General features: G+C 40.4%; 1 pseudogene; it reads right to left on the reverse strand.

Moving 5' to 3' along the window:
• Nucleotides 1-22,706: 22,706 nt before the first annotated feature.
• Nucleotides 22,707-50,692, reverse strand: LOC111749878 (transcription factor Spi-C-like; annotated as a pseudogene).
• Between the last annotated feature and the right edge of the window lie 21,397 nt (nucleotides 50,693-72,089).

Raw genomic sequence — 72,089 nt, forward strand, 5'->3', positions numbered from 1 at the left:
TAACTATTACCCTTAATTTCAAATGGAAATAAGCCATAAGAACTATTCAGCTGAGCTCAGTGTTGGTGAAGATGAGATACTAGAATACCGAGGGAAAACACATGGGTAAATAAGAACTTTCACAGCCATGATGCATGTGAGCCTTTCTTTATTTCTGAGCTACAAAGATGAATCATGACATTATCACTCCCTCTGATCTCAGCTCGGTTTAGTACTTGACATACAGGAAATGTGGTGTAATCTGTCTAACAAGTTTTTTCTTTTCTCAGCAAGGGTCTGAACAAGTTGCTCTATAACAGAGCACTGATCAAAAGTGGCAAACTTCATTATCCTTGGCAGATTACCAGGAGTTCTGCAATTAACAGCAACATGAATAAAAGTATTTTATGGACATTAAAGTAAATACAGCTTGATGAAGGGAAAACATATTAATCTTGTCACAAATTAACTAACGTTAGAACTCTTTGCATTGAATATTTTGCTAAGGTTGCCCAGCTCTGTTGTGGAAAGAAAAGCAAACGGAAACATAAAATAAAATGAACTGTCACCTTGCAAACTCCACTCCTACGAGTTCATTATCAAACAGTATTTATTCAGTACCCCTGTGCGCAGAGCCCTGTGCTGGGCGCACAATGGTGCAAGAGAGAGAGAATATCTGTCCTTTGGCACTTACATGAAACAGGAAATGAGTCCATGTGGCAACCTAGACTCTGAAGACTATGTGGATAAAAACTGGATTAAATTAGAAAGAAAATAAAATCATTAACTACTAACTGCCTAAATGCAGATTATAAAATTCACAAGGAACATTGTACATAAAACATTTTGAGTCTTAAAATTCAAATCCCCTATGGAATTTGTGGAGTGGGTAAATAGAAACACAAGTAAAATATTTGGACACTTGTGTGGCAAGATCTGACAGTATTAGGAAGGGAGGACCTCCAATATGTCTTCCTTATCTGAGATCATGTCACTGTACAAATTTGTTGTTATATATGTAATATATCACTTTACCTAAGGGTAAAAGAACATTCGCTCCCAGATACATTCTTGACTTCCCCTTCTTAGCTCTATATTGCAGAGGGCTGATTCCCACAAACTGTATTTCCCAGGTTCCCTCTCCAATCACTTTCTGGGTAGGTTTGGAAGGGAGCCCTGGCAGACAATAAGAATCTGCACTACAGGGATTGTCCACAGTATTTCTTCCTTCTTCTCTCTGCTTTGGGTGCATCATCAGCAGTGGCTTCATCTCTTCCCTATTTCCAGCCCCCACTGGGCAGTTGTTCCCTTCATAAGACAGCTCCCCCTGAGAGCAGCACTCTGAGGAGGCAGGCTAGACTCTTTCCCTTTGTTCCTTCAACCCTGTGTGTAGTAGTGGCTTCCCGCTGTTGTTAATGTTTGATTTGCTCATCCAAGATTTGTGTAACTGGTTCTTTGGTTTAAATTTAAACCTACCTATCTTCCTGTCCTCTCTACTTTGACGTTTAAAAACACAAAGAGAAATCTCTGCTTTAACAGAGTTGTAAGAAAAAAGACAGTTGTGTGTACACATATGTGTTGCACTGTAATTGACCGTGTCTATCTCTTTTTTTTTTTTTATCTCTGTCATGCCGTAGCTGAGTGCCTTACACACAGAAAACACCGATTATTGATTGATTTGATGATCTCTCCCACTGCATCCTTCCATACCAGATAAAAAAGCACTCTCTAAAGACTCATGGACTTTTAAGCCTCCAGTCCTTTAACTCACAGCTTGCTCTTGTAGCTTGGAATGTCCCATCCTGCATTCTCCATCCACTCATCAGTCAGAGCTGAAATTAAATGCTATCACTTCTGCGAATGTCTTTCTGATCTGTCAAAAAGAATAAACAGCTTTTTTCTTTCCCTTCCCCATAGCCTGCTACCAGTGTCGCTATTTGGCACTCACTTCAGTCTGCCTTGTATGTTAATATTAGCTTTTTGAATGTCTGTCTGCCTATTCTATTTGGGATTTTCTTCAGAGAAGGGCACCTGTCTTCCTTATCTTATCTTCCTAGAACTTGGCATGCTGGTTGGCACTTAGAATATCCTAGCAAATGTTTGTAGAATTAAATTAAAACGATATAAAATAATGAATCAAAGAATTCACATACTTGGGTCATTTTTGAACAGGTAAATATTTTAGATTGTGTGGCACTATTGAGAAGCTGGATGGGTTCTCAGGAAATCTGTGAGGTGTCCACACTTGTATTTGGCACCTTCGAACTTTGGTTACCATCACTTCTCTGCCACTCACCCTCAACTTCACATGACAGTGGTAGGTCTTAATCTTCCAATGTCTTGCTAAGGTGCCTGATAAGAAAAGCTTAATGTATATTTCTCCTAAGAGATGCAAGATTTTAATTGGCATCTCTTTAAGGACATTTATACAAAACAGAACCAAAGGAACAAATCCTGGTGGAACTTGACACACCTTGACGATTAGGAGAGGGACAGTGAATAAGGGTGAGTTTCACAGGGTTCCTCCAATCACAGAATACCAGCAGCCCCTGCCTTGCTTGTTAACTTGAGGCGGCTATATTTGGACATGAGTCTGAATAAAAGAAACGTTTCTAAAAATAAAGTTGTAAGGGAACTAAACCTGTTTCCGTCGAGTTGATTTTGACTCACAGTGACCCTATAGGGCAGAGCATAACTTCCCCATAGGGTTTCCAAGGAGCACTTGGTGGATTCGAACTGCCGATCTTTTGGTTAGCAGCCATAGCTCTTAACTAACCACGCCACCAGGGTTTCTGTAAGGGGACCATGCAATGCTAAATTTCAAGTGAAAAAAAATCATCATGTTTTCTTCGAAATAGAAAGCAATTCCCAGAATAATTTGAACATTGCACAGCTGATGGAGAATCAAAGGCAGGCTGGATGGATCATCAGCATGGAGAAATCTGCCAGGTGAAGATTACTAGTTTCTCCCTAACTGAGGTCCATTACTCAGCAGCTTTGCTGGTCTCCCAAAGGAACACTAAGACTGAAGGCCTGAGTAGGACATCGCTGATATTTATCAGGGAGGAGCAAGTTAAAATGGAAAGAAGGTAAAGTCAAAGAAGTAAAACATGTGGATCTTTCACCAGACATTTTTCTTCTCACGAGTATAACACACTTTACAAACCTCATCTCATTAACTTCACTAGGATCTGGGGGTAGTGTTTTTGTAAATACACATGTTTTAAGTAGTCATGTCTATCAGAACGTACTAGTGATTTTATTGAACAGTTAGTGCTGTAGATCCCTTCGTTCTTTAGTGCTCACCTTAAACTATAGCCATCGGCCAAGTCAAAGCTAAGAGAAGATGGTGGAAAGCAGATAGGGGAAGTGGATGAACTACGCAGGAGAGAGGTTCAATTATTCTGCTTCCATGGGTTGTCAGGTAAGATTAAATCCCCTGATCTTCGATGTTCAGCAAACAGTTTCCTTTTAGACACTTGCTTTGTTGTAAATCGTTCCATCAGATTTTTCTTTGTATTCTATGTATACACATAAGAGACATCAGACAGAATGACAGAATGGTTACAAGTCTATTATCATCTGATCTAGGCAAAATAATGAAAAAAATTAAAATTCACTTTAGCCCATTGCTGTCGAGTCGATTCCAACTCATAGCAACGCTACAGAACAGAGTAGAACTGCCCCATAGGGTTTCTAAGGAGCAGCTGGGGGATTCAAACTGCCGACCTTTTGGTTAGCAGCCAGAGCTCTTAACCACTTCGCCACCAGGTCTCCAAAATACACTTTGAGAGTATCCGATCTTCCCGTCGCCCACCTGACTGTCAGTTTGTCATAGTGTGGTGGCTTGCATGTTGCTGTGGTGCTGAAAGTTATGCTGCTGGTATTTCAAATACCAGCAGGGCCATCCATGGTGGACAGGTTTCAATGGCGCTTCCAGACTAAGACAGACTAGGCAGAGAGGCCTGGGAATCTGTTTCTAAAAATTAGCCAATGAAAACCCTGTGGGCCACAACAGAATATTTTCTGATAGAGTGTTGGAAGATGAGCCTCCTAGGTTGGAAGACACTACACAATAGTCACAACAATAGATTCAAACATACCAACAATCATTAAGGTGGTGCAGGACTGGGCAACATTCCTTTCTGTTATACATAAGGTCACCATGAGTCAGACTCAATTGGATGGCAACCAACAACAATCTTCCCGTAAAGATCTGCCTCTCACCTCCCAGGTCTCCTGTAAAGACTTGGGTGGGTACGCTTTCCTACCATAATGACCTGAAGAAAAGATCGGAAACACTGACAGTGTCACTCCCAATCAGAATAGTTTTATTTTCATAATGTTAAAAGTGGTTAAGGGAGAAATGAACCTATTAGAAAAAGATTTCAGACAGTAGGAGGTGGGGCAGATATTCCAGCGACCATGTAATCAGTGAGTGAGATGGTCCAGCTGCTAACAATGGTTCTCCCAAAACCCAAATTTGGAGAGTCATTATGACTTATAAACCACAGGGTATGTGAGTCCAAAAACATTTGCCTTGACATTGGCTTTGTTGTCAGCAAACCTCAGGCCACTTGTCCTTCTGATGTATTTATAGCTAAAGCTTGGGGAGGAAAAGCACTCCCACAAAGTCTGTTAATAATATGGGTGGGTTCCACTGAAGGAAAACCTCAAATAGAGACAACAGGAAAATTAGCAAGAGATTATTCACGCTGTTAAAAGAGAAAACAAAAGAATGAAAACTCCTATCTCCATGTGACGGTAGCATTCAATCCAGCATGTCTAAACACGAGACACTTATTCCTCATTGTCATCTAAGCAAATAGTTGCATAGCCTGCATAAGATTTAGATTTTATATCAGGTACCTGGTGGTATAGTGGTTAAGTGCTACAGATGCTAATCAAAGGGTCAGCAGTTCAAATCCATCAGGTGCTCTTGGAAACTCTACTCTGTTCCATAGGGTCACTATGAGTCAGAATTGACTTGATGGCAACGTATTCGTTTTGGTTTTTGGGACTTGTTATTATGTAACAGAAGAAATAAGGCTTTTCTAAGTCCAATACAAGAAGTTTTTGCTAATTTCATTAGATTTCTAATTGAAGAATAGTAAACATATTCATACTGATGGCTTTTCTGTACTTCATCTTTAATGTTTTTTGAACTCAAGGAGTTATTATCTAGAGGTGGGGAGAAAACAGTCACCCAGTATCGACCCTCGACAGCACTTCATAAGGAGTTGTGGCCAAAGTTGTGGAAAAAATGCTCTCTGAGTTATTGGGATGCCTGAAGTGTTCAATTTTAGTTTTAACTGAATCCACCAATTTCTCGCTTTCTCAGTGAGAAAAAACATTCGTGATTGTTTGCTGCCATCTGAATTCTTGCGCTTCCTGTCTGACAGGTTTATGAGCAAAAGAATTGACTAGTTCAAGTGTGAGGCACACAAGTGGGTAGAAAATTGTTACCCAGCAAACCTTGGCAAGGCTGAAAGAGGCACACTTTTAGCTCCATCCAACAGCTGCATGGGAGAGAGGTGTGTGTGGGGGGGGGAGGGGCAGGGGTGTAGAGGCACAGGGGAGATCAAGCAAACAAACTAAAAAAGAAAAAAATAGAGAAAGGATTTGGAGTTAGAGGGTCTTCCAGGCTGCATGGACCCTGAAATACAACCTTTGGTTATCTGAAGACAAGGACATCTAACCACCCTTCTTATGGAGGCTGCAGAGGGCCTGTTACAGTAGGCATTTTAAAGAAGACACTAGTGATCATGCTTGCAACAGAATAGCACTCTGCAGGTTTGTAAAACAGCTGGTAGGAGTAGGGTAGGGGACACAGAGTTGATTGATCATCTGTATATAAAGCACTAAACACTGAAGAATATGTAACTGAAGATAAGCAGACTGAGAATTTTTAATTTTAATTAGGAGATCATCTCTGATAGCAGAAAATGCAGTGTGATATGGAGCAGGGCTGGATGTGGCAGCAGAGTATGTGGACTGCCCAGGGTCCACATACACACAAATATATCTTCTACTCTGAACATCTATGGTTGGGTTAAAGTACTGAGAACCAGAATTGGGGACTAAGGTGCATACTGAAAACAGAAATCACTAAGTTCTATACATTATGAGTTTAGAGAACACCCCTTTCATGGGGCCAGCCACCTTTCTATAGAGCTTGTAGGAAGATTTGGATTCAGCAAAAGTGGCAGTGCTGCCTACTCCCCCGCACCCCGACCTTTCCTCCTACTCTGGTAGATAAGACAGGGACTGAGGGAGGAAGGGAAGGGCCCCTTTGGGTCTGGGTCAGGAGAAGGCAGTGCCATGTTAATGAAGACAGGATATTCTTTCCCCTTATTCCCTGTGGGGAAGGAGGCCTGTGAGAACAGTCCCAGAAGAAGCACTCAGTCAGATATGGGAAGGCTGATTGTATCTGGCAGCCTGCCGTCAGCTTAGTCCTGTGCTTGCTTATTGTCCACTTCCATCCCAGTAGAGGAAGAACCCTGGGGAAAGATGGTGTGCAAAGGGATGGCTATGTGGAGAGGAAGCTAAGACTGGTCTCAAGTTCCAGGTGCTCCAGGAGTACAGAAGAAGGGTGCGATGGTTAATTTTGTGTGTCAACTCAGCTAGGCTATAATTCCAGTTGGTTTGGCCAAATACTAGACTAGTTGCTGCTCCACAATCACCTTCCATAATGTAATCTAATGTGATGTAATCAATCAATCAGTTGAAAAGGGAGTTTCTGCCTTCAGACTCTAAACAGATATTTTGGCAGAATTCTCTCGGTCTACTCTGTACTATTTCCATCACCTGACCTATGCATCTTGGGACTTGCCAGCCCTCCATAATCCTGAGAGACAGCAGGAATCTCCAGCCTGCCTCCTGACCTACAGATTTTAGATTTGCCAGCCCCCACAAACACACGAGCTAATCCCTTAAGTAAATTGATCCTCTCTCTCTGTCTCATTTTCTCTCTCTCTTCCTATGTGTATATATACATAGATCTTTTTCTTAGAGAATCCTGACTAAGACAATGAGATTGTCCAATACTTACAGGCTCCAGGCTTGAGGGGTTGCTGAAGGTACATATGATGGTGGAGACATATAGAGTGGGGCAAAGAAGAATACAGAATGGAGGAATGCAGCCCAATACTGAAAGCTGGGGATGAGCTGGCAGATGTGGACAAACTTTTCAAAGAGCTACTAATTCCCAAGGCTCAGCTAAGGAGTAAAGCAAGAGCAGGGATGATTGGTGATGCCCCTGTCTACACAAAGCCCATGGATCACAGGTAAGTATTAAAATGAACAGGACTGAGTCTTAACGAACCAAAATGAGACTGTTCTACTAAATGAAACAGACAGGAAAAAAAAAAAAAAAAAAAGGAATAGAATTGAGTGAAAGGCTGTTAAGGGAGTTTCCCACCAGCTGGAATGGAGATTTTTGACTGAATACAGTTAGTAACATTCATTAGCAGAAGAAAATAATTTCATTTCTGTGCACCTAACAAATTTAGACTCCTCACTAAATTAGTTATACTGACATTAACTGTTTATCAAATAGAGGTTCTCCGTGGGTAGATTCAGGCCTTCTTAGCTAAACCTCTTTTGTTTTTATAAAACTCTCCATTTAAAGGAGCTCTTAAAACCAAACCCTTAAAATGAAGAAACACCTCATTAGAATACACATAACTGATTATCATGAGATCCTCCAATGGGTTACTAAATAATCAAGTTCATGTTTTACAGAGTTGTTTCTGGAAAGAGCCTGGTTTTGTTTGGGAATAGTATGTAAACTATATGTGATAGATTTGTCATTGTCACCAATTCTTCTGTTTCCCCAAACTAACTTTTGGGGGCTTATACTGCTCCCCCCAACAAACCGGATATATTATTTAATTTCACAGTACTCCATCATTTCTAACTGTGATCCTTTGCCTATCCTTCCTCAAAGAAGTTAGATAGACTCTTTCAGGTCTAAAACCAAACTCAGTTAAGAAGTCATTTTCCAAATTTTACATCTTCTCCAGTTCATTCAAGGAAGCTACTGGTGCACTGTCTTGTCATGTAACCCATAAAAACTTGAGAAACTTCCAATGTACTAAAGGGGAAATAAACTGATTTGGCCTAATATAGTTTGGATCTTTGGTATTCAACTCCACAAAGATTTATGGAGTTTCATCTATGTGCAGTCACTGTGCTATGTGCTGGGAACACACAAATGAAGAAAATATGCCCCTGTCCTTGAAAAACTCAGGATTTAGCTGTAGGCAAACCAGTAGTAAGTAGCACACACACACACACACACACACACACACCCAGTGCTGTCGAGTTGATTCCGACTCATAGCGACCCTATAGGACAGAGTAGAACTGCCCCGTAGAGTTTCCAAGGAGCGCCTGGTGGATTCGAACTACCAACCCTTTGGTTAACAGCCATAGCACTTAGCCACTACACCACCAGTGTTTCCTAATATCTGTAGCACATTGTGATAAATACCAGGGCAAAAATATTTATAAAGTGCCATGGGAAAATAATTGAGGCAATAACTAAACTATACTATGTGAAATTTATTACTACTTTTAAAAAACAAAAATCAGTAAATCAAGGTCTCAATGTCAGTGAAATTCTTCCCTGTGTTTGAGAGAGCAGCATGTCCTTCTAGGCACAAAAGGAAGAAAAACCACATCTCACCCAACTCAAGAAGATACTCAAAACCCAAGTCTTGGCTGCCGCTGCAGAAAGTTTCTTCCTACTGCATCAGATATAGAAGAAGGAAACAGCTAGAGGCTGCGGGAAAAATATCAGCAGCCCTTATGTGCTAAAAAGAATTGCCAAGTCCAGTAGGTATGTTCCTCCTCCCAGCGGTTTCTTTCTTTGTGGTTTTGCGCTAGGTCTTAGAGTTTATTGAACATCCACTTGTCACTTCCATCAGTCTGGCAGTGTAAAATGGAGTTCACGTATATTAGTCCCAAATTTCATGACAACTCCTCTACAGAGTAGACACTGTTGCCACCATTTTACAGATGAGGAAACCATGTATGGACTAGAGAGGTTAAGAAAATTATCCACAAGTGGAAGATTCAGGGGCTGAATCTGGGTTTGTCCGACTTCAGTATCTCTGCTCTTTCCACTATGCAGAGAAGATCATTTTTGATGCCTCAATTTAAGGTCAAGGGGAGGCTTTCCTCCCTGTATTTCTTTTCATTTATCCATTAGAAGTGCATATGAAATAGGTCCTCGCCTCTTGTAGTAGAGACACTCAGTGGTGCAAATGGTTAATGCACTTGGCTGCTAACCAAAAGGTTGGAGGTTCAAATCCACCCAAAGACACCTTGGAAGAAAAGTCTAGTGATCCACTTCTTGAAAACTCATCCATTGAAAACCCTACAGAGCCCAGTTTGACTCTGACACATATGGGGTTTCCATGAGTCAGAGATGATGCCATGGGAACTGGTAAGGGGCAAAATGAGGGTTAGAGTTGAAAAATTGTTCTAGATGAGCTAAGACTTTTTCGTCCATCACTGTCAATTGATTTTTTTCCCTTTTAGGTACAATTTTGGTTTTGTTGATAAATATTGGTTCTATCTCCACCCTCACCAGCAAACACAGCTGTTTTGGCTGTCACAGATTCAAATAACCTGCTGCAAAAATTCAAACTGAATGAAAACAATCAGAAAACAAAGGGGAAAGAATGTGTGAATGGAAGAGAACATCTTACAATATAGGATACGACTCTTCTTGCATTTTTTGGAAGTAAATTCAGAGGGGAAAAATAATTGATATTATTGTGGTCCTTGGCATATGGTTCTTCTGAACATAAATGTCCTGAATGAACGATAAAGTCACCAAAGTGGATATTAAATGCCTGTGTTTTCTAGTATCATACAGAAAAGAAGCAAGTCTTCAAGCCCCTACTTGGTTCCTTTCTCTCCCTGAGCCTCAGTTTCCTCAGGTAAAATAAGAAAGGCTAGACTAGGCAATTAAGTTCTAGTTCTAACACTCTGCTTTCATTTATAAATCATGGAACCACTAGTTCTTCAGTGCAATGATTCTGGTTTCTCTAAGTCCATAAATCCTTATCGTTTATAGGTACCCCTGGGGACCTAAAGCTTTGTGTCCCTGGGTGAATGGAGCCACAAGATATATGTGACATAGATTTCTGGGAGGATCCATTAAGCCAACAATTTTGAGGTAAAGCAATTTTTAAACATCTTTGTTAAGGTATGATTGACACAAAACGCACTGTACATATTTAAAGTGTACAATTTGATAAGTTTTGACAGATGTATATCATCACAAGAAGATAGTGAACATATCCATCAGCCTCAAAAGTCCCCTTGTGTCTCTTGTAATCTCTCTCTCCCGCTTCCCCACCTCTCTCTCTGTTGAACTGGTTTCTGTCACTACACTTGCATTTCCTAGAATTTTATGCAAAGGGAATTGTACAGTATGCATTCTTTTTTGTTTGGCTTTTTTCACTTGGTATAATTATTTTGAGGTTTATCCACATTGCTACATGTCAACAACTCATTGTTTTTTATTGCTGAGTAGTATTCCATTGTATGAATACACTACCATGCATTTATCTACTCACCTATTGGTAGGCATTCAAGTTGTTTCCAGGGCTTGGGGTTTTTCCATGTTGAGTTTTAAGGGATGTCAAGCTCCACTGGCAGTGAAGCTGCTGGTTTTCATGGATTGCCCAGTCATGGTACAGCTACCATACTTATGGAGCTGGAAGAAAGGGGTGTTTGGAAAATGGGAGTGGCCATCAGTTAAAACACCACAGACTTCTAATGTTCTACCTACGGTTCATTAGTTTTTCCAGAGTAAGAACTTATAAGTTTGTTGTATGCCTAGAGTCCAAAATTGGTTGTATTTGACAACTGTTTCCAGTTTTATAAGTCATTCCTGTGTTTTACTGACTATGCAAAGACATTCAACCGTGTAGATCAGAGCAAATTAATGAATAACATTGCAAAAAATGGAAATTCTGGAACACATAATTGTGCTCATGAGGAGCCTGTATAAAGACCAAGAGGCAGTCATTTGAACAGAACAAGAGGATACTGCATGATTTGAAGTCAAGAGAGTCGTGCATCAGGGTTATATCTTTTCACCATGCTTATTCAATCTGTATGCTGAGCAAATAATCCGAGAAGTTAGACAGTATAAAGATGAACATGGTGACAGGATTGGTGAAAGACTCATTAACAACCTGCGATATGCAGATGACACAACCTTGCTTGCTGAAAGTGAAGAGGACTTGAAGCACTTACTGATGAAGGTCAAAGGCTACAGCCTTCAGTATTGATTGCACCTCAACATAAAGAAAACAAAAACCCTCACAACTGGACCGATAAGCAACATCATGATAAATGGAGAAAAGATTAAAGTTGTCAAGGGTTTCATTTTACTTGGATCCACTGTCAATGCCCATGGAAGCACCAGTCAAGAATCAAACAACATACGCATTGGGCAAATCTGCTGCAAAAGACCTCTTTAAAGCGCTAAATGCAAAGACATCACCTTGAGGACTAAGGTGCACCTGATCCAAGCCATGGTATTTTCAATTGCCTTATATGCTTGCTAAAGCTGGACAATGAATAAGGAAGACCAAAGAAGAATTGACGCCTTTGCATTATGGCGTTGGCAAAGAAGATTGAATATACCATAGACTGCCAGAAGAATGAAGAAATCTGTCTTGGAAGAAGTACAGCCAGAATGCTCCTTAGAAGTGAAGATGGCAAGATTTTGTCTCACATACTTTGGACACATCATCAGGAGGGACCAGTCCTGGAGATGGACATCATGCTTGGTAAGGTAGAGGGTCAGCGAAAAAGAAGAAAATCCTTAATGAGGTGAATTGACCACAGTGACTACAATAATGGGCTCAAACATAGCAACGATTGTGAGGATGGTGCAGGACTGGGCAGTGTTTTGTTCTTTTGTACACAGGGTTGCTGTGAGTTGGAACTGACTCAGTGGTAGCTAACAACACAGCAGTAAGTGATTCTTGGGCCGGGGGAGTGGGGAAGATTGCTGAGCTATTCACTCTGTCATTCCATAAATCCCCTGATTTTTATTTTGGTGTAATTTTTTTTTTTTTCTGACAAATTACATGATGAGTGGAATAGTCCCTGCTTCTCAGAAACTTTCCATCTAATAGGGAACATAGAATCTGTGCCCACCTCGCTAAAATACAAGACAAAGACAAAACCACTCATACATAAGCAACCACTGAGTTCTATAGCTGTTCAGAGGAGAAATATATAATTCTTTATGGAAAAAAAATTAGGAAAAGCATCAATAGAAAGGAGCACCATTTGAATTGAGCCTTAAAGAACTGCCAGGATTTCAATAGATCTTGAAAGCATAGCAGTCGCGTGAATAGTTATGCTGATACGGGATTTCTTTCAGATTTTTTTCTTCTGTTTTTAATTTTTAGAAGCAGTACATGAATACATTTTCATCGTAAAAAGGTTCAAATAATATAGTTGGTAATGTCAAAAATATCACTATTTCCCTCCCCAGCCCATCTCCTTTAGCCCAACCCGTTCCTTTCTGTGTTGCTATTTCTAGACCTTTTACTCTGCATTGACATACATATATATGTAACAGTGAATTTATGAAAACTCAGAATGGAGTGAATTCATTAACAGTTAGATCAATAAAAAAGGAATATTTCTAGGCCAGGTTGACGCTGACACAGATGAATATTTGTAAAGAGCAATTGCTTGAATGGAGGCTCCTGGCTATATCACCAGCAGTAGCAAATGGTTTACTATCTGAGTAAATCTCAGCAAGCTATTAAATATCTATGGACTTCGATTTATTTATTAGTCAAGATAGGCTAAGCTCAGGGGCAGATTAACCAGTAAGTTAAACATGGACTTACATTAAGCAAGGCATGCATGGGCTTACTTGTATTTACTTACTAATCCATAGTGTACAATTTCACGTGGGTTTCGCCACATCCAGAGAAGTCCTTCAGAAGCTGTGAGGTGATTCAGCCAGATGGATCGGTAAAGGAAGTGCTATTATTTTATTTTCTCTTAACTTACTCACAAATGACCAGGCAGAGAGCAGTTAATTTTAGCAACTTAAAGCATATTGCATAACACCCTAGGAAAAGGAGGAATTTTTAGTTTTCCGCATTTTACATAATTAATAAAGGCATCTCAAGGGAGAGATTATTATAGAAGATCTCCCCGAGACTACTCCATGATTACCTGAATATCATTCTTTAAGTCTGATCTATTTGCTGTTGTTAGCTGCTGCTGAGTGGGACCCCAGCTCATGGTGACCCCATGCACGTTAGAATGAAATGCTGCCATCCCCGGGATCATTTGTGAATCACACCATTGTGATCCATAAGGTTTTCATTGGCTGATTTTTGGAAGTAAATCACCAGGCCCTTCTTCCTAGTCCATCTTACTTTAGAAGCTCTTTTGAAACCTGTTCAGCATCTTAGCAACCACAAGCCTCTACTTATAGATGGGTGATGACTATGCATGGGGCGCTTTGGCTGGGAATCTGTCTGCAGTGGTCTTTGAAAGAAGGCTTATAGGAAGAGTTGTAAATGGGGTGTGTTGGGTAGTCACAATGGCTTTGGGCTTTAGTGAGGCTGGGGTGAGGGATGGGAAGCATCCTACAATGCTCAGGATAATTCCACACAATAAAGAATTCTCTTGCCTAGCCAGCCATCATGCAGACACTGATTAATACTGCCAAAAAAAGTGCTACATCTTTGAGGTATCCATGAGGTAGATGCTAAAAATTCATTAACAGCTTTCCTAGGAATCGGTATCTCCTATTTAGGGCTAGTTCTTCGGGAAATACCAATGGTAGGAGATGCAATGCCAGTTGGGTGTACTTCTTTCTTGAGCATGGATGAAGAAAGGAGGTGAATTTCTGGGAAGCGTAAATCAAAATAACATAAACAAGAATAGCCATAAATGCATATACACATTCATGAATGGTTTCTTTTGTGTGTGTAAATGCTGTAGCAGAAATAATTATACTCTGGTGCTTGGCATGTTTGTTAATGCATTAACAGTTTCAAGTGATTCTCTTAAATAGAATTTGGAGGAGCAAATCTCACTGAATATCATGAAAATGCTTCTGATTATTTTACATATTTTCTCTCTGTATCTGTGTCTCAAAGGGACCATAAAAGCTTCACCAGGGGCAGTAGTTCAGTATTTCAGCACGTGTGCATTGAAAAAAGTTGGAATAGTCACGAATTAATTTTCCAGCTAAACTATGTAATCAGATCCTGGTTCATTCTCCCAGATCCCAGCTAAGAGGTTGCTTTTTCTCCTTTTTTTTTTTTTTTTCCAAAGGGGCATAAAGACTTCCAATGATTCCAGGAAAAGTTTTGCCAATATTTAGGGCTTGATGAAAGTAGAATCTCAGTCTTCACTGAGCTCGCTTTCATGGTATATGGGGTTATAGAGATGGACAGAAATGGTCATTATAATTTTAAAAATCTCTTCATTTCCTTTCCTATTATAAGCCTTGCAAATACAAGCCTGTCTGCAACTCCCAGGCTTCTGGCAATTTATTTCCAGCCAGTGTACCATGCAGAGAGTTAGGCTAGACTTGTTTCTTACACCAATCACAAACTGGTTATCTCATTCCTTTTGCTACTCATACCACAGCTAACTTCATTTTGGCTCTGATATTTGTTAGCTTAGTAGGGGAGGGATAGGGCTGGTGTCCTTTCTGTCCCCATGAAGACATGCTAACTGCTAGAGTAAGTAGAGACAATTCAGAGCACATAGTGATTTTCAACAAAAAGAGAAATTCATGCAGTGGAATAGAAATTAGACTCTGTTGAAACCTTTGTAGTTGATCAGCATGATTTTATATGCATCTGAATACATTGATCAGTATTTCAAATACAGAGTAATCTGAGTTTTAATTCAGGATATTAAGTACCACTAAAAAAAACATATTTTGGTTTAGTTTATAAATGTACAACCAGTTTCTAGTTTATTGATCTTTCACCCAAAGAGAGATTTCATGATGACTTCTGGCAAAGAATAAGCACCTATACCAAAGACTATCCTACTTATCAAGGACAGCTATTCTTCTTAAGAGATATCCTTAAAAGATTCAAATTTTTGTCATGGAAGGTAACAGTTAGTAGTTATCTATGACACACAAAGAGAAGCATATGTCCACTGTCAGAGACAATGTCAAGTCACAAGGTGATGCAGCATTAAAAACAAAACAAAACAAAAACACAACGCCAGTTGCCTTCGAGTTAATGCTGACTCATGGTGACCTAATGTGTTGCAGAGTGGAAATGTGCTCCATAAGGGTTTTCAAGGTTCTGACCTTTTGGAAGCAGATCACCAGGCCTTTCTTCTGAGGTGCCTCTGGGTGGGTTTGAAGTGCCAACCCTTTGTTTAATACTTGAGCACTTAACTTTTTGTACCATCCAGGGACTCCAATGAAGCATTAATATTATTTTACTATTTTAACCATGCTTATTATTTTCTTTGCAATATCATACTCTACCGGTACTTGACAATGACTTGGAATCCAGGGTTCTCAATGCTAGAAATAAATTCAGAGATCGACTGGCCCATTTCCTTTACTTTATAGACATAGAAATAGGAGTTCAGTGAGGTACAGTGACTTGATCAAGACCACCCAAAGAGACAGACCTATATCAGAAAATCGCCAGTTTTAGGAAAGACATCTCTGTATTTTCTGGACATGAAAAAATAACATAATGTAGAAGATGAATTTCAATTACTTTAAAACTACTTTCGTATTTGTACCTTATTCCTACTATATCTCTTGCAACTGAGCCGGCTTTGCTACTTAGTCTTGTACAAGAAAGCACAGATGCTTTTACATTGTGGTCAGATTCTAATATCTTTGCTCTTATTAGAGACTTACATATTCCAAAGCCTTTTACCTAAGATCTAATATATAATATTAAAGACCTGTTCTTAACCATTATACAGGGCAAAATAAGCTCTTCCCAATTGAATCTCCTTTTCTTTACACTTTCCCCCATTGCCACAAATCATAAAGAAACAATGACATAAATTTATACTGTTGAACAGAGAGAAATCATTTCCTCTGATCAGGTATCTCGTCTAAGCATCTATAGCTTATTGGTTAGGTCACGGGTTTAAATTATGCAAAGTTCCAGAAATTACAGCAAATGTGCCTTTCGTGTGGTTTACGCTGCTTCCAGACTTAAAAAAGATCATTTTTCTTGTGTTTAAGATGCTAGAAGCATCTTAGGTAACAGAAGCAGGTCTACCACAGGAGGGTGTTTATTTTAGGGGCATAGTTCTCATAACTCTTTTAATGAGAAGACAGTTCTGACCTTGAGATGAGTTCAGAGATAGGAACCATTTCCATTGGCAGCCCAATGGGACTTCATAACTTTTTTGACCTCAGCTATCAATATGATGGCGTCTAGCCATCCCCTCTGTTTTGGTCTTAGTGCACAGGTGGCAATATGACAATTAAACAGTTGGGGCACTGGTTAAGATGCCAGTGGCAGAATTTGAGCCACTGTAACCTAGGGAGTTGAGTAATCATGACGATACCACAGCATCTGTGAAGTCAGAGCCATGGCACTATTCCAGAAAGTAAGAATTCAAGTTACCTTTCCAGAGAAAGTTCTGTCTTTTCCTGATTGATTTTCTACTTGTAATAGAGGCTCAGGTTGACCCACTGAATTCTGTGGTACTGACATTCAGATTCTGGGAGTTATACTTTCTGAGGTCACTTGACCCAAGAAAGTTGGACAATCAGTACTATTCTTGATTAAAGCCACTTTCTCAATTTACAGTAAAGCAGGGAACTCATTATCTCAATAATTTTTATTTTATTTTGTTAGCCCATTTAAATAAATAATGTCTCTGAAACTCATTCTCAGTATCTACGTTGTCTCATAGGTTAAAAACCAATTGGACTTAATTCTTTTGTTGTGGTTGTTAGCGGCAATCTTAATTCTAGTACTGCTAAATCTCCTATAGGAATGTGTCATTGAAATGGGTGGGTCCCTCCATCGGAGATCTTGTGAACATCACTACTGCCCTATTTATCCTCAGATTTTTGCTTTATCAGTGCATAAAAGGATTCCTGACAAAATTGCAATTTAAAAAAAGAAGTAATTATTGATAAAATTATTGATACAGCCTCTAAAAAGCAGGAGTATCTATGTTCTGCTCGCTTTGTGTTGTATCCTAGCATACTGCCACAGCCCCAGGGGGAAGATGCTGCTAGAGAATGATGATTTTGATGTTGCTCCTTTGGGTTGTTTCACACTGAAATATTTTGAAATCTGAAATTCGACTTTGCCATTTTTACAAGTTATTTAAAGCCTTCCTTCTGCACACTTGAGAATGATGAGGCTGCCAAGAACTAGCTTGAGCTGACTGGGAATGAATTCTTGTTTTGGAGTCCTCCTGTCTTCCTACCAACATCACACTCTCTTGAGGAACGTTAAGAAGCTGTGTGGACTTTAGAGATTGTTCACATTGCCCTTTTTTTTTTTCTTCTTAAAGATCATGTTTGATTTCATTTTTCTCTCATTTTGGAAAATGTTTAAATAAAAATTCCTGCTTTGTAGTCTCTGGAATCAATGAAAGTCTTTTTCTTCCTCTCTCCTTCTCCCTTGACATCATTCCATCTTCAGCTCTTGTTGGTCCTTGGCGTGACAATATGAAGAAGTTCAATAAGCTGAGATGCAGGCGTTTGCAATCAAAACCAGAAAATATTTCTAGCCAGGCACATTTCTCCATGAAAATCTTTCCATGTGCCTTTCTCTTCTGCTGGTAGCTCTTCAAGTGAGTTACCTGTGAACTCAAGAATTGTTTTCAGATGGATCTCCTCCTGTTTAAACATTATCCTTTGGTGTCTACTGTCTTTATCTAGCTAATAGCAGGTGTTTACCTACTTGCAGGGAATATTTCTCTAAGGAATGTTATGAAACCCCTCACTGTGATGGGAATGGAATCCCTGACTTCTCGAGACCTTGAATACCCATACTTTCTCTTTTTGTGAAATATACCATTGCATGTGCATTTTCATTAAATCCAAACTGCATTCGTGAAGGGGTCTACGTGTTCCCAATTATTCTGAATGGGGGTTTTTCTCTCCCCTTTGAAGGTTAAACCATCATCTGTCTTTCAACGTGTGAAAAATGCATCTGTAATTATTGTAAATAATATTTTCTCCTAAGCATGCATTTGGGATGTGGTCAGTTTTGTTGACTGATTCCTTCTTCTTTCCTTCTTTCAAGCTCCAGCAGCCCCAAAACATCCATTGTTTTAATGTGGGTGTTTTCTAACGTACAGTCACAAAAGAGATTGTGAACATGACAATGTCGTGTTTGATATTTATTCTCTCTCGCTGACTTCCATATCAAAACCACTAAGTTGGGAAGACAAAGGATGATTTTCCGACTGCTGACAACACAAAGATTCTTTGTACTCTGACTCCTTTTGGGCTCCTAAATCAACATCAATAGCATTTTGTGGGAGAGCCTGAGACGTCAGTCATTCTAAGGAACAGTTTATTCTTTGCTCTGTAATTAAAGCCTGTTTCTACGAGAAAAGTAAACCGATACCCCAGCAGCCAGAGATAAACTACTGTGCTATTTTTAATCTACAGCAGCCCTTTCAATAGTGTGGACCCTTTGAGGCTTGCTACAGTTTTGCATCCTTGAGCCAACAGAAAAAGATTCAGAGAAGACAATAGCGGGCAGTCTTGAGGTATTAAAATTGGATATTTTCCTTTACATGTTTCTTTTTAAACAAACAGCAGTAGAGTAGAGCTGGGTGAAAATGGAGTGATTGGATGAATGTGTTTCAATCCCCTAAAACATGGAAGCAGTCCTTTCTTATCCTCCCAGGAAGGCGAACACCAATCCCAATACCAAACTTGGCTGCAAACTTGTAAATATAAAAAAGAAATTATAAGGCAGAAAGGGAGAAGAGCTTAAAATTGGTTATTAGACATTGCTTCTCCTCCAGTCCCACCATCAGGGGTCCCCATAGCCAGCTTCTTCCTCAGCCCCCACAGCTGGCTGCCTTGTGCGTTGCTGGGCCTCTCTCATCTTCAGAACTACAGGTCCAGTGCCCAGCTCCCCTCTTCCCTAAATCCCAGGCTTTTCTTCTCATCTTTGGACCCCTAGTTTCTTTCTCTAGAAGAGCCAAATCTTAACATCACCATAATCCCATCAATCCTGTTTGTGTCTACTATCGTGTAGGGTATTTGTCCATTCAAACTCTCCATTTTATTGTTTGATTATTTGTATAATAAAAGGTGCATTAAAGGGATTTCCTAAACCAAAGAGCAGGGGGCAGTGGTAGTTCTCACCTTCCATGGGCGAGACCCAAGTCTGATTCCCCACCAAGGCATCTTATGGGCAGCCAACACCCATCTATTGGTAGAGGCTTGTGTGTTGCTATGATTCTGAACAGGTTTCGGCAAAACTTCCAGACTAAGAGGGACTAGGAAGAAAGGCCTGGTGATCTAATTCTTAAAATCAGCCAGTGAAAACCCTGTGGAGCACAATGGTCTGATGCTGTTGTGCACAGGGTCTCCATGAGTTGGGGATCAACCTGATGGCAGCTAACAACAACAATAAGCCAAAGAGCAGCTTCTTCCCAAAAACATGTTGAGTCAATCCTGTGACTATTTTACACGGTAACACTTTGACCCCCTTTATGTAATCAAACAGATATGTCTTTTCTCCTCAGCTCCTGAGTCTTAAAAATGCCCTCTCATTATGAGTTGTTCTGCCTTGGTTACAGCAAATATATAATCTGTGAACATATATAATCTGTGAATGGAAACCCTAGTGGCATAGAGCTACAGCTGCTAACCAAAAGGTCACCAGTTCAAATCCACCAGGCATTCCTTAGAAACCCCATGGGGCAGTTCTATTCTGTCCTATAGGGTTGCTATGAGTCTGGATTGCTTTGGTTTTTTTTTTTTTTTGGTTTATGATCTGCGAGGATTTGTAAGGTATTTCCCAGGGAAAACACTACCCTGACCCTTGAGACCGGTCTCACAAGCCTGTACTCTAGTGTTGTTCAATGGGAATATAATGGAAGCCACAACTGTGAGCCACATATGTAATTTTTAATTTTCTCCTGGCCACATTAAAAAAGAGGTAAAATTAATTTTAATAGTATATTTTATTTAGCCTACTATATCCCAAATATTATCATTTTAACATGTAACCACTATTAAAAACTTTGCTAATGAGATATTTTTCTTTTTCCTCAGAGGAAGTCATTGAAATCCAGTGTGTATTTTACACTGATAGCAGGTACATCCCAATTTAGATGAGTTAACTTCTCAAGTGTTTGATAGCCACATGGGGCTTGTGGCTGCCGTACGGGACAGCACAGCTGTACACCTTCGCTGGCCATTTCAGTCTCCTTTGTGTAGACTGAAAGGCTGGATTTTCAAATGCACAATGGCCAGACCATGCAGGGTATACAACTCTGTCACGTTTAAGAAGCCCAGGAAGTGAAACCATAATGTCTGCAGCAATTGGCCGAGAACAGTCAGGATTTCGACAATCACTGCCAGCTTTCCTATCCCCACCCTCCCTCCACCTTCCAACTCAGGACCAACGAGAGAAAGTCAACTACGTACCCCAATCAATCATGCAAGATGCCCGTTTCTAGGTAGCCACCTCCATGGTGGATGTGTCACAAGCCCTCCGGTTTTTCACTCTGAATCTTCCCACTCCCTGACTGCCTGTGAATCCCTGCCAAGTGCAAGAGGTGGCAGCTGACTATTTTGCTCTGAGTATACAGTGTCTGTTATCGTTTAGGTGGTCTTTATTTCTTAACAGCAAGACTTAGCATTACTTTCAATTATGGTAGATATTTTCCATATATTTGAAAACCCAAATATAAATGGGGTGAGGAGGGAGGGGGCGCTGCAGGGAGTAGAGTAGCCACATTCTTCTGGAAGCACATATAATTGAAGCTTTTCCTCCTTATTACTTCCAGGTTAGCATAAGCTGCCATTGGGTTGGCCCTCATTTATGGTGACTCCATGCATAACAGAACAAAATGCTACTCAGTCCTACACTATCCCCATGACCAGTTGTAGATCTGACTGTTGTGATCCACAGAGTTTTCATTAGCTGATTTTTGGAAGTAGGTCACCAGATCCTTCTTCCTAGTCCACCTTAGCTTCCTCACTGAAGCCTATTCAGCATCATAAGGCATGAGGTGCATTAGCCAGGAATGGATCCCAGGTCTCCCTCATGCAAGGTGAGAATTCTATCACTAGACCACTAGTGCCCTGTTACTCCCAGATAGTGGCAGACAACTGCACACCAAGACCAAAGGACTCGGGGGAAGGGCCCTTCCTCATCTGTGCTCGGAGGACATGCACTCTCTAATGTGGCGAGGGAAACAGCGCTTGATATTCCTGGATTTTTCACAACCCATTTCTCACTCAGTAGTGGGGATGCCTGTGGAGACATCTGAAAGCTCTCTGATAATACTGGCTGGTGGTTGAGGTCTTTAGGAGCAGGAAAAGATGTCTGCCCAAAACTGGGATTAGCACTTCATTTCTTGCTAAAGCTGAAGCGGAGAGGAAGTTCAAAGGAAAATCAGATGACTTTTGTGGCTGTACAAACAGCAGAGGAATAAGTATAAATGTTACCAAGAAAAATCTAGAAAATGTTTGCAAGCCCAGCAGTGTAAATGTTATTTTTAAGACTCTAATTAATGGACAACTCAATCAAGGCAAATTGAAAAGGAAGTTTTTCAGTGACATAAAAATATGTCCATTTCTTATTAAAGATATTTGAAGGACCTCTCCTAAATAGTGACTCTCTGCTTAGAATTCTGACCCATTAAAACTGGGTTACAGTGAAAATGAAGTGGCCAAAGATAAAAACCTCTGAGTTTTAAACTTGGCACTAAACAGAAGGATTTTATTTCAGGAAAAAGAAAATAAACTCCATGTTCATAGCTAGTCTAAGGAACGATGAGGCTTTATAGAGAAAACATATCTCATTATTCAAAAGGCATTTGTAATCTGAAAGTCCGGGACTCCCCATTCCTGTATTTACCACATTATAGCCACACTTTAATGGGAGCCCTGGTGGCACAGTGGTTAAGCATTCGGCTGCTAACCAAAAAGTCAGCAATTCGAACCCACCAGTGGGTCCTTGGAAACCCTATGGGGAAGTTCCACTCTGTCCTACAGGGTCACTGTGAGTCGGAATTGACTCAAGAGCAACGAGGTTGGTTTGGTTTTGGTTTAGCCACCCGGACAGAAGGAACCTTGAGGACCTGAAAGAATCTAAAACCTCAGCCTCAAAGTTAATCCCTTCCCCCTCCTGCAGGAACTAGTTATCAGGTGGGCTCCCACCCGATCTGTTTCAACATTTTATATGAAATGGACTATTTTTATATGTAACACACTATTTTTGAGACTCTATTAAAAAAATCTTATTTTCACTATAATCCTGCTTTGAGATATTATTATGTGGCAAAAAAGTCATCCCTGCCCTCCAAAAGATTTACAATACAAATATCATCCAAGGAGGAAAATTTAATCACGCCACTACCAAGACAAGCCTTAGTTCATCAATCACTAATTGAGAATCTTAGTCAAATATTAATATAAATGTCATATCTCTGTCGGACAGGACAGAGAGCAGCAGTTTTGATTTGGTTGTAACTTATATCGTCTGTGAGCCTTGATGTCTGCTATCTCACCAGAGCAGCAAGGGTCTTATCTAGGATGTGAATTTCATTGGAAAGCTGGCTGTCCTGAAAAAGAGAGAAGGGAGGAGAAAAAAAACCCCTAGACTCAGAGGACTAAAGGCATTTTCCTCTGTGAACAGTTCAGATTAACTCATCAACAATAGGAACATTTCATGATCGGCAGATGGCACTCTACCCGATGCCTACATTTCTCATTTTTTAGAGATGGCCTACCCAGCCAATGTGACTGCTTGCCATGTTGTTGTTGTGTGCCATCGAGGACACGGTAGAACGCCTCATAAGGTTTCCTAGGCTGTAATCTTTATGGTAGCAGATCTCCAAGTCTTTTCTCCCTCGGAGCTTAGCAGCTGAGCACTTAACCATTGTGCCACTGGGGCTCCTCCCTCTTGCCATAGTGGTACGGATATTCACGGTGGTTCTAGGACATGTGCTTGTCATGGTAGGGCCACATACACTGCTAGCCACTAGTGGCCAAGGAAGAAAATTATGGATGACAACTCCCTTCTTTTTCTCTTTTAGACTTTTGGTATCTGTTGATATTTATTGAAATAGAAACACTGTCACAACGTGATAACGAGAGTCAAAGAAACCCCTTCTGCCACCAAGTACACTCACAATGGAGGAGACACTAACTGTGCCCTGTCCTGCATGGAAGAGTCATCAGCAGCTATAGGCAACCTCCCACACACCTACCCCACCTCCTCCCCTCTGACCAGAATTGTCCTCAGCAGGTTGAAGAAAATCAGTTCAATTCCTCTTGTCTTCTGTTGGGACACCTACGGCAAATGAATACTTCTTCCTCTGACCTAACCACTGGGGCTAGGTCAGATCTCACAGGTAAAGGGCACAGCCCTCCAGACTGCCAATCTGGCCCAAGACTTCAGATACCAGTCACAAGCTTGGGGCCCCCGTGGCACCCTCACTTTGACCTGCTAGCTATAAATTCAAGGGTTTCCTTTATTCTCTCAGGATGCCAGCTGTCAACTTAGAAGTCTCCATGGGCCCCCTCACTTCTGACTTGCTGGCTCCCTCTAATCCCTTGGGTTTAGCAATTCACTGGACCAACTCATGGAACTCAGGAAAGTGCTATACTTATGATCACGGTTTTATTATTGCAAAAAAAGATACAAATAAAGAGACACAGAAGGTGAGATCTGGTAGGGTCCACAATATGGAGTTTCTGTGTGCCAAAAAAAGGGATATGTCACCCTCCTAAGTATCAATGCCCTTCTCCAACCAGGAAACTTATGAAGATTCAGTGTCCAGAGCTTTTATATCGGATGCCATTACGTAGGTATGACACATTCTTTGCCCACGTGGTTTATCTCAATCTCCAGCCCTCTGAGGTCGGGCCGACAGCATATGGTGGGTCTTTCTGGTTTGGCCAGTCCCCACCCAAGAGTCACCTCATTAGTATAAACTCTCAGGTCTGGAGCTGTCTTCCATAACCCAGGCACTATAATCACTGGGGAAATTCTAAGGTCTTAGAAGTTACTCTCAGGAACCAAGGACAATGACCAAATTCTTTGAGTAAAATTAACTGTAAATCCAACAAAGGTGTACAAGCTAAATCCCCCAAAACTACTTCATATGTGACTTGAAGGATTCAGAGATTAAGTCTGCTAAAATATCTATTTTGTATCATAATTATGTGATCCCCAACTGTCACTGCTAAGCCTGAGTTTGGCATTGAATTTGCCATTTATGATGTGTCACTCCAGACTTCCTGGATTTGGTTTCAAACCCCTCACACTAAAATCCCCTGATAACATTCTATCCTCCCTACGAAATTATAAAGAGCTGAGAATACCTAGGTATCACTTATATGCTGCTGCATGTTGTCCAAGTCAATTATGTATCAACTCAATACATAAGAAACCATAATACATAATACATACCAATTCTGACTACCTGATCTTACAGGTGAGGAAACCGAGGCACAGAGTAGTTAAGTAATTTGTCTAAGATTTCTTAGCTAGTAACTGGCCAACCAGGCTTCAAACACAGCACCTTGGCTCTAGACTGAGTTCTTTACCACTTTCAATACTGCCCCTTGAGGCTTGCACCTACGTGTTATCTTTTTATTCCTTGCTCCTAGTATGAGGCCTGGAGCTTAAGAACATGGGATAAATGATGTTGAATCAGGGATGACAACCAATGCGGGGTCTCCCCACATTATTCATCATGCAGTGTAGATGCTCTGCTGATATGGTCCTTGAAGTTTACTAACTGCTATGATCTTCTCTCAGGCTGACCCTGTGGTCTTTTTATTACCACAACCTGTACTCCTCTTTCTTGTCGATTGACTCCTTCCTGGGATTATCAACAAAGCAAAAGTGATAACAGCGCTGTGATCATATCTCTGCCTACTAATCTGTTCCTCACTCTGATTTATCTCTTCCCATCCCACTTTCTATCTCTAAATGAAATGTGAGCCCTCTATGTACTAAACAAGGGAAAAAAAAAAACAAAAAACAAAAAACATGAGCACCTATCCATGCTATATTATATGGCAAAGAGGGCTGGTTGGGAAAAGTCTTTCTTGTGTAGTTCAGTTTAAGTTTTGCTCAGTCATAATCTTCAGGAATGTCGCTGGCTAAAGAAATAATTACTATCATAGTGCAAGCCTACTTCTGGACTAATCCTCATCCAGTGGAATAAGTCAGTTCCTTTTGCTTCCTAATATTCTGACCTCATTTCAGAAACAAAAATGTTTCCTATCCTCCTTAGTATACATATTTTGGAAACCAATAGAAGCAAAAGAAATAGAAACGTGCCTTCTATACATTCCTGGAATATAACTGAGTGCTAATAGTTCCAATTTTGGGAAGGCAATGATCTAATTCTTGGAGTAGATAATCAGAGAACCTAGAGGCCAAGCACTTCTCCTAATCAGGAGGTTATTGTGAAATGAAGAGGAGGCTTGAGTTTTATCACTGGTCCAAAAAGTGAATCTTGAGCTCCCAGCTGAGTTTGGTGCTGAAGATTGAACAATGAATAAGAAACCTCCTGGCTTCAAGGAGCTCATAATCCATCAAAGGAGACAGACTTCATTTCTCAATGTGTTACTTCCTGTAATAAGACTCCATACAACATGTTACATGAGCAAACACATGCAGGACCAGCCAAAAAATTTATAGGGTCCAGGGCAAAATGAAAATGTGGGTCCCCTTGCTCATAAATTATTAAGAATTCCAAAATGCATTAAACCAAATGGGGGGTCTTTGGGTCACATACCGATGAAGTGGACCCTGAACACACAGAAGAGGGAATGGGCTAGGGCATGGGGCATTGAGAAGTTTTCAAAAGGAGATGACACTGGAGTTGGCCTTTGTAGGATAAGTAAGAGTCTGGCAGATGGGGAAGGAGGGAAGGGCATTCTGGACAAGAACAGAGAGTTAGCAAGATAAGAAGGCAGGGTATGTGAGAGAAGGTAGTCTGTCTGTTTCGGGGAGGATGTGGCTACATAATGTGTACCTAGAGTCTGGAGTCTGGGACTTAGGGATGCTGGGAGATGTAACTACAGAAGAGATTAAAGCCAGGTTGTCAAGGACTTTATGAATGAACCCAGAAAAGCACCAGGCAAATCAGAGCTCTAATTATACTTTCACCACCTGCTGCTTGTGAACTCTTGGGTGAGTGATAGCATCTCTGACCTTCAGTTGCTTCATCTGAAACTGGCGAGTTCCTATCCTGGCTCAGCCACTAGCTGTGAGATCTTAAGCAAGTGCTTTTCCATCTCTGAACCTCAGATTTTCCATAAGTAAAATGAGAGGCTATGGACTGAAGCCTCTCCAAACTGGGCTCTGAGGAGTTACCTCAGAGGATATTAGGGAGAAAGGTGAGGGTCCAGAAGGCTTCAGCCCTTCTTGTCACCACACCCTTCGAATAGAGCAGGTCCTTTTTTATCAATGTTATATATGTGTGTGGGTAAATATATAGATATATATAGATACACATATGAATGCACATATGATATAAAAAAACATACAATACATAGCTATGTATATGTATATAATGTACGTTCTATAGCAAACACATGTTATATAACAAATAATATATATAGTATATATATTATTTATTCAACGAAGTGCCTCAGTTTCTACACCTGTAAAAATGGGGATATTAATAATACCTAACATGTATGAATCCATGTAATAGAATGAAATTGTTGACAACTTTGACATCTTCAGTCCAAGTCTTGTCTACTTTGGGCATGTCATCAGGAAAGACTAATCTCTAGAAAAGGACATGTTTGCTAGAGTAGGGGGCCAATAAAAATGAGAGAAACTTTCAGTGAGATGGACTGACATGACAGCTACCACAATGTACTCAAACATACCAACAATCATGAAGATGGCACAGGACCAGGCAATGTTTCATTCTGCTATACGTAAGGTCGTCATGAGTCAGAGATGACTTGATAGCAACTAACAACAACTTGTATGAAGATAAATCTCTAAAATATATATAATGTACCTAAAAAAGTGCCAGTGCGTGAATAAGTATGGCTAAGTCTTAGCTCTTACTCTTTATTAACCAGAGCCGAAGCTCCAAAAGACAGGAATATGTGTCTTTTGTTCTCTGTTGTCTTCCCAGCACCTAGAACAGGGCTTGGCCCTTAGTGGATGCTCATTATATTTACTGAATAAATGAAGGAACAGGGTCTCCTATACACTAGTTTCTAGGCTAATGCTTGGGAAATAAAGGTAACAAAACAAATACGGGCCCGGCTCTTGTGGGTATTAAACATATAAACACCGAATTAAGGCTCAATTGGAATTTATGCTAAGCGCTTTATTATGATTACACATAAGATTTAGCTTGGATAGTTTCCTCTCTGCTAAAAGTCTGAAACTTTTAGAAGTGAATGGTCTCATCTGCCTCTCAAAGTCAAAAATTTTCCAATTTTTTAACATGTTGGGAGCCAGGCAGAGACTGGGAATGAGCAAAGTCTTAGAAGGTAGCAGGAGCTAACCTAGCTGAGAATTTGGGCAACTGCAAACAGAGAGTAAGAATGAATGTTCTATGAAACTCACTTTTCCATATTAGGCTGTTGTTGTTAGTTGCCATCGAGTCAGCCCTGACTCATGGCAAGCGCATGCACAATGGAACAAAATGCTCCCTAGTCCTATGCCATCCCTATGATGGGTTGCAGGTTGGATCATTTTGATCCATAGAGTTTTCATCCATGGATTTTTCAGAAGTAGATCTCCAGGCCTTTCTTCCTAGTCCATTTTAGTCTGGAAGTTCCACTGAAATCTGTTCAGCCTCAAAGCAACACACAAGACTCCACTGACAGGCAGGTGGTAGGTACGCATGAGATATATTGGCTGGGAATTGAACCTGGATTCCTCACGTGGAAGGCAAGAATTCTACCACTGAACCACCTAGGCCACATTCCTTATATTCCCACCACGGGTACCACGAGAAGTGAAAAAGGGAGAAGAGATGGGCCCTGTCATCAAGGAATTTACCATTGATTGGAAAAGACAGGATCAAGACACATTCATAAAAAAAGCAGCAGGATCTTTCCTCTACCAACAACTGGTATAAGCACAGATATTCCCAAGGGAGCAATGTGAATAGACTGGGCTTGCTCTGGGGTGGTATGAGAAACAGCTGAATTTGTCGAAGAGATTCTGTGGTGGCTGAAGATCAGATTGGAACAATTGGTAAACTTGCAAGACTTCCTGTTTGAGGCCAACAATATAAACAGGTTTGAGCGGGAGGTAGATGGGTTAATAGCAGCGCTTTGAACCAGTTTGTTCTGGTTTGACCCCCCAACCTCCAACCCACCCCACCTCCATCCCCCACCCCCACCCCCCACCCCTTGATAATTTGCATTTCTGCCCCAGATATACTGAGTCAGAATCTACATTTTAACAAGATCCCCCAGGTGATTCTTAGGTACATGTATACACAAGATGTATACGTAAGAATATAGATGTATACATGAGAATCACCTGGGGATCTTGCTAAAACGTAGATTCTAATTCAGTATATCTGGGGTGGAAATGCAAATTCTCATCGGGGGTTGAACCTTAATGAACCAGTTTGAGGCTCTGGTTAGCAGGATCATGTCAGAAAGCTACCACTCTGGGTGGCTGAATGAGTTAGTAAACATGCCCAAGGACACTTCCTGTTACTCAGATGTTTTCACAGCAACAGCATTTTTTTGAACCCACGAAGCTTAACAGTACAACTATATCTGTTTGCTTATATTGATGCTGCAGTAATCATTTAAACCTACAAAGTCAAGGAAAAGAAAAGCCAAGGCTTCCAAGGCAATCCTAAGTCACCCACAGTGCTCATACATGTTCATTCGGCTTCTAAGTGGATTGCTTGTTACATGGCATGTGCAGTATGTAAGAGTTTTCTTAGAATTAGTTTAAATTGTCCTTAATAGGAAATATGTCACGCAATAGTCTTATTCTCCAAATGAAGATTTTACTCCACAGCGCCCAGCCTATGTTATTAAACCCAAAATTAAAGAACATGCGAGAATTAACATTTTATTATTCCTGCTGGTTCTATTTTGTGGTGCCTGCATTTGGGGTAGGGAGAATATGTTAGCTTCTCAAGGAATCATTTGAGTAATGTTATCATTCTAGCAATTTAGAATTCTTATCTTCTTTAAACTGTGTAATTGTATACTAAACAAGGTAGGCGAAAACGCTTTTTTGCTCACATTTTTTCCAATGCAGAGATGGTGATGAAAATAGGGAAAATTTATGTCTGCCACATTGGCAGTCATTTCATATTTACTTGGGCTGAGACTGAAATCAAATCGGAGGCTCCTTATCCAGGTCTGTGTTGTTATCTAAATAGCTATGTGTGAGCAAATCAGATGCAGATGTTTCCATTATCACTGTGTGTGTTAGCTCTGATATATGAGGTTCTAACTTCATCTACTGATCCTTCTTTGTGTCCAACTTTCACATTCCAATTACCAGTAATTATCAATGCACCTTGACTGCATATTTGATCAATTTCAGAGTGCAGAAGTTGGTAAAATCTTTGATTTCTTCATCTTTGGCATTAGTGATTGGTATGTAAATTTGATAATAGCTGCTGTTATGGATTAAATTGTGTCCCTCAAAAATGTATGTCAATTTAGCTAGGCTATGATTCCCAATATTGTGTGGTTGTCCTCCAATTTATGATCTGAAGTGTTGTAAATCCTAACCTCTATGATGGTAATGAGGCAGGACACAATCTACAGGGTTAGGCTTTATCTTGAGTCAATCTCTTTTGAGATATAAAAGAAAGAAGTTAGCAGAGAAGAGAGGGACCTCATATCACCAAGAAAGAACAGCCAGGAGAAGAGTACATCCTTTAGACCTGGGGTCCCTGCACTGAGAAACTCCTAGACCCAAGGGAAGATTGATGACAAGGACCTTCCCCCAGAGACAACAGAGAGAAAAAGCCTTTCCCTAGAGCTGGCACCCTGAATTTAAACTTCAAGCCTCCTAGACTACAAGGAAATAAATTTCTGTTTGTTAAAGTCATATTAACTGCTCTTCCTTGTAGGCATATGGACATTAACTTATTACTGACAGTATTGTATATCAGGATAGATCTTGAAATGTTCTTTTTGATGATGATTGTGATGCTTTTCCTTTTCAATTTGTAATTCCTAGCATAGTAGACCATATTAGTGTCTGACTAAAAATGGCCAACACCAGTCCATTTCACCAGCTCACTAATGCCTAGTATACTGACAACCAAGTGTTCCATTTTATTTCTGACAACTTCCAATTTTCCTTGATTCATACTTCTTACATTCCGTGTTCCAATTATTAATGGATATTTGCAGCTGTTTCTTCTCATTTTGGGTGGTACCACATCAGCAAATGAAGGTCCTGAAAGCTTTACTGCATCCACATCATTAAGGTCAACTCATGCGACCTTAATTATGCTTACGTGGAAACTGTACATAGACTAACAAGCAGTTGTTTGAACAGAACAAGAATACTGCATGGCTTAAAATTAAGGAAAGTATGTGTCAGGGTTGTATCCTTTCACCATACTTATTCTATCTGTGTGCTGAGCAAATAATTCAAGAAGCTGGACTATATGAAGAACACAGCATCAGGAATGAAGGAAAATTCATTACCACCCTGCGATATACAGGTGACACAACCTTGCTTGCAGAAAGTGAAGAGGACTTGAAGCACTTGCTGATGAAGGTCAAAGACCACAGACTTCAGTATGGATTACACCTCAACATAAAGAAAACAAAAATCTTCACAACTGGACTAATAAGCAACTTCATGATAAACAAAGAAAATACTGCAATTATCAAGGATTGCATTTTACTTGGATCCACAATTAATGGCCATGGAAGCAGTAGTCATGAAATCAAATGATGTATTGCATTGGACAAATCTGCTTCAAAAGATGTCTTTAAAGTACTAAAAAGCAAAGATGTCACCTTTAGGACTAAGGTGCACCTGATCCAAGCCACGATATTTTCAATCACCTCATATGCATGTGAAAGCTGGACAATGAATAAGGAAGACCAAAGAAGAATTGATGCATTTGAATTCTGGTGCTGGTAAAAAAAAATATTGAATATACCATGAACTGAGAGAAGAATGAACAAATCTGTCTTGGAAGAAGTACAGTCAGACTGCTCCTTAGAAGTGAGGATGGTGAGACTTCATCTCATGTACCTTGGACATGTTATCAGGAGGGACCAGTCATTGCAGAAGGACATCATCCTTGGTAAAGTAGAGGGTCAGCAAAAAAGAGGGAGACCCTCAACAAGATGGATTGACAGAGGGGCTGCAACAGTGGGCTCAAAAATTGCAAAGATTGTGAGGATGGCACAGGACCAAGCAGTGTTTCATTTTGCTGTACACAGGGTCACTATGAGTCAGAACCTACTCGAGGGCACCAAACAACAACAGCTTCATCTACACTAGCTTTATCAAAGCTGTTATTTTCGGTTTTGTGTATCTGCTATACCTGGGCAAGAGATTCTGTTCTTATTAACTTCTCAACTAGTAACAGCAAAGGGAAAATTTAATAAAAGGAATCAAGGAAACACATTTTTTATATGGTCTTTGTTAATAGACAAGCCCACTGCCTGTTAAGGAACTAAGGGGATAACATACAAAGAATTCATAGAAGCAGCAGGAGTTTATTTTGTTCATACCATACAAGTCTCAAATACCAAAATGCCAAACTGGGGACTACTTATATTTCCATTTTTTCTTTCCAGGACTGTTGTCAATTTATAACTAACAACCTTACCTTCCAGTTAGCAAGCAGGGAAAAGTATATAATGCAAATACGTTTTTGCCACCCAGCTTTACAAGTTCTATTTGACCTTAACTTTGCAAGCAGAAATACACACATCTGCCAACAGTTATGGCATCAGCCAGGGTTCTTGTTTGTAAGCCTCAAACTGATTTTGGGTATTTTAATCAAGGAAAAGGGGTTTTCCTGAAGGAGCACAGCAAACATAAGAATCTTTCAACAGGAGGCATCTAGCAAGGACACCCCTACCACTGTTGCTGGTCATCCACAGCTGTTGTAAGAATTTGCCAAGGGCTCAAAGTCCCCGGTAGGGGGTCCAGCTGGCAGGTCTTGTGACTGCTTGTGCCCTGCTAAGAAGGCGTGAGGAGGAGCATCTGCACTGTTTAGGTTCCATAATGGAACAAAGGACACTATCTTCCAATGACACGATAGTAATGGAGTGTTATTTCCCAAATGGGAAAGAGGACTGCATACTGGAGACCCCCCAAAATGACAAAGGTCTGCTATAATGACCTCTTTATTATTTATTTTACTTAAAAATAACAGATTATAAACATATTGTTACTTCTTTAAAAAAACATAAAATTGAACATTTTTGTGTCTTGGTATCTGTTATGCTTTACCTTTAGGACTCATTTTATACCCACTTGGAAGATAAAATTAGAGGAAGTTTTCATCTTTAACAGAATGTCCATACCATTTATCAGATCTATAAGTAATTTAATTGTCTTACTTTCTTTGTTAATTCCAAGTTCCGTGAAGATCATAAGCATTTCAAAACGGACGACTGTCTCATGAATACCCAACAAATCTAGTGTGGCTGGCTTCCTGAAAGTCATTGTCAGCCCTCTTCTCCTTTGCACATTCCAGTATAGAGGCTGGAAATACAAATACAGGTAGTCTCTGACTTATGGCGGGGCTCCATTCCAAAGGCTTTGTCATACTCAGTTCTGATGTACGTCAAATACTTCATTTATTTTTTAATTTTTATTTTATTGCCTCTTATTATCAGTGTCAAGGAGCCCTGATAGTGCAGTGGTTAAATAAATGCTTGGGTGCTAACTGAAAGGTTGACAGTATGGACCCACCAGACATTCCACAGGAGAAAGATGTGGCAGTCTGCTTCCGTAAAGATTAAAACCTAGCCAAACCCATTGCGGTCGAGTTAATTACGACTTATAATGATGCTATAAGACAGAGTAGAACAGCCCCATAGGGTTTCAAGGAGCGACTGGTGGGTTTGAACTACTGACCATTTGGTTAGCAGCCAAGCTCTTAACCACTGCACCACCGGGGCTCCTCCGTAAAGATTACAGCCTTGAAAACCCTATAGGGCAGTTCTACTCTGTTCTATAGGGTTGCTATGAGTCGGAATCAACTCGATGGCAATGGATTATTACCAGTATCTTTATAAATCTGGTCTTTGTCTTTGGGGGTTGGCATGAGAATGATAAAATCAGCAAATTATGCACTTCAACATTGTATGTAGTATGTATTACTAAAAATAAGATGTTAAAAAAAAAAAAGCATGGCCATAAGTGTGGTTTGTCCGGACTCGAATAGCTCATAACTCAAAAACCTTGTAAATCAGGGACTACCTGAACTCAATTTCCCAGCCTCTTTTAGAGAGGAGCTTATATGTAACTCACTCCAGCTTATCACACATATGCAGGATTCAACCAGAGAAGCTTCTAAATATGTTTTTTTTTGTTTTCTGAAGTTAAAGTATTGATGCATTTCAAGCAATGCTTCTCACTCGCTCCTCCTTTCTACCTTGAACATGGTCACGATACCTAGAACTGAAATGAAAAGGCTAGCCATAAGGGAAATGCCAAGAGAATTGAGAAATATTGGCCCAACATCTCAATTCTGACATGGTCAGAACTATAGAAACCTACACCCAGAAAAAGACTTTTTGCTATTGTGTTAGGCTAGATTACCTAGAGAAGCAAAACCAGTAAATTTTATAAATACGTATATATAGAAAGAGAGAGATCAAGGAAATGGCTTACACGGTTGTAGAGGCTGGAATGTCCCAAGTCTGTAGATCAAGATAGAGGCTTCTCCTGACTCAAGTAGTCGCAGGGGCTGTCTAACCCAAGATCAGCAGGTTGGTGAGCAGGGCTCTTGTTCACGGGCTGTGAAGATCGATAAATCCCAAGATTGGCAGGCAAGACTGCAAGGCTTCTCCTAATTCATGTAGCTGCAGGGGCTTGCAAACTCAAGATTGGCAGGTCAGAGAGCAGTGATCTTGCTCACAGGCTGCAAAGATTGATGAATCCCAAGACTGTCAAGCAAGACCGCAGGTAAGCTGCTAGCTCAAGTCCAAAGAACCAGAGGTCAGAGGAACAGGAGCCAGCTGCAGGATCCAGAATGAGCAAAAGCCCTAGAGCCTTGCCAGAATGTTTGCTTATATTTGGATGCAGTCCACATGCCCAAAGAAACTCCCTTTCAACTGATTGGCTGGCTACTCACAGCAGATTCTATCGTGGGGGTGATCACATATTGAATCTCAACAGAGGAGTGATCACAACATTATATGACTGCCAAAACAGTGAGAATCACAGCCCAGCCAAGTTGACACACAGTCTTAACCACCACAGCTATGGAGTAAAATAAACCCCTTCTTTTCTTTGGGATCAGTGTAAATCAGGTTTGTTGTGATTTACAGTTAAAAGCATTCCTACGTGGTTTCAACAATTCACATGCATTGATAACTGGACTTCTCAAATAGCAATACTGCTCCCATCTATTGAGCATTGACTTGGACTAGCACCATGGAATATGAGCTACAAACCATATTCTCAGGAGAAAAATAGTGGTGGCAAATAGATGCATAAAGTGGCAAACAGAGGTAAGGGCTAAAATGGAGTTATGTTCACTGATCTGTAACGACACAGGTTAGGACGTAAAAATTTTTGTCCGGTCTATTAGGACTACATCCAGTAGAATGGAATAATCTGGTAAAAGATCAAATTGTGACCTATTGACCAAAACTGGAATATTTAGTGTTTTATGACAAATATTATAATAATTTATCATTTATAATGAACAATAAAATTATTATATGGGACATTTTACATAATTATCTCATGTCATCCTAAAAATTGGAATAACGTGGGTATAAATAATTGGGCGTGGGAAATAGAACCTCAAAGAGTCTAGATCAAGGTTGATTGACTTGGCACTATTGAAATTTGAGGCTGGATAATTCTTTGCCGTGGGTGGCTGTCCTGAGCACTGTAGGAAGTTTAACAGCATCCCTACCCTTTAGCCACTAGATGCCTGTAGTACCCCTCTCCAGTTGTGACAACCAAAAATGTTTCCCGACATAGCCAAATGTCCCTGGTGTGTGTGTGTGTGTGCGCGCGCACGCGCACACACAACTGCTCCCCATTGAGAACCACTGGTCTAGGTGACTTGTACAAAGTCACTAAGAAAGTGTGAGAAAACGAAAGCTAAGACTAAGGCCCAGGCTACCTGAATTCCCGTTCTGTGCTTTCTTCCTTGGAGAATTTGGACAAAGAGAGAAGATTAGCTGATTACTAAAACCACTTCAATTCATAGGTAGCACTTTACCGATAGAAAATCAAATCAACAAGTATTAAACCCAACAGATGAAAAGTATTTTGTGAAGAGCCATGAGGGAAATTGTAATAATGTATCACCTATTTCATGACCCCATTTCTCATAATCTCTGCAACTAAGCCAACTAGACCAGACTCTGAGGCCAAACTCATTCCTAATGGGAGAAATTTAAAGAACCATCTGCCAGTAGAGCACAATCACAGATTAATTTTGTCTTTGTTTATGTTATGGTCTAGTTCATGGGTTGGCAAACTTTTTTCTTGTAAAGGGCCAAACAGTAAATATTTTTGGCTTTACAGGACATATGGCCTCTGTCACAACAACTCAACTCTGCCATTGTAGTTGGAAGGCAGCCATAGATAATATGTAAATAAGCAATGGAGCTTTGTTCCAATAAAACTTTATTTACAAAAACAGGCTGCAGATTGGATTTGGCCTGTGGGCTATAGTTTGGCAACCCCTACTCTAGCTCAGGAAACCCTGGTGGCATAGTGGTTAAGTGCTATGGCTGTTAACCAAAGGGTCAGCAGTTCAAATCCACCAGGTGCTCCTTGGAAACTCTATGGGGCAGTTCTATTCTGTCCTCTAGGGTCGCTATAAGTAGGAATCGACTCAACAGCACTGGGTTTGATTTTTTGGTTACTCTAGTTCAATGAACTATGTTCTTTCTTTCTTTTTTTTGTCATTTTTTTTTCTATTCATTCTAGTACCCAAATTTCACTCCACAAGCTCACAGGCACAGGAAATATAACTTTCTTTACTTTTCTATAATGGACCAACTTTAGTTTGAAGTTGGCTTTCTCATGGGTGGGAAAAATGAAATCTCAGCCAATTTATATTAATCTCATCTTATTCATATTACATTCAGAATTATCTCATTGTTTTTTCTCTGTCAATTCAGGATTCGTCCTCCCTTCCTTGGGTCGTGTCTATGTTTTGGAAGCTTCTTGGAGTGCCATGCATCAGCGGGAGCTAGCAAGTGGCCCCTGCTTTCATCTGCCCACGGGCATTAACATCCCATCTGGCTCCTGGTTGCTGATCTGCTCTGCATTCCACTCTCTAGGCTGCCAGGCCTTGCAAACCACTGCTTTCTGGGCTGTGTTCACAGTGCTCTTGGCTGCATGGTGAAAATTCTGAGGATTGTCACACCATGCAGAGAACACAGGCACTTTGTGAGGCTACTTTATGTTCAGAATCTTTCCAATCACCTTAACCCCACTCTGTGGCACAGAGCTCATATCTAAGTTTGGCTGCCCCTTCAAAGTCCAATTAGGGAGCAAGACACAGATCAACCTACCATCACATCTCCCAGACTTATCTGGGATTCTAAAGTCCCCAGTCTCTAAACTCAGACTAGTTGTGGTCAGAACAGACACAGCACGTTCTCATGGACACTAACGTGCCTAAAATTCTCCTTTCCTCTGCTTTAACTACTTCATCCCTCCTAGAGAACTAAGTTGTGCCTGACACAAGCCATGGTATTTTCAATCTGCTTATATGCATGTGAAAGCTGGACAATGAATAAGGAAGACCGAAGAAGCATTGATGCCTCTGAATTGTGGTGGTGGTAAAGAACACTGAATATATCACAGACTTGCAGAAGAACAAACAAAACTGTCTGGGAAGAAGTACAGCAAGATTTTTCCTTAGAAGTGAGGATGGCAAAACTTCATTTCACATACTTTGGATATGTTATCAGAAGGGATCAGTCCCCAGAGAAGGACATCATGCTTGGTAAAAGTCAGCAATAAAGAAGACCCCCGATGGGATGGACTGACACAGTGGCTACAACAACGGGCTCAAATATAGCGCTGACCGTGAGGATGGTGCAGAACTGGGTAGTGTTTTGTTTTGTTGTACACAGAGTTGCAATGAGTTGGAATGGACTTAAGGGCACCTAATAGCAACAGAGAAATTTAACCGTGCTGGGGAGATATGTGGGGAACAGGAGACAGAAAAAAACTAGATCTTGCCAACTTTCTTTCTGACCTATTGCTTAGTGAATAAACTTTACGCCCTGTGTCATTCACCACCATGGATTCTGAAACCTAAACCCAAGGCTTTTGAGACGTATAACTCTTTCCCTCTTACACCACTATCTCTGCCACAATATTCAAATGTTTATTTTGATGCTCAAAAGCCGAGCATTGGCTCTTTTATGCTATTGTCATTTTCTTTTGTAATACCTCAGTGAAGAGCCCTGGAGAGGAGAAACACATTGATTAACAGATTAAAGTGCTACCTTGCTATACCAGTTATAGTCAGTGCACACCTGCCTCACTCCTCTTGCTCAACTTCCACCTTGAAAGTCTTTCTGGAAGGCTGGTCTTATGCCCTGGACTACCTCCTGCTGCTGTTCAGACAATCCTGACATCCTTCTCTTCCCCATTGCAGCTGTGGTCCCACTGCTGACTAATTTTCCCAGATAAGCAGACGTGAAAAAGGGTTTCTGCCCTTTAAGTGCTATGGCTGCTAACCAAAAGGTTGGCAGTTCGAATCCGCCGAGCGCTCCTTGGAAACTCTAGGAGGCAGTTCTACTTTGTCCTATAGGGTCGTTATCAGTTGGAATCAACTCAACGGCAGTGGGTTTTTGGGTTTTGGCCCTTGAAGAAATTATGGGCATTACAGATTCTGAAACTTTCCCCCAAAACAAATTTTCTTTTTTTCTTACAAACCTGGACATCCTCAGAACCCCTGGATGAAAAAGGAAATGTTTAGTATGTCAATCTCTACCTTGTACACATGCAGGAGAAGCCCTGGTGGCACAGTGGTTAAGTGCTTGGCTGCCAACCAAAAGGTTGGTGGTTTGAACTCACACAGAGGCTCTATGGGAGAAAGACCTGGCTACCTGCTCCCATAAAGATTACAGCCTAGGAATCCCCACGGGGCAGTTCTACTCTATCCCATAGGGTTGCTGTGAGTCAGAATTGACTCAATGGCACCCAACAAAAACAACACATTAAGGTGTTTCTAAGGTAAAAATAGGCAAGAAATTAAAACTAACCCCGCTTTGTGCCTTTATGTGTACCCAAATATGGTTTCATTGTAGATACTGGACACTGCACACAAGAAAGGCTGCCTACCTTTCCGTGCATTTTTTCTTCTTTCATTTTCTTGTCTAATAACTATTTATTGAACACTTACTGTGTGCCAGGCACTAATCTACGCACTGGGGATAGATACATTAGTGAACAAAACCAAAAATAAAATTCACCACTCTCATGAAATGTACATTCTAATGTGGGAAATAATTACTACCACTTAAATGGTGATTATTATGTCTGAGGCATTGATCTAACTCTTAAAATAGCCTGAGAAGACAGTTACTCTTATTACTATTCTCATTTTATGGCTAATGTTTATTAATTTGTCCAAGAATTTATAGCTAGGAAGAGGTAGAGCGAAAACTTGAACCCAGATAGGCTACCTCCAGAGTTCACGCTCTTAGTATAACACCTCTAGAGATGGTATAGCACCTCTAGAGATGGTACAACAGTTAAGCTCTTGGCTGCTAACCAAATGGTTGGTGGTTCAAACCCACCCAGTAGCTCCACAGGAGAAAGACCCGGTGATTTGTTTCTGTAAAGATTAAACTAAAACCAAACCCACTGCTGTTGAGTTGATTCCAACTCATAACAACCCTACGGGACAAGAGTAGAGATGCCCCATAGGGTTTCCAAGGAGCGGCTGGTGGATTTGAACTGCCAACCTTTTGGTTAGCAGTTAAGCTCTTAACCACTGTACCTCCAGGGTTCCTCATAATGATTGCAGCCTAGAAAACCCTATGGGGCTGTTGTACTCTGTCACATGGGGCACTATTGTCAGAATTGATTCAACGGTACCCAACTCATATGAGTAAATTATAGAGTATTTTAGAAAGCAATGATTTCTATGTTTAAAAATTAAATAGATAAAAGGGATAGAGTATGCTGGGGGAGACTGCAATCTTACACAGGGCATTTAGGGAAGACTTAACTAATATGTGGCATTTGAACAACGACTTGCAGGCGGTGAGGGAGCAAGAGACGGAAACGTTTAGAATAAGTGTGTTGAAGCAGAGAGAACACATTGCAGAGAAAACACATTACCGTTCACAGGTGCCGTACTGCATGCGACTTTATACTGAGTGGATCACATCTGTCTATCAAAAACACCCATCTTTGAGCTCCAGTATTACTTTGGCAAAATACAAAGCTTTCATAAATGATCTCCCATGTCTTCTTTCTAATGATTTCAAACTAGCATTTTCATAATTTTCCATTCCACAATTAAATAGATTGATGAGACTAAGAAATATTAAAACAGAAAACAATAAAAGAAGTGGATTACTATCATTCCCCAATATTTCTGATGATGTAGTGTAAGCAACTGATAAATGTTGTTGTCAGTGGCCATTGAGTTGACTCTGACTCATGGCAACCGTACGTATAGCAGATCAAAATGCTGTCCACGCCTGTGCCATTTTCATGATCATTGGTATGTTTGAGTTCATTGCTGCAGCTATTATGTTAATCAATCTCACTGAAGGTTTCCCTTGCTTTTGTTGACCCTCTACTTTGCCAAACATGATGTCCTTTCCTAGTGATTAGTCTTTCCTGGTGATGTGTCTAAAAGTAAGCAAGACGAAGTCTCACCATCCTCGCCTCTAAGGAGCATTCTGTCTGTATTGCTCCTAAGACTGATTTGTTTCTTCTTCTGGTAATCCATGATATAGCCAATATTCTTCAGCAACACTGCAGTTTGAACTTACCAATTTTTGCTGTTTTCCTTTTTCATTATCTAACTACCACATGCATATGAGGCGATTGAAAAGACCGTGGCTTGGGTCAGGTGCACCTTAGTCATCAAAGTAACATCTTTGTTTATTAAGACTTTGAAGAGGTTTTTTGCAGCAATAAGCAATAAGATGTTAAACGAAAAATAAGAACAAGCCCTGATTTTAATATATGTTCCTTTTGAGATCAGAATTTTCTTTTTTTAGATTTTAAATTTTCTTCGAAATCTGTAAACACCATGTTTGAGTGGCATGAATACTCTTCTTGGCAATACAGACACCCAGCTAAAGGTAAACTCAAAAGACTCATATCTGTCCCAGAAAGAGAAAAAATTCACAGAGCTAGTCTTGGCTACACCTAACTTGGTGTCTGTTGTTGCTTTTACTTTGCCCTAGACTTCTCCAAACTCTTCACTGACCAGGTGATATTGTTCCCGATTTACAGGAATTAGAGATTAAACAGCTGGCAACAGAGGTTGCCCAGCCAGCTCCTGGCAGAGCTGATGTGCTTTCTCATGAATGCCTGGCTGCCTGGCTCGCCTCTGTAACAGATGGCTTGTTGCTAAGGACAAAGTTCTTTATTTTCTTTCAAGTTTTCCTTGGGTCGTATAAAGAATGGGGATCCTGGGAGCCCGGTATTTGCCCTCCTCAGTCCTGGAAGACATTCATCAAAGTCTAACGAGAAGAGATCTCAGACTCAGAATCAAGAGAATGGGACACAAATCCTAGCTTTTTCACTGACTAGTGGTGCGATTTATAAAATGAACTTTCTATTCTCGCCAAGCCTTAATGTCCTTTTTTTAAAAAATGAACACAATAAATACGTCTCCTACAGCTTTCACAGGGCAGTTGCAAAAAAAAAAGTGCAATAGTGCATTAAAGTGCATCAAAAATTATCAATGAGAATTATCAATAAAAGGGTTTATTTTTACCCTGCCTTATTTTTCCCACCTTTTTCAAATTCACAAATAAATCTCAAGATTTTCCTAGCCTGTTTATTGTCTTATCTAACTTCTTATACTTCCCTAGCTTCATCTGTCTTGTTTCCCTAAATGTACTATATGCATTACTTTCTTTCCAAACTTTTTTTTGGGTTTACAGAACAAACTAGTTTCTCATCAAATAGTACACATATTGTTCTATGACATTGGTTAATAACCCCATGACATGTCAACACTCTCCCTTCTCAAGCCTGGGTTCCCTATGACCAGCTTTCCTGTTCCCTCCTGCCTTCCAGTCCCTGCCCCAGGGCTGGTGTGCCCCTTTGGCTTGTTTTGTTCCATGGGCCTGTTCAATCTTTGGCTGAAGTATGAACCTTAGGGGTGACCTCATTACTGAGCTGGAAGGGTGTCCATGGGCCATACTCTAACGGTTTCTCCAGTGTCTGTCAGGCCAGCAAGTCTGGTCTTTCTTTTTGAATTAGATAAACTAACTTATTTTTAAATTATTATTATTTTTTCAAATCGATTCCCTTAGAATTAGAGTTTTGCTGATTCTTTTCCTCTGCTATCTCTTCATGTCTACAGTTCCTTTGTATATATTCTCCTCTGACATTGGTCAGTGTTCCCTTTGATATAGTACATGGTCCCTCAGCAGTCAACTAGATTTCATCCAAGTGTTTGACTATACCTGTTTGGCCACACTGCTCCCATCTGCCCGGACCAAAGGAAAAAACCCAAGTGCCTGGTTCTCAGGAACAGAAGGAATACTTAGGCATATGGGTGAAGTTATGGAATCCCTGCTGAGTAAGGTTAAAAAAGTGGGAGGGAAGGGGGTGCCTAAAAAGAAGCGGTGACTGAGGAGACCAAAGAAAATGATGCTGTTGTGAATTAGGTGGAAAGTCATGCCACAAACTCTTCAAGGAGGCTGAAGTTTTCTTACGTTTTTCCCTATTTTACCTGTTATCATATCATATTAATAACTTTTCTTAGAAATATAATTTTGTCTCAAAACATATAAAGATTGAGTTGAGATACAAATTTCTCCTCTGACAGGTGACTTGGTATCTTTGGAGGCTAAACTGATGTTAATTCTTCTTTCGTTGCCATTTAGTCTCTACTGTGTCTCCTGTCTTTATTCTGTCTACCCTATTTCCCCTAATTCCTTATTCTTTTTACAATTTTTTTTTTTTTTTTTGCCAGAGATATTCTGCCTGTTTATTCTCTTACCGTCTCCTAGGCTGTGATCTGCTTGAAGTCAAGGGCTTTATTTTATGCAGTATTTTTGTTCCCAGCTTGATTTACTAATGTAAGTCCTCAATCCATTGATAAATGAATTTCTCAGTCTTCACTTTGTCTTGTATGGCCTCACCCTTCCCTCACTAGATAACATCTAATACCAGTGAAACAGTTGAGGGATTAACTACTTCTACTTCTAAACTTCAGTGGTTTCAAACCAGGGACTTTAGGGCTTGTGAGATTATGGGAAAAAAAGAAAAGAAAACCAATGTCCTATAAAGCCCTGGTGCCATAGTAGTTAAGAGCTCAGCTGCCAACCAAAAGGTCTGCAGTTCAAATCCACCAGCTGCTCCCTGGAAATCCTATGGGGCAGTTTTACTCCGTCCTATCAGTTGGCTATAAGTCGGAATCGACTCGAAGGCAATGAGTAGTGAGAAATCATGGCCACATCTTGTGGCAAATGTCTCCAGAAGCAGATACTGAGACAGAGTTTAGAGTGCGAGATGTTTCTTAGGGATCAACATCCATGAAAGTTAGGGGGAGGGAGAACAGTTAGACAAAGATGTTGAGCTATGATTTAAAAAAAAAATGCTGTCTCCCACTTTGAAGAGTGGCATTTGGGGTCTTAAATGCTAGCAAGCAGCCATCTAAGATGCATCAATTGGTTTCAACCCACCTGGATCAAAGGAGAATGAAGAACACCAAGGACACAAGGTGATTATGAGCCCAAGAGACAGAAAGGGCCACATGAACCAAAGACAACATCATCCTGAGGCCAGAAGAACTAGATGGTCTCTGGCTACAACTAATGACTGCCTTGACTGGGAACAAAACAGAAAACCCCCAAGAAAGTAGGAGAGCAGTGGGATGCAGACCCCAAATTCTCCTAAAAAGACCAGACTTAATGGTCTGACTGAGACTAGAAGGATCCCAGTGGTCATGGTCCCCAGACTTTCTGTTGGTCCAGGACAGGAACCATTCCTGAAGCCAACTCTTCAGACAGGGATTAGACTGGACAAGGGGTTGGAGAGGGATGCTGGTGAGGAACGAGCTTCTTGGATCGGGTAGACACTTGAGACTATGTTGGCATCTCCTGCCTGGAGGGGAGATGAGAGGGTAGAGGGGGTTAGAAGCTGGCGAAATGGACACAAAAAGAGAGAGTGGAGGGAGAGAGTGGGCTATCTCATTATGGGGACAGTAATTGGGAGTGTGTAGCAAGGTGTATATGCGTTTTTGTGTGAGACACTGACTTGATCTGTAAACTTTCAATTAAAGCACAATAAAAATTATATTAAAAAAATGCTGTCATGTTAATTCTGACAACTCATACTGACCCTACAGTACACAGTAGAATTGCCCCATAGGGTTTCCAAGGCTGTAATTTTTACAGAAGCAGAACATCACATCTTTCTCCCATGGAGTGGTTGATGGGTTCAAACAACTGACCTTTTGGTTAGCAGGGGAACGCTTAACCACTGCACCACCAGGGCTCCTTCAAACTATGATAGGTCCTACAACCTCAGTCAACAGGTGATAGGGTGGGGATGGGGAGCAGATATTGGATGTCAGAGATGTCCCAAGTTGAGTGCAAATGGCTTAATCTTTGTGCTCCTCCCCCCGTCCCCACACTCAGTCACCAGGTATGGGCTGTGACCTTAGGTGAGGGGTCACTCTGCAGCTGAGGCCCATCCTAAAGAAGCTGACAGTTGGAGGCTGTCTGCTGACTACCCTCCCGCCACTAGGTAACAAGCTTTTCCTTGAAGGGGAATCTGCGGCACATTTTCTCATCTACCACTTATCAGAATTTTAGTTATTTCTATAGGCTAAAAAGTACAGAAGCTGCAAGTTAGCCTTGAAGATCTTAGTTCTAGAGAGTACGCCACTGAGCTATTTTGAGTCTATAGGAAAGTAACCAAGCTGTTCTCTGTGGTTATTCCCTTTAGAGCTCGCTCTGCCTTCTTCATCCAAAGCTCAGTTGTCCCTTCCTTACAGAGGGTTATAAACAAGTGGTTAAAGCCAAACCTTGTCCTTTTTCCAATTGCTTAAGGCAATTAGTGGATCTGTTGCATCTGTAGTTGGGGGAAAGGCTGACATTACATGGAGCGATAAAATGACCAGCCAAGTAATTTCTGTGATCAGAGCCACTATCCTCATATCTGAGATATTAACGAAGGATCAGGGGTCATGTACGAGCCTGAATGGGTATCTGCAGTTAGCTGTGCTAACAATAAATAAATGACATAACAGTTAATCAAAGAGACTTTGCACTTACTGACAAATCTATGAGAAAGCAGTTAGAAGCCATGGCAATATGGATTCCTCTTCTCTTTTGTCCTCTCCCTGATCATTTGCCCCTCTCTCCACACCATCATCTTGTCTCTTCCCAGTTGTTTAGACACTTCTGATATCTACAAGCTTATTCTCCTTGGGGAAGAAAAAAGGGGGGTGGGAAGAATTGACTGTAATTGATTACATGAACTGTACAGCAAGTCGCATTTGTGAAAATCTGCAGCTATTCCCAGCCGTCTCTGAGGCTTTGTGTGGTTTCCTGGGAAGGACAGGCCCTGGCTGCAATGTTGATTTCTTTTCTCCTGGGGATTCACATATGTACTGACATACCTCACTACGACTCAAGCAGAAATATCACAAAGAGTGATTAAAACCTAACCTGAAAGCATTGCCAGAGCACCTGAACACAGAGGGCATCAAGAGATTTTTTGTTTTCCTAACTTTTTTTTCAGACCTGGGTAAATTACGGCTGGGATTTCAAGAATCATAACGAGGGTGTCCAAGTGGCATCTATTTCAGTGTTTGCTTAGGCCCCTAGAAATTGGGAGAAGTTGAGAGCAGTGCTATTTGACTTCTTTAGGTGCAAAATCTTGGTGACGGAGGTCATCTCGAACAATGTCCTTTAGTCTGAGTTAGAATTTTTGAGGACAGTTTTGATTCATCCTAACTTTAATAACTGAAATCAATACTTGGTGTGTTACTAACAGATGTAATCCGTAATTTGAGTCTGTACTATAAAGGTTTGATTTTCTGGAGCATATAAGTGTGTGTGTGTGCACAGGTACATAAGAGTGTTGGTGCACGAAGGAGGGAGGTATCACACTTTACTTGGCATTGTTGTTGTTGTCAGCTGCGATCCAGTTCGTTCTGACTCATAGTGACCCTATGTACAATAGAATGAAATACTGCCTGGTCTTACATCATCCTCAAAATTGTTGCTATGTTTGAGCCCATTGTTGCAGCCACTGTGTCAATCCCTGTTGTGAAGGGTCTTCCTCTTTTTTGCTGACCCTCTACCTTAACAAGTATGATGGATTAAATTGTGTACCCCCCCCTCAAAATATCTGTCAGCTTGGTTAGGCCATGATTCCCAGTATTGTGCGGTTGTCCTCGATTTTGTGATTGTAATTTTATGTTAAGAGGATTAGGGTGGGATTGTAACACCCTTACTAAGGTCACATCCCTGATCCAATGTAAAGGAAGCTTCCCTGGGGGTGTGGTCTGCACCACCTTTTATCTTAGGAGAAATAAAAGGAAAGGGAAGCAAGCAAAGACTGGGGGACCTCATACCACCAAGAAAGCAGTGCCTTGAGCACAGCATGTCCTTTGGACCCAGGGTTCCTGTGCAGAGAAGCTCCTATCCCAGGGCAAGATTGATGAGAAGGACTTTCCTCCAGAGCCGACAGAGAGAGAAAGCCTTCCCCTAGAGCCGATGCCCTGAATTTGGACTTCTGTTTTAGCAGCACTAGATGACTATCAGGCGGGACTGGTCCCGTCTGATAACATCTTCAAAGTACATGAGACAAAGTCTTACCATCATTGCTTCTAAGGAGCATTCTGGCTGTACTTCTACTGAGACAGACTTGTTGATTCTTCTGACAGTTGCTGGTATATTCTTCACCATAATTCAAAGGCATCAATTATTCTTTGGTCTTCCTTATTCATTGTCCAGTTTTTGAGCATGCAAGGCAATTGAAAATATCAGGTGCACCTTAGTCCTCAAAGTGACATCTTTGCTTTTCAATGCTTTTGCAGCAGATTTGCCCAACATAATATGTGATTTGATTCCTTGACAGCTGCTTCTGTGGGCATTGATTGCGGATCCAAGTAAAATGAAATCCTTAACAACTTCAATTTTTTCTCCTTTTATCATGACGTTGCTTATTGGTCCAGTTGCAAGGATTTTGTTTTCTTTAGGTTGAGGTATAATCCATACTGAAGGCTGTGGTCTTTGATCTTCATCTGTAAGTGCTTCAAACCCTTTTCACTTTCAGCAAGCAAGGTTGTTTCATCTGCACAATGCAGGCTGTTAATGAGTCTTCCTCCAATCTTCTTCATACAATCCAGCTTCTTGGATTATTTGCTTAGCATACAGATTGAATAAGTATGGTGAAAGGATAGAATCCTGACACATGCCTTTCCAGATTTTAAATTAAGCAGTATCCCCTTGTTCTGTTCGAATGACTGACTCTTGGTCTATCTATAGGTTTCTCATGAGCACAATGGAGTGTTCTGGAATTCCCATTCTTCACAATGTTATCAACCACACCATTGAATGCCTTTGCATAGTCAATAAAACACAGGTAAACTTCTTTCTGACATTCTCTGCTTTCCGTCAAGACCCATCTGACATCATCTATGACATCTCTCATCTACATTCTCTTCTGAATCCGGCTTGAATTTCTGACAGTTCCCTGTTAATGTACTGCTGCAACCACTTTTGAATGATCTTCAGCAAAATTTTGCTTGCATGTGATATTAATGATATTGTTCAATAATTTCCACATTCTGTTGTATCATCTTTCTTTAGAAAAGGCACAAATATGGATCTCTTCCAGTCAGTTGGCCAGGTAGCTGTCTTCCAAATTTCTTGGCATAGATGACTGAGCACTGGCAGTGTTGCATCTCTTTGTAGAAACATCTCAATTGATATTGTCAATTCCTGGAGCCTTGTTTTTTGCCAACACCTTCAGTGCAGCTTGGACTTCATCATTCAGTGCTATTGGTTCTTGATCATATGCTACCTCCTGAAATGGTTGAATGCTGTTTGGTACAGTGACTCCGTGTATTCCTTCCATCTTCTTTTGATGCTTTCTGTGCTATTTAATATTTTTCCTGTAGAATCCTTCAATACTGCAACTCGAGGCTTGAATTTTTTCTTCAGTTCTTTCAGCTTAAGAAATGCTGAGCGTCTTCCTCCCTTTTGGTTTTCTAACTCCAGTTCTTTGCACACTTCATCATAATACTTTGCTTGGTCTTCTTGAGCTGCCTTTCGAAATCTGTTCTCTCTTTTACTGCATCATTTCTTCCATTTGTTTTTGGTTATTCTACAGTCAAGAGCAAGTTTCAGAGTATCTTCTGACATTAATTTTGGTCTTTTCTTTCTTTCCTGTCTTTTTAATGACCTTTTGCTTCCTTTGTATATGATTTGCTTGATGTCATCCCAGAACCCATCTGGTCTTTGGTCGTTAGTGTTCAGTACGTCAAATCTATTCTCGAGATTGTCTCTAAATTCACGTGGGATATTCTCAAGGTTGTACTTGAACTCTCGTGGAGTTTTTTAATTTTCCTGTTCTTCAACTCGAACTTGCGTATGAGTAAATGAAGGTCTGTTCTGCAGTTAGCCCCTGGCCTTGTTCTGACTGATTATATTAAGCTTTTGCATTGTCTCTTTCCACAAATGTGGCCTATTTGTTTCTTGCATATTCCATCCAGCGAGGCCCACATGTGTAAAAAAGGAAAAAACAAAACAAAACAAACAAACCCATTGCCGTGGAGTTAATTCTGACTCATAGCAACCCTATAGCAACCCTATAGCCGCCATTTATGTTGCTGAAAAAAAGGTATTTACAATGAATAAGTCGTTGGTCTTGCAAAAATCTATCATGTGATCTCTGGCCTCCTCTCTATCACCAAGGCCATATTTTCCAACTACCAATTCTTCTTCTTTGTTTCCAACTTTTTTTTAACCCACGCAAGTTTTTATTGGTATATATATTTAAATTTGTCCATTACTTTTTCTTTTTAATTGCCTTATGTTTCTAAATTGTAGCAAAAAATATGTATAGCAAAACATTTGCCAATTCATCACTTTTTACATATGCAATTCAGTGGCACTAATTATGTTCATCATATTGTATAACCATCACTACTATCCTCTATGGGAGTTTTTAAAGCCGTGAACTAATGTTGATAAGAATTGTATCTTGAATGATGAAAATGTGTATGTAATACGCAATTATTTTTGTTTTGTCATTAAAGCCATCAGATATATGTTGGAGTAATTTTTCACCTGAGTGTATGACAGAAAATCCCTAAATCAATCTATAAATCAAATCATCTTTATTGACATTGTTAGTCTAGAAGAAAGTAGTAGCATAGAGAGCAGTCATAGCAAGGATGGTTAGTCTATACTTCTAAATGGGAGGAGGTCATTTTAAAGTTGTTCACTGGCAGAATTTTCCACCAATGTTAGTAAAGATGGTATGCTAATTTAGAAAAGACAGCAACAAGTTAAGCAATTTTTTTTTTTCCACTCTTCAATATCTGTGTAAGAGAAAAATCCTGAAGCTGATAGAGGTTTCTGATGCCAGGAAACCATTAAACGTGAGGATATATTTTGCAATCAGAGTGATTTAGCTCATGGTAATTGGCACATGTATGATTATAACTTGCATTCCAGTTACTTAACCAAAAACGTTCTTTTCTTTTTTTTTTAATAATTTTTATTGAGCTTTAAGTGAATGTTTACAAATCAAGTCAGTCTGTCACATATAAGCTTATATACACCTTACTCCATACTCCCACTTACTCTCCCCCTAACGAGTCAGCCCTTCCAGTCTCTTCTTTCATGACAATTTTGCCAGTTTCTAACCCTCTCTACCCTCCTATCTCCCCTCCAGACAGGAGATGCCAACACAGTCTCAAGTGTCCACCTGATACAAGTAGCTCACTCTTCGTCAGCATCTCTCTCTAACCCATTGTCCAGTCCCTTTCATGTCTGATGAGTTGTCTTCAGGAATGGTTCCTGTCCTGGGCCAACAGAAGGTTTGGGGACCATGACCGCCACCGGGATTCCTCTAGTCTCAGTCAGACCATTAAGTCTGGTCTTTTTATGAGAATTTGGGGTCTGCATCCCACTGATCTGCTCCCTCAGGGGTTCTCCGTTGTGTTCCCTGTCAGGACAGTCGTCGGTTGTGGCCGGGCACCATCTAGTTCTTCTGGTCTCAGGATGATATAAGTCTCTGGTTCATGTGGCCCTTTCTGTCTCTTGGGCTCATAGTTGTCGTGTGACCTTGGTGTTCTTCATTCTCCTTTGATCCAGGTGGGTTGAGACCCATTGATGCATCTTAGATGGCCGCTTGTTAGCATTTAAGACCCCAGACGCCACATTTCAAAGTGGGATGCAGAATGTTTTCGTAATAGTTTTATTTTGCCAATTGACTTAGAAGTCCCCTTAAGCCATACTCCCCAAACCCAGAAACATTCTTGATCAGGTTGGATGTACTATGAGTAGAAGATATCTTTTCCCAAGAAATAAGATGGAGAGTCTTTGGAGAATGACCTTACTGAACTGGTAAGTTAGCCTTCTTGAGATTTTGGTGATATTCTCAGTTCTTCCATAATTCTTTTTTTTTTGGTTTCTCAGTGCTCTGGCCATTTTCTGGTAAGTCATGGTCTTCTAGTTGTCTTTTCTTTTTCCCAAAATTCCGCAAGTCTTCCTTTGTTTTTTGATACACACTGAAAGATACCTTTGGTTTTATCTACCCACTGAATACAAGATGCCACCTCAAGGTTACACAGGCATTCATGAAGGTATTCAAACCTTCTTCCTGTCATTAGAGTTCTCCAGTTATAGACTGGTTCCTCTGTAGACAACATTCAATAGCAGTTGGAGTTTCCTCTGACATGAGGGCAATGGTTGATGAAAGCCAGGTAATTTTTGTAATCTGGGGAGTACTGAAGATTGCCAGTTGAATGTTGCCTCAGTACCTTAAAGGCATCTTCAAATGTTTGACCCAGTTTGTCTTGTTCAATAAAAGTCATGCTTCATTAATAAATTGAGAATGCTGTCCATCAAAGTCCCACCTAGCATCCACATGTACCAGGTAGAAATAATCTTCCCCTTCTCTGAAACCACATCCACATCTCCTGTTTCCAACTTTTGCATTCCTATCACCAGTAATTATTAATGCATCTTGATTGTATGTTCAATCAATTTCAGACTGCAGAAGTTGGTAAAAATCTTTAATTTCCTCACCCTTGGCATTAATGGATGGTACAGAAATTTGAATAATAGTCACATTAACTGGTCTTCCTTGTAGGAGCATTGGATATTATCTTGTCACTGACAGCCCTGTACTTCAGGATAGATCTTGAAATATTCTTTTTGATGATGAATGTGACACCATTCCTCTTCAATATGTCATTCCCAGCATAGTAGATCATATGATTGTCTGATTCAAAATGGCCAGTACTAGTTCATTTCAGCTCACTAATGCCTAGGATATTGATTTTTATGAGTTCCATTTCATTTCTGATGACTTCCAATTTTTCTAGATTCATACTTCGTACATTCTACGTTCCAATTATTAATGGATGTTTGCATCTGTCTCTTCTCATTTTGAGTCGTGCCACATCACCAAATGGAGGTCCTGAAAACTTTACTCCATCCATGTCATTAAGGTCAACTCTACTTTGAGGAGGCAGCTCTTCTCCAGTCATATTTTGAGTGCCTTCCAATCTGGGGCGTTCATCTTCCAGCACTATATCAATGTTCTGCTGCTATTCATGAGGTTTTCACTGGCCAAATTTTTCAGAAGTAGACCGTGAGGTTCCTCTTCATAGTCTGGAAGCTCCACTGAAACCTGCCTACCATAAGTGACCCTGCTGGCATTTGAAATACCAGTGGCATAGCTTCCGATATCACAGCAACACACAAGCCACCACAGTACGACAAATTGAGAGACACGTGGTGGTTACTTGGCATAGCCACCACCAAGTGTCGCTCAGAATAAATACTATACTAGAGGGAGGTTTTCTCGCCAGGCTTGCAGGCATAGTTAAGCTCATAGAATGGGATTAAAATGTTAATGTTGACTGACCATTTACTATTTGTCATCCCTCAGTTCAGAAAGCACTATAAGCACACTTGTTGTTTTTAGGTGCCATTGAGTCAGTTCCAACTCACAGTGACCCCATGTGACAGAATAGAACTGCCCCATAGGGTTTTCTAGGCTGTAATCTTTACGGAAGCAGATTGCCAGGTCTTTCTCCCATAGAACTGCTGGGTAAGTTCAAGCTGCCAACCTTTTGGTCAGCATCCAAGCACTTAACCATTGCACCCTCATAACCAGAGCTCCTTCATAAGCACACATGCAGTATTTAATTAAATCCTTACCACAACCCTAGACACTACTACTCTCTCACTTATACGAAGGAAATTTAGTCAACTTGCCTAGGGTTACTCAAGTAACAAGTGGCAGAGCCAAGACTGAGATCACCTATTTGTGACTTCAGAGCCAATGGTCACCCAGCCAGTAAATGGCAGAGATGGAGTTTGAACTCAGGTCTTCGACTCCAAGCTCCTATTTTCAATCAGCTTGTACAGCCATGATATTTAGGAAACAGCCTAAGAAAAGCTGTATCTGCAGAAGGTGCATAAAGGCTGAACTCACCACCAAATACATACTTAAACCTACAAGACAACACAAAACAAACACAAACCAGATTAGTTAAATGTCCTCTGCCTAATTCATAATTACTCAAAGCAAGCAAATGTCTAGTACCAAAGGTTTTTTCCCTTTTTTCCTTGCCTTAGCTCCATGAGACCCATTCTCTGGCCTTCCTAAGACTCAGCTGTGTGTTTTGTTTTCAGGATGACTGGAATATCAGCAGTGCTTTCTCACCTCCACCACAATCTCAACTCTGATCCCCATATACTCCCATGTGAACAGAGGGAAGGAGAGAAGCGATGAATGTCCCCCAATCATTTCCAGGAGTTGCTATTTTCTTTCTTTCCTCAAGAGGAACAACAATAAAAAACAAAGCGAACAAATCCAGCTACCATTTCTGAAAATCCCCAGGAAATGCCTTTTCCAGAGTTTTCACTCACTAACTTGGCTAATGTTCCTGCTGGTAGCAGGCCCAATGAATCCTCCATAATTGCTACGAGTTGCACAGGGGAAAGACTGGGAGGCAATTTTCACTTCCTCTCTTCTGCAACAGCAACCAGCAGAAATGTCTAGAGAGGCAGGAGATTTTGCAAAACATCAACTCCCTAGAATTAAGAGCAAGAGCCATTCTTGCAAAGCCTAGTTCTTTTGAGATCATCTGTCTCCGTGAAACACTGTATGTTGTCATTTTGTAGCATTCTGATAATCAACAGATTATTATAATCCTTAAGAACCCATATTTTGTTGTGTGTGTGTGTGTGTGTGTAGTGGGAAGGAGTGAAAGGCAGTTGGTCTGCCACAGAGGCAATTGGACAGCCACACTAAATAGTGGTTGTTATTGTTATTTTTCCTCAAGATGACCCTTATCTCCAGAAGAACAATGTGCTGTGATCTTTGGCCACCCAGGCCTTACATCATCCATATTACCCTGCAGCAGGGACAGATTGATGTGTCTTTTTGCTGCCCCCCAGAGAGTTTCCCTCTAATCCTTCATTTGCTGCTCCAGCACAACTGCACGGAAGCAATAGCAGGGATAGCTGGAGTGTGTACAATTGATTCCAATCTATCCATCACTTAAACTACAGTCTAGGACATCGAGAGGTCAAAAACAAACAAACAAAGAAGCCACCACCAACAACACCAACAAAAACTCTTTTGATTCAAGAAATGCTTGTCAATTCTAAAAAAAAAAAACAAGAAAATCATGCAATTTGGCTTGATTCTTTGATTTTTATAAGGTTTCCCACTTCTCAGAATAGAAAGGTTGATGTTTGCTGTGAAAGCTCGGTAATGAAGTAACAGTGGCAGTAATGGTCAGCATTTTTAAACTGAATTTGTGGAGGGACAGATGCTACTTGCCGTGATCTTAGGGTTCTCTTACTAACTCTTCCGGTTGGGTGTCATGGAAATGGGGCTTAGCCTAAACAACTATAAGTGGTTTGGGGGGTTTTAACTTTAGTTTCTTTGTGCTAACATATATAATTAAGGATAAGTGAGTCAAGTGGAAAGATAGTCAGCAACTCAAATTCTTTTGATTCAAGCTAATGAACGTCTATTTGTATAAGGCAGAGTCCCTGCATGGTACAAACAGTTAATGTGCTTGGCTGCTTACCTAAAGGTTAGAGGTTCAAGTCCACTTAGAGGCACCTGGGAAGAAAAGCTTGGCCATCGACTTCTGAAATATCAGCCACTGAAAACCCTGTGGAGCACAGTTCTACTCTGACACACATGGGTCACTATGAAGTGGAATTAACTCAAAGGTGACAGGTTTTTGTTGTATAGGAACTGGTCTCGTTCCTCTGTGAGACTGAAGATGACACAGACACAAACCTTACACCTTCAAGATGCTTACAATCTTAGAGGGAAGAAAAAAGTTTACACATATAAGTATAATAATACCAGGGGCCCTAAAGTGGCTTGCAGAATTTATTGACTCATCTACAATTCTGTTATCTGAGGCCATGGGCATTAAGTTTAAATTTTCCCTTTGCCCATGGCAGCCAGAATCAAATAAGTGATGCTAAAAACTGAAAGGCTATTATAGCTTGGGAGTGGAAGAAGTAGAAGGAGACAGGAAGGATACTCCATGCAGAGAGAGCATACCAGAGTCAAGGAGATTACTTAAAACGCTCAATATGAGGCATTAACAGAATGTACCTGGTACTTAAGTTTGGGGCTTTTTCAACAACTGTCCATGGTTAAATATGACCTAAAAGGAACAATAAAGAACAAAGGAAAAATTATCTCTACAAAAGAATACCGCACTCCAAAAATTCTTAGGCTTTTATTTTTTTCTTTCTCGTACTTCTAAGGAAAAAGTCTTTCCAGTTACAATTTAACTTTTTGAATGTGAAAAGAAATTCCATATGTGTATATCCTTTTTGCAGTTTGTGTGATGTAGAAAAAACAGGCAAATCTATTGCTTTCATACTTACATTAGAAATGCCAGATGCATAACTACAATTTAGGTTTGATTTATTTCAGCTCAAACAATAGTGTTCCTTTAAGAAAAATTGGCTTGACTTTGAGAGTGAATGCTAAAACTTAATGTTTTGAAATCTTGTACAAAAATTTGTTGGCAGCTTAAGACCTTGTTTTGCCAAGTTTTACTCTAAAATAATTTTCTTACTCAGAGTTGATACAGGGAGTGGCAATTCTCACTTGAATATATGGCAGTTGTACGACCGAGTCAACTAACATGCTGGGAGAGAAGGGGGCATCTTAGATCATAGGAGAAGACTAGATATCTTAGAGATGAGGCCTCTGAGGGCCAAAGCAGTAGGTGACTTGTCTAAACCTGCGTTATTAATTAATGGATAAGGCAGGATTGGTATTAGGCTTAAGTTGATGAATTTTCAAAAATATTGCCCTAAAAAGAAAAGATTAGCAGTGCAAATGGTTAATGCGCTCAGCTGCTAGCCAAAAAGTTGGATGTTTGAGTCTCTTTGGGGCGCCTCAGATGAAACACCTGGTGATCTACGTCCAAAAAAATGAGCCACTGAAAACCCTATGGCGCACTGTTCTATTCTGACACATATGGGGTTGCCATGAGTTGAAGTTGACTTGAAGTCAACTGGGTTTTAGAAGTAACTCTGGGAAGATGGTAGCTTGAAGTTTTCCACATCCTTCCACTCAGAGCTTGACTCAAAGTCAGCCCTTTTTTGTGGGGCCAATAGGCAAGTGTGAGCCAAGTCTTATTATCATACTTTCTCCCCTGCTGGGTGAGAACTTTAGGGTTCAGCTAGTGGGGAGGCCCAAGGCAAGGATCTGAAAACAGTTTTGGGAGGACAAAGTCACCTTGAGCTGTTCTGAACTTCAGCTCAGTCTCCCTGCCCTCTATAGGTGGGAGGAGAAGGTGAACAGTTGGGTTTACTCATCTCTACCTCTGACACTTGGAGAAACTAGAACAGAGAGGTTCTGCTTGTTGTACTGAGAGAGGAGACAAGGATGATCTGTTCCATGTACACCCAGCCCTAGGCAGGGAAGGCTGCACCTTCCACCTCAGTCAAGGGTCAAGAGAGCTCCCACATAAGGTCTCCAAATGAGCGGCCCCAGGAAAATGACATCCTGTTAAAGGACCCAAAGCCAGAGAGCAGAGCAAACAGACAAATCAGAAAAGACCTCTAAAGAAATAGAGCTGCTTTGTTTAAAACTGGATTCAAAAGAAGTAGAAGAACATGCAAAGATACCCAAGGATAGCCCTCAGCATAGTTCCTGGCACAAAAACCTCATGGTTTTTTTTTAATTTAAAAATTGAATAGATGAAGCAAAGGGGACAGTTGGCCCTATGCTGCTCAAATTCGTGGTGTGGAAGATCAAGAGGAAGCACTTGTTAAATCATAGCAGAAAAAAAGAAAAATGATACAGAAATATGAGGGAGTATACATGCATTCTGGAAGACAGAGAAAAATAGAAAGTTCCAGGAGAGTAAAAGACAGAGGAAGAGGAGGGACAATAGTTAAATAACTGATAAAAATGTCTGAGTTGAAGAAGACCTGACTCAGCAAATTTAAAGGACACCTGGTCACATTCCAGGTAAGACTGTTGAGAAAATACGTACGCTTAGGCATGTCCGTGTAAAAAATCTCCGAACTACAACAAGAAAGAGAAATAAACCTTTATTCCGTCCAACCTGGAACAACAAGTTCTTTACAAAGGAAAAAAATTAAATTGGCAATGAATATCTGCAATCCTGCTGAAAGCTACAAGATGGTGGAATCATAACTACAGATGCCTTAGAATAAAGGACCGGATCAGTGAAAGATATTATTCACTGAGAGCCTTTAAGAACAGTATTTGCAGGGATGATTTCACTCACATATCCCACTGGAGTTGAAACACTTAAGAAAGGATTCTTACCAAAGAATAAAGAAATCGGAACCTCACAATAGATGAAAAGGAAGAAGAGTTAAAACTGGCAAGCAAAGAACCTGGTAATAGATTTATAATTAAGTATAATTGAATAAATATAGAGCATCTGGGAATTTGTAAATTAAGTGCTAAGCAAGAATTCTTAAAATAGAAGAGACATGAGGCAAGGAAAATTCTAAAAAGCATCTAAAAGTACTAAATGATTTCAGAAGGAATTTAGATGGAAGAAAGACAAGGAAAAGAAAAGCATCTCCAGGGTCTCATATGGAGTGCAGATGGGATGAGGGGAGGCTGGTGGGGAAGTGAAAATATTCCCCAGGTCGTGCCTTATGGAAAGAGGGAAAGAGTAGAGGGATGAAGATCTTAGTAAGGAAAGCTGCGATTTTGTTTTCATATAACATTAAATGCGCAAGGCATTGTAAGCATGGGGAAAAGAAGGTAACCATAAATGCTTACGGGGGAAGAAGCAAGTTAATAAAATCACCATAACTTAATAATATTAACCAACATACAGCAAAAAGTAAAACGGAAAACACCAAATTAAAATAAATATTCAACATAAAATAAGAGTAAGGAATAAAATCAAGTGTATCATGATACTAAATATAAAAAGCTGAATTCTTGCCAAAAAGGCAGAGAATATAGGCTTAACTAAAATCCAAAGTCGGACTGCTACCATTTATCAGAAACAGCGTTAAAAAATGAATTGATACAGTTTGAAAATAAAGGACTAGACAAAGAAACTAGGCAAATATGTATATAAAAGCAGGAAGAAGTAAGCAGAATTTAAAGACCCCTAAATATTAAAAAAAAAAGCAATGATGTAATAATTAAAGGTATAATTTAAGAAGTAGGAAAAATAACCATGACCCTGTAGATACTAAATAACACAAACTTTAAATAAAGCAAAAACTATTAGTATTTAAAGGACAGTGGTTAAGAACTTGGCTGCTAACCAAAAGATCAGCAGTTCAAATCCACCAGGCGCTCCTTGGAAACCCTATGGGGCAGTTCTACTCCGAACGACTTGACAACAATGTTTTTTTTAAGTAAAAAACATAAGCGATGGTGGCAGTTTTCAATATATCCTTTTCCGGACCAGGCAGATCTAGCAGTAAAAATATTAAGGAAATAGACGAATCAACAATATAGTCAACTCAATTTAATCGGCATACTAAATTTTGGCTCTTTGTGTGAATATCCAATAATATTCCTGATAAACCAGGGAATGCAGGAAACAGAGTGCAGCCTTCTCCTTCCTCCACAGAATTTGATCCTGACGTGTTGTTAGTTGCTTTCAAGTTGGCTCCAACTCATGGAGACCTGAGGTAAAACAGAAGGAAGCATCGCCATCTTCACGACCCTTGCTATGTTAGTGCCCGTTGTTGTGGCTGTCTTGTAGTGTCTTCCAGCCTAGCGGCTCATCTTCCAGCACTATACTAGACAATATTCTGTTGTGATTCATAGGGTTTTCAATGGTTAATTTTTGGAAGTAGGTCACCAGGCCTCTCTTCCTAGTCTGTCTTTGTCTGGAAACTCTGCTGAAATCTGTCCTCCATGCGTGACACTGCTGGCATTTGAAATACTGGTAGCATAGCTTCCAGCATTACAGCAACGAGCAAGCCATAGCAGTATAACAAACCGACAGATGGGTAGTGGTCCTTCCACACAGTAGGAACTTAATAAATAATTCATTATTACAGCATGTGCTTAACCAATATTTGTTGGATAAGAGAGATGGTGAATTATTATGATGGCAAAATCTTCTGGTTCTTTTTGTGAGGCTCAGAACTCAGAACTCTGTACCTATTTGAATATATAAATAATTTTTCTCCGTTTCTTTCAGAATTACTTTTCTCCCATGCAGAATTATAGGATAGGGAGTGGTTTCACTTTTTTGAGGTACAAGTAGAATCCTGATTTATATCTTCAATGAATGAGTTGACATTGAGATGGAAAGAGAAGTATAACAAGGCCGCCATGCTACAGCGTTGCTTTAATGGACATGTGCAGAGGACAGGCAGCAGGAAGCTGGCTACACAGCCACCATATGGTCATTTGGAAGAAGGAGAGCCTCCAGGTGGGATGGCAGAACTGTTCCAAGGACAGGCTGAAGCTGAGCTTCCCAGCACACAGCAGTCATGGCCTGGGATGTGTAGGGCAGGGAGGTGGTGGGGGCCAACTCTCCTCTACAGCCATCATTCTTCTATGGGAAAGACTTATTCATTTTTTTTGTTACTGTTGCTGTTATTATTATTATGTGGCTATTTTTAAGCAAAGTTGTTTATATTATTATTATTATTAAACAATTCCTGTTCTGCAATAGGTAGGGGAAAGGGGTTTGTAAAGCTAATGAAACATTAGAAGCCGTACTTGCTGGGGTTTAAATGGGGTTATGTTACTGCCCATTATCCATATTGTGCTATTTCTTGCTCTCACCTGCCAGTGCAAATCCAAGAGGCAGACATTATACAGCTGTTATACCCAAAGTGTTTCTTTGGAATCCTATATACCTTAACCCATTGCAGTCAAACTGATTCTGACTCATAGCAACCTTATAAGACAGTATAAAACTGCTCCATGGGGTTTCCAAGGAGCAGCTGGTGAATTTGAACTGTTGAGCTTTTGGTTAGCAGCAAGCTCTTAAGCACTGTGTCACCAGGGCCCCATATATTAGCTGGTTCAAAACCTCTTTCTAACTGGAAAACCTTGGACAACGTAAGTAGCTTCTCTGAGCCTTGGTTTCCTCATCTATAAAATGGGTATAATAATAATAATAATATCTATACTTGAATTGTGGTGAGGATTAAATACAGTAGTAGGTATTTCCTAAATTATAGATGTCATAATTTTTATTTCAAATTACACTTTCCTGACGGATACACACATACACACAGACATAATGCACATAAAATGTACACTCTTACGAGTGCACACACAGACATATCGCACATGCCCTCGTAAGTAGAGGCTGTTATTTGGAGTAAGCTGATTCCTACCCTGAAGCTGACTTCTCACTTAGAGGGCTCCTAGTTCTGTCATGTAAATAAACTGCCTAGGGTTTCCCACAAGTTCACCATGCTTTTCCATTTTTTCTGCTCCATGCCTTCATGTCTCACCAAAGGATTTAAAATTTAAACACAAGTCGAGAATCGAGGGGGCAAAAAAACAAAAGGTAATTCAGCATATTGACCCACATTTTGTTGTTGTTAGGTGCCGTTGAGTCAGTTCAACTCATAGTAACCCTATGCACAACAGAATGAAACACTGCCCTGTCCTGCACCATCCTCATAATTGTTGCTATGCTTGAGCCCATTGTTGCAGCCACTGTGTCAATCCATCTCGTTGAGGGCCTTCCTCTTTATTGCTGACCCTCTTTTCTTACCAAGCATCATGTCCCTCTCCAGGGACTGATCCCTCCTGACAACATGTTCAAAGTATGTGAGATGTAATCTTGCCATCCTTGCTTCTAAGGAGCATTCTGGTTGTACTTCTTTCAAAAGAGATTTGTTCGTTCTTTTGGCAGTCCGTGGTATATTCAAAATTCTTCGCCAACACCACATTTCAAAGGCATCAATTCTTCGGTCTTCCTTATTCACTGTCCAGCTTTCACTTGCATATGAGGCGGTTAAAAACCCCATGGCTTGAGTCACGCGCACCTTAGTCCTCAAGGTGACATCTTTGCTTTTCAACACTTTAAAAAGGTCTTTTGCAGCCAATTTGCCCAATGCAACGCATCTTTTAATTTCTTGACTGCTGCTTCCATGGGTGTTGATTGTGGATCCAAGTAAAATGAAATCCTTGACAACCTCAATCTTTTCTCCGTTTATCATGATGTTGTTCATTGGTGAGAATTTTTTATTTCTTTATGTTGAGGTATAACTCATACTGAAGGCTGTAGTCTTTGATCTTCATTAGTAAGTGCTTCAAGTCCTCTTCACCTTCAGCAAGCAAGGTTGTGTCATTTGCATATCGCAGGTAGTTAATGGGTTTTCCTCCAATCCTGATGCCTTACTCTTCTTCATATAGTCCAGCTTCTTGGATTATTGCTCAGCATACAGGTGAAAGGATACGACTCTGACACACACCTTTCCTGACTTTAAACCAAACCGTTCTGTTCGAATGGCTGCCTCATGGTCTATGTACAGATTCCTCATTAGCATAATGATGTGTTCCGGAATTCCCATTCTCCGCTATGTTATCCATAATTTGTTATAATCCACACAGTCAAATGCTTTAGCATGGTAAATAAAACACAGGTAAACATCCTTCTGGTATTCTCTGCTTTCAGCCAGGATCCATCTGACATCAGCAATGATATCTCTGGTTCCATGTGCTCTTCTAACTCTGGCTTAAATTTCTGGCAGTTCCCTGTCAATATACTGCTGCAACTAATTTTGAATGATCTTCAGCAAAATTTCATTTGCATGTGATATGAATGCTATTGTTAGATAATTTCCACATTCGGTAGCATCACCTTTCTTGGGAATAGGCATAAATGTGGATCTCTTCCAGTCAGTTGGCCAGGTAGCTGTCTTCCAAATTTCTTGGCATAGACAAGCGAGCACTTGCAGCGCTGCATCTGTTTGCTGAAAATGTCTCAACTCGTATTCCGTCAATTTCCGGAGCCCTGTTTTTCACCAATGTCTTCAGTGCAGCTTGGGCCTCTTCCTTTAGTACCGTCAGTTCCCGGTCATATGCTACCTCCTGAAATGGCTGAACGTTGTCCAGTTCTTTTTGGTATAGCGACTCTTTGTATTCCTTCCATATTGACCCACATATGGAAACAATTTCTTTTCTTTCTTTTTCACCAAACTAATTCTCACCCTCAAAAGATCATTGGTGATACATTTACCAATAGCTTGGGGATTTACATCCCAGAAACATAAACACTTAAAATTGAATATTACACATCATATTTAAAAAAAAAAAATCTTTTATTCGTCTTAGCCAAGTCATCCTCAGCCTCTCCCCATGTTTCTCAGCCCTTGTCCTCTTTCTCTGTCTTCCTCCATCCAGATCCTTTCAAACCGGCTCTCACCTGTCTACCATCAAATCCCCACTAATTTCTTCTGAAGAACAACTTTCTTTCTTTCTAGTTGACTTGTTTTCTGCCAACCCATGCCTTAATGGTATGTTATCTTCCAGCTCCAAGTGGCTTATCAAGGGATCTTCCTAAGTAAAGACAGTTCCTTTCCTAAGGGGAATGGCGGGTGTCTGAGGTTAAGATAAAGTATTGGACTCTTTGGATACCTACTCTCCTCTTCTTCCTCTACCCAGTTATGCCTCCTTTGTTCAGGAATCTACTTTATACCCAGCTGTAGGTTAGAACTTGAATAACCAAATGTGCCCACATTTGGCCCATTCTGTCCCAAGGGAAGGAATCATGTTTCATAGTTGGAGAATAAGGTATCTGCCTGTCTCCTACTGAATGTGACAAGGAAGCACATCACCCAGTGGCTAATGGTGGAACTCTTAGGACCACCATGAGGGGAGGATTTTGGAGAGTGGATCAGAGATGGAAAGAATTTTGTTTTCTGTTATCATTGTTAAGTGGCTGAAATTACCAAGCCTGTGGCCTGACCTCTCTCTGGACTCACAAAATATAAGATGGTACATTTCCTTATTGTTTGAACCAGTTTGGATTGTTTCCTCTTAACTGCAACCAACAGCATCTTGATACAAGTGAAAAACTGTTTTACCCCAGAAGCATATTTAAGTTTAGCTTAAGATAAAAAAAAAAAAAAAAAATTTTTTTTTTACTTAAGATAAATCACACAGTGCTACCCCTCCTCCCATTCCTCTCTTTCTCTGTATAGCACCTCCCTATTTGTAGAACAGAGTAGAATTGCCCCACAGGGTTTCCAAGGAGAGGATAGTGAATTTGAACTGCCAACCTTTTGGTTAGCAGCAGGGCTCTTAACCACTGAGCCACCAGGGCCCCTATATAATTGATAGTAGGTTTTAATTAGTCCCTGGGTGGTGCAAACACTTAACATACTTGGCTGCTAATCTAAAGGTTGGTGGTTTGAATCCACCCAGACGCTTCTTAGAAAAAAGACTTGTTGATCTACTTGTGAAAAAATTAGCCAGTGAAAACCCTATGTAGCACCCTATGAGCCCTACTCTGGCTCATATAAGATCACCATGAGTCAGGATTGACTCAGTGGCAACTGGTTACCATTTACCAAAAAAAAGAAAAAAGAAACCAAACGCATTACAATTGAGTTGATTCTGACTCATAGCAACCCTATAGGACAGAGTAGAACTGTCCCATAGGGTTTCTAAGGAGCAGCTAATGAATTCAAACTGCCCACCTCTTTGGTTAGCAGCCAAACTTTTAACCACTGTGCCACCAGGGTTCCACTGGTTACAATGAATTCAAACTGCCCACCTCTTTGGTTAGCAGCCAAACTTTTAACCACTGTGCCACCAGGGTTCCACTGGTTACTAGCAGCCTAAAATAAGGGGATAGCAAACAATGATCAGGAAGCCTGAGATGGACGTGTGAAAGGAGGAAGGGCAATTCCACTCTTAGCCATGGAAAAGATTTCAGGTTTATAAAGAACTGCGCCTGTCATTAAGTTGTTGTCTTTAACGCCAAGCCCACCATCCTGTACTGAGCTTTGGGATTCTGAGGCAAGGGCTCTTCAATGGTTCTGCTCTTCCAGTTGCAACCCTGTTGGATTCTGCCACTAGAGGGCACTAGAAGGAGACTGCAAGGCTGGAGGAGGGTGAAGGGATTGGCTCCTTTCAGCTGGTTACCTATGGGCTTCCTGTCTTCTTGTGATCGTGGTTCCTGTGAGCATCACCCCAGCATTACTTCACTCTAGCAGCAGCAGTTCCTCCCCACAGCAGCAGCCATATTAAGGCTGTAGTTTTTCCAGTGCTTCCAAGAGATACCAGTCCCAACCGAGCAGAAGCCCTCCTCAGAGGTCTGAGTTTCAGCTTTACTGGGCCCTTCCTCTACATTTATAAGTCTTAATTATTCCATCCTCTGCCCATTGTTCTCTCAACCATAAGAATGCAAACTGCTTCCTCCATGAAACCTTAATTACCTGGTTAGCAGCTTTATACCTTGTTAGAGATTCTTTATATTACATTCTCTATTTTCCTACAACCAGGGTGGATTCTGGAGCCCTGGTGTCACAATGGTTAAGAGCTAGGCTGCTAACCAAAATGTCTGAAGCTCCAATCCACCAGCCACTCCTTGGAAACCCTACAGGGCAGTTCTATTCTGTCCTATAAAGTCACTACGAGTCGAAATCCACTGACGGCAATGGGTTTGGTTTTTGGTTTGGTGTGGAGTCTGCCTCCTGAATGGACCCTGACAGATGCAGAAGCTAACCTTTGTTGAATACCTCCTCTGTGCCAAGTATTACATCTGTCTTTAACATTTCTTATCTCATGTAAATGAGAAAATAAATGTAAAAGTCTTGATACTTGTAGCAACAACAACAACAAAAGTCTTTTCCTTGCTCTCACTCATACCTTCTGCTCAGCCAAGAGCTATGGGGGAGGAAGAGGGCCCCGAAGTCCAGGAGAACAGTAGTCACTCTGATACACCCATCTCAGAGGAGAACTCTGTGTGCAGGGGGCTCTTATTCAATCATGAAAAATAATGTCATCATCTGTATCCTGGACCAACAGTGTCCAGTAGAACTTCCTGGAATGGCAGAAATGATCTGTATTTCTCCTATCCAATATGGTAGTCATTAATCGCATGTGACTACTGAGCCCTTGAAATGTGACCAATGTGACTGAGGGACTAGATTTCAAATTTTATTTAATTTTGATTAATTTTCATTTAAATAGCCACCTGTGGCTCATGACACTGTATCAGACAGGGAAGTCTTAGACTTTTCAGAACAGCAACTGACACTCGGATGTGGTTGAAGAAGCCCCTCTTGGTATGGAAGTACAATTTCACAGCCAAGTGACCAACACAAGTGCCAGTTCGGATTGTTAAATTGTGTGCCTGGATGATTTGTCAATGAGCTTTTCATGTGCGAGAAGACTGTCAAGGACAGATCATTCGTGCTGGGGCTCACCTCCACAGGTGCCAGAGAGCGCCTTGCCTTGGGGAAGAAAGCAAATCTATGCTCCATGATTAGAGTGTGATTATATTTTACAGACAGACATCAGTGCCTGGTGATTTTGATGCACTTGGCTTTTATCTTGTGAGTTTTATTTCAAGGAATGATAATGTAAAAAATAGGGAAGCATAAAAGGAAGCAAAAGAAAACCGTCTTCATTTGTAAAAAGGTTTGCTCCCTTTCAGGTACCTCCAAATCCTACCACCTGCGCCTATTCTCCTTTCAAATCCCATCTCTAACTCAACTCTTACACAAAGTCTTTCATTACTCTTGTACCAAAGAAAGCTGCCCTCCCCACTTTTAGTAGAAAAAGACACACATAAAAAAAAAAAGTCAAGAAGAAAGCAACAGAACTTGGAGGTTTAGGGTTGAAGAGATCGGAATGGATTTTATTTGTATTTATAATGTTTTATTTTTTTCAAAAATAACTGGAAGAATATATAAATAAAAATTTAACTCATTTATAGACAATGGGACAATGTTTATTTTTGAAACACAGACCTGGCGGCCCAGTGGTTAAGAACTTGGCTGCTAAACAAAAGTTTGGATCTACCAGCTGCTCCTTGGAAACCCTGAGGGCCAGTTCTACTCTGTCCTATAAGGTCTCTATGATTCGGAATTGGCTCGATGGCAACGACTTTTCTGTAATTCTTCTCTTTTTGCGAAATAAAAAAAAAAAAAAATGAAAAGAAAATCATTAGGGAAGAAATCAATAGCCTCAGAAAGTATCTTACTCTAATTTTTTATGTGGGTATTTTCAACAATTATCATTCTGGGACAGATGGATCTTTATAGTGTTGATGTTGTTAAGTAACGTCCAGCAACTTGTCATGTTGAATTTATTTTTTCAACTTCATTTGCTATTTATTTGGAAGTGTCCCTGAACAACACTGTCTTCATAAGACAGCTAGCAGGGTGGGAGTGGGCACTTTGGACATATTGCAAAATTGCCCTCAAGTTAATGCTCACCAATACATGTATATGTTTCCTTACGTAATTTTACATAGTACTTTGCAGACTGTTAAAAAGTCACTTCATGAAAGTGCTCACCATTTAAATCAAGGATAGGGAAGAGGTTAAAAGTTCAGACCTAAGAGAATGAAGGAACTAGAACTCAGTAACAAAGCTATACTTTAACCACAGTGTTCAAAGACACTTGCTTTTTCAGTTTGGTTTCAACATTAAATACTTTCGTTATGGGTCTGCGTGTTCATTTATATTTATCACACTATGTATGCCAATTTTGGGTTTGGAAACCATGGTCTTTGTTATCTAAATACCAAGTAGAGCATATTTTCTCCAAGTGATTTTGTTTCTGTGGTTGTAACCTTCTGGATGTTGGACTAGTTCCCAATGGTGAGAAGACTAAAAAATCTTTTCTGAGTGTCTCAAAGCCTTCAGTAAAACCTGTTACTTGTGGTGATAACTTTTATGGCCTGTCTCCTGTTGAGTTTGCATTTGTTATGTCATCTAAACTGGAAGGCCACACAGGAAGTGCTAGACTTGTGTTTCATATAAAAGAATCATTTTAATCCTCTCTCAAACTTTTCATATAGGAATATACAAGAGCAATCATAGATGTTGATGGGCAATGCCCTTATTCAACATAAAAATCTTGCAAATGAGTAGCAGACCTGGTAGAGCCTGAAGCAGGATCAAAGAAAACAATAAGAACAGACAGCAATCCTACGAATGTTTCTACAGAAACAACAGGGGACCACTGCATTTTATGTAAAATACTACCGCTTTGTTGCTCATCATGGTAGACTTTTCCATTAGGTATCTCTTTCTATTATGTCTCTAAATAGATGATCTGTCAGGTTTTCAGCAAGTCATTTATTGTTTGGGATCCTTGTACAGATTTTATTAAGACTAACAACATGCATGTATTAAATTAAATGTTAATTTAATATATTATGTGCGAGAACAGTGCCTTTTGGCTCAGTATTAGGAGTCTTTATTGATATCATTGCACATCCTATTTTGGTTATCTCCTCCATTATCCTTATATCTGTAAAAACTGTGATCTGCAATATTTCTTGGTCTCAACAAAACTGAGTGATATGCCACCTTATTATTAAAAAACGGCGGCTCACTGTGGTGATGATTTAGGGAGCTTCCCTCCCTCACTCCAATATTCACAATCTCTTTTCATAAGTTAAGGAGGGGAGTTAACTTTGTCATTCCTAGGACATGTTAAGTGATAAAGTTTTTTTCTGAGACTAAGTTACTGCAATCCAATACTGAGAAAAATCTTAATTTTTACAATTTTTTTTTAAATAAAATGATTCAGGAGAAATAAGAACCATACCAGTCAACCATCTATTTCTTAAATTGTGAATGTTGCATTGTTTAATCTCTGCTTTTGTAAGCCCAGTGCCTTAGTGAAGGGGAGATACACTATTATGGCCTTGATCAAATCAGGTAACTTCTCTGGGTCTAAAAGCGAGTTTCCTCATTTATAAAATTATTTAGGCAAGGTAAAATTTTCCCAAGGGTTAGTTTGTGCCACCCAGGGAACTTCCAAGGAATATTACCCAGGTGAAATGGACCTAAAAGCAAAGTTTTCCATTGTCAAATACATTTGGAAAACATTACACATGAAATGTTCCTTCTCATGGTTCCTGTTAAACACTGACATATTAAAAGTCCATTCATCTGACTCTTTATTTCTTTTTATTTTATGTATTATTTAGTAACACCTGCAATATTTATGGGAAAAGAATAAACTGACTCAAGGTGATACCTGACATTGAAACATTTCTGATATAGCAGAGATAAACTCTAGCAAAAACGAAATTAGTAATCAAAAATCTTACTTCAAGTCATTCCAGAACAAAAAAAATAAAAATAAATTTATTTATTTATTAGTTCTGGAATGACTTGTTACTAAATTTTCCTTCAACACAAAATCTCAATCCTATAAAACTGTATTAGAACAGAAGAATGAGGAAAACTGCCTAATTCATTTTATGGGGTTAGTATGCCCGTGATAACAAAACCAGAAAAATACAGCATAAGAAAAATAAAGTAAAATGAAACAGCATTAAAAAAACAAAACAAAACAAAACACAACTACAGTCTAATCTCAATTAACCAAAAAAAAAAAAAAAAACCCCAAACCTGCTGTGGTTGAGTGGATTCCAACACATAGCAACCCTATAGGTCAGAGTAGAACTGCCCCACAGGGTTTTCAAGGAGTGCCTGGTGAATTTGAACTGCCGACCTTTTGGTTAGCAGCCATAGCTCTTAGCCACTACACCACCAGGGCTGGGCAATGAATAAGGAGGTCTGAAGAAGAACTGATGCTTTTGTATTATGGTATTGGCGAAGAATATTGAATATACCATGGACTGCCAGGAGAATGAACAAATCTATCCTGGAAGAAGTATAGCCAGAGTGCTCCTTTGAAGAGGGGATGGTGAAACTTTGTCTCATGTACTTTGGATATGTTACAAGGAGGGACCAGTCCTTGGAGAAGGACACCATGCCTGCTAGGGTAGAGGGTCAGCAAAAAACAGGAAGACCCTCAATGAGATGGAGTGACACAGTGGCTGCAACGATGGCCTCAAATATAGCAAAAATTGTGAGGATGGCATAGGACTGGACAGTGTTTCATTGTGTTGTACTTAGGGTTGCCATGAGTTGGAACTGGCAGGATGGCACCTAACAATCACAACATGTATGTATCAAAACATCTTCCATTTTAACATTCGTCACATGTGCAGTTCAGTGACATTATGTTTATCATGGTAGCCAACCATCACCCATTTCCAAATTTTTCTATTACCCTTAACAGAATCTCACTCTCCCCTAAGCAATAAGATCAGCTTTTCTCCTTCCACCTACTTCTGGTTGTTGTTTTAGCTACCCATGAGCCTCAACTCATAGCTTGGTGATCCACGGGTTTTCATTGGCTGATTTTTGGAAATAGATCACCAGGCCTTTCTTTCAAGTCTTAGTCTAGAAGCTTTGTTGAAACATTTTCAGCATCACAGAAATAAGCAAGCCTTTACAGAAAAATCAGTGGGGGTTGTGCCTGACCTGCATTGGTTGGGAATTGAACCTGGGATTCTCATATTTAAGGCAGGAATTCAACCACTGAACCCACCACTGCCCCCTGAGAACCACTAATAAACTTTGGTCTCTATTCACTTGCCAATTCTAGATCTTCCATATAAGTGGGATTCTTATTCCAGACTTTGAGTACTGAATCATTTCCCCTTGCAAACACATCCTCCCATCTTCTCAGATCCTTCCCTGGATATGGATAAACTGTGGTATATTCATCCAATGGAAGATTTCACAGCAGTTAAAATGAGCGAACTAGAACCACATTTCTTGCCCCGGGGGTATGAAAACATAATGGGAAGCAAGAGAAGTAAGGGCTTCTGCCAAGAGGTGTTCCATTGCCCTCTTTGGGCCTGGACACTGCCACGGTCTAGTCCTCAGCTGGCTGTGGGCTTCACCGTTCCATGGATGCAGCAGCTGCAGACTCTAAAACAACATGGAAAAAGCTTCTTCTCTAATGTTTCTTGAAAAGGAAAAGTAAGTAGGATACAAAATTATACCTCTGCTAGGTTTTAACATGGTAAAAATTATACACATGGACCAGAATTGGAAGGGAATAGAGAGAAATGAAAATAGATTTCTTTTTTTTTAATGTGTCAGTATGATAGGTAATTTTCTCCCCTTTCTTTTGCATTCCATCGATATCGTTAGGAGCCTATGTAACAAGTCATTAAAAAAAAAATAGTAGGTTGTAGGAGAGATAGAATCAATCTAGAATCAATCTGTAATCTTTCTGGTGATGAACAGTGAGTTTTCTCCAAGTTGATAATGGGCTTCAATTCTGCTGTCATAACCACAGCTTATCTACAATTCCAGCAGAGCCACTTCCCATGGATCACATGCTCCAGGATAAAAATGACAGAGTGTGGCTGTACTATAAAGCTATCTACAATTTTAACTACAACTTGCTTTTCAAAGCCTATTACAAATTAATTACTCTATTTGTATTGTAGGAATCATGAACAAAGGCTTCCAGTATTTCAGAGGTAGTGGCTGGAGTGGGTGCAGACAGACTGTTTCCCCCAAATGATTAGGGTGTGAAGATCCTGGCTGATTGAATGAATGTAGGCCAATAAATGATGTCCTGAGAAGGCAATGAGGTGCTGCCGGGGGCCAAAGTGTAACATCTGGTCAACATGATAGGCTTTGGAGGTCACAAGTCCTGGGTTCCAGTCCTAGTTCTGCCACTGGACCTTGTTGTTAAGAGTTGTTGAGTCAGTTCTGACTCATAGCAACCCCATGTACAGTATAATGAAAATGCTATCCAGTCCTGTGCCAACCTCACAATCACTGCTATGTTGAGCCCACTGTTGCAGCCACTGTGTCAATCCATCTTGTTGAGGGTCTTCCTCCTTTTCACAGACGCTCCAGGGGACCTTGGGCATGTTGCTTGGCCCATCTAAGTTTCACTCACCTCTCTGGTGAAGCAGGGACAATAATGCTCACCTGATAGAATGGATGTGAGCATGAAATGAGATAAAGAGTGGAGGCACCTGGCACATAGCATATGCTCAGTAAGTAGTAGTTGTTACTTTTCACTCAGTTCATTTTCATGAGCTCCGTGAGTGAGTACTGTTGCTTAACTAAGTAAGTGGGCCATTTCTGAGCAGTTCTGTAGAAAGACTAAGGGGTCCTGGTGGTGCAGTAGTTAAGTGCTCAGCTGCCAACTGAAAGGTTGGTGGTTCAAACCTACCCAGCGGCTCCACAGGAGAAAGACCTGACAATCTGCTCCTGTAAATATTATAGTCTAGGAAAACTTATGGGGCAGTTCCACTCTGTCACATGAGGTCACTCTGAATCAGAATTAACTCCGTGGCATCTAACAACAACAATAGACAGAGTAAGAATTTACATAAAATGGAATTGCCAAGAATGAGGCAGGCCTGGTGCCTGCAATTATTTGAAGGGGAACCACAACTGTGGTTATGCAATACAGCTCAACTCTTCCATCCAGGGATTTCTTCACCCAGGACAAATTCACAATATGTACCCACATAACAGGGCTGAGCTAAGATCCTCGCAACATGCAGTTGCCTCTAATGTATGAAGGCAAATCTCGCCAAGGACCGTATTTCAGTACCCCATGCGCTTCAGTTGGCAAACCATTCTTAAACCGGCAGTTTGTCAAACGTTCTCATTAACGGCAAAAGAATAAACACAAAACAAAAGGTAAGGGAGCGAGGGATCTACTGCAAAGGGGATATAAGTCTAGCCCAGGATTACGGAGCAGAATTCACAGGGTTGCGATGCAGGGTCATAGGAGTCTAGAAGAAGACTCCTGCTGGATCACCTGCCTCGTTTTCTTTTTCCAGAGTTCAAGTGTGTGTATCCACAATGACTGCCCTGTGACCATGGAAGTAAAGGGCAGGGGGATGGGGAGAAAGGATGAACTGATACTGATCCAAGCTTAGAAAAACTCGGGAGGGCAAGGCAGCTGTTTTCCTGACTGCATCTCCCACAAAATCCCTGCGAGGCACCTCTTGTTCTTTGGAATATTCCAAACCACACCCTGTTGGCACTGATCCTTAAGAGACTCCACATAAGAAACCCGCCCACCCCTCACCCCATGTGTTCAGTTTTTTCTGTCTGCCCGAACTTCGTTCATTTTTACTTAAAAAAAACAAAAACACAATAGATCTCACAGTAAACTTTTTATCTTCCTCTAGGGTATGTTCCCTCCATTGACTTAAGGCACCGTGCCCAGAAAATATTTTGAGGATGAAATTATACCAAGAATAAAATAACTTACAAAGCCTCCACCTTTGGGGGCATGACTTCATTTCACTCATTTTAAATGGCTGCTGGTGTCTGGGATTGCTATAGATATTTGTCCTGTTATGTCACTGAGGGACCTCAGAAAGAAGTTTCACTGGCTGCTTGCAGGGAAAGAGAAGTGATGAAGATGGTGCCATGGAAAGTGCTCAGCACGATCTCTAAGGAGATCCCAGCTCCTCTTAGCTTGAAGAGGTAGTTTAGGCAAGTTATTTTACGTCCCCTCCCTCCTTCACTCCTTCAGATTTCTTGCCTGACAAACAAGGATAGTATTTTTCTAACCTATCTCTCTTGGTTGTCACGAAAATCAAAAGAAATGACTTATATGAAGACTTTGAGAAAATATATAAATGCATCTGTAACGCATTACTATTTTCTGTCTTTGAGTTCCATTAGAAGACTTACTTCATCAGAATTCAGTTCTAGGAGTCCCTAGGTAGGACAAATAGTTAAGCGCTCGACTACTGGCTGAAAGGTTGGCAGTTTGAATCCACTCAGAGGTGCCTAGGAAGACAGGCCTGGTGATCTGTTTCCCAAAGGTCACAGCCTTGGAAACCCTATGGAGT

The sequence above is a fragment of the Loxodonta africana genome, chromosome 9, assembly GCF_030014295.1.
Source record: "Loxodonta africana isolate mLoxAfr1 chromosome 9, mLoxAfr1.hap2, whole genome shotgun sequence".
Lineage (NCBI taxonomy): Eukaryota > Metazoa > Chordata > Mammalia > Proboscidea > Elephantidae > Loxodonta > Loxodonta africana.